Source organism: Vigna umbellata, chromosome 1 (assembly GCF_029865625.1).
Source record: "Vigna umbellata cultivar VRB3 chromosome 1, Vumbellata_1.0, whole genome shotgun sequence".
In the NCBI taxonomy this organism is placed as follows: Eukaryota; Viridiplantae; Streptophyta; class Magnoliopsida; order Fabales; family Fabaceae; genus Vigna; species Vigna umbellata.
In genome coordinates, this window is record NC_142165.1 from 22,794,225 (window position 1) to 22,866,313 (window position 72,089).

General features: G+C 34.6%; 1 protein-coding gene and 4 pseudogenes across 1 annotated transcript; 2 read left to right on the top strand and 3 right to left on the bottom strand.

Annotated features, from left to right (window-relative positions):
* Window positions 1-6,968: 6,968 nt before the first annotated feature.
* Window positions 6,969-8,552, bottom strand: LOC148204938 (uncharacterized; annotated as a pseudogene).
* A 17,966-nt stretch (window positions 8,553-26,518) lies between these two features.
* On the top strand, window positions 26,519-27,595 carry LOC148204939 (putative pentatricopeptide repeat-containing protein At2g01510 pseudogene; annotated as a pseudogene).
* A 69-nt stretch (window positions 27,596-27,664) lies between these two features.
* LOC148204940 (putative pentatricopeptide repeat-containing protein At2g01510 pseudogene) lies at window positions 27,665-29,609 on the top strand (annotated as a pseudogene).
* A 5,861-nt stretch (window positions 29,610-35,470) lies between these two features.
* On the bottom strand, window positions 35,471-37,610 carry LOC148204941 (molybdate transporter 1-like). Its single transcript, XM_088100783.1, has one exon. It carries the CDS (start codon window positions 36,972-36,974, stop codon window positions 35,592-35,594), a length of 1,383 nt encoding a protein of 460 aa, XP_087956909.1. The 5' UTR covers window positions 36,975-37,610; the 3' UTR covers window positions 35,471-35,591.
* Window positions 37,611-58,178: 20,568 nt separating this feature from the next.
* On the bottom strand, window positions 58,179-60,167 carry LOC124827068 (molybdate transporter 1 pseudogene; annotated as a pseudogene).
* Window positions 60,168-72,089: the final 11,922 nt, after the last annotated feature.

Genomic DNA, 72,089 nt, shown 5'->3' on the forward strand with positions numbered 1-72,089 from the left:
TCTAACCCACAACTACCACTCTTACTCTTCATCATCTCCTCTTTCTCCAACTAAACCTAAACCATTCTTTTTGTTTTCCTCCTCACTTTTGTCACTCACATGCACATAAAACAATCTCTTTTGGTTTCACATAAAGTCACCATGCAAACTCTCCATCTCTCATTATTCCACCTTACGTAAAACCTATACAACCAAACAACCCCTATTCCCTTATTTTCACTTCTTCTTACTTTGCACACAAATACAAGACAAAAACACACACACACTCATTCTCTTCCTCTACCTGCAAGAGAAAACTCAAACCACTTACCCACAACACTCTTGGTTAAAGGGTGTAGAAATGTGCCCCTCAACAACCCCTCTCTCATTTTATGTAAAGTAAAGAGTATAAGGAAAGAATACAACCATGGCTTAAACATACTCATAAGAATAAACACATACCTGCAACATCCCAAAAGAACCAAAACATGCACATCTTATCAACATGCATAAGTTTCAAAACAAGCATGGTTAAGTTCCTTCACGTAACAGCCCAACATACATCTATACATGCACCATCAAACATACATATATATAGTCTAGTTTTTAACTACCCCAACATGCATACATACAGTTATATGAAATCCTAGTTTCCCCCCTTACCTCTAGTTCCAGTGAGTTTCCACAACCCTTTGAGGTTCAAAGCAAAGACCAAGATGGCTTCCTTTCCTTGCGTAGCAGTGCTTCCCACAATTCAAAACTACACTCCCAACCTATGATTTAGCATAGTATTTGTGTATTCCTCTACTCTCTCACATAGATTAGAGTTTATATAAGAAAATGGTAGGGTTCTCCTCTAAGTCAATTTTCACGATTTTAATATGCACCATGTAGCTTAACTATATATTTCCTACTTAACTCTATAATCTATCCAAAGCCCTACAAAACAAAAGAAGCCAAGCTATGGAAAAAATATTTCAACACCTATTGTCGACAATGTCACCTTCAGAAACGCAAATTATGCAAAAAGAGGAAACACAAGTACCAATCTATGCTCTCTCTCCTATCAAAAATATGAAAAGCCAAAAGCATAAAAACTTTAGAAAATTCCCTCCAAGCCTCTTACACTTTCACGTGCTCTACCCAACAAAGCCTTCTCACCTTTATTTTATTTTATCACTATAAGACCCACACCTCCCCACCAATGAAAATAAAACAACTAGGAAACATTACTCAACCATTCTTTCAAACAATTTTCTAAAATTAAGATAACATTAGTTCTAATTAATTTATTTTATTCACTTTCTTAATATTTTCATTACACAAACATATCATAATTAATTATCTAGTAACACAAAATATAGTAAAATAAAAGTATATTTTTATTTTACACAGGTCTTACAATGAACGTTCGTTATTTTTGGTAAAAAGAGATATATGAATTTACATGATACGGATTGAATAAAATGTGGAAGTTGATGCTGATATGAACGTATGAAATTATGAGAATTACATGTTGAGGTTAACTGGAATATAAATGAATTGAAAAGAGTCTTCCATGATAATGAATGTTGGTGCCGAACGGTCTTTAACCGTTCGGTTTTTCCTTATCTAAAATGGTCACAGTTTGATTCGTTCATTTGGAATGATTCCTGGTCGAGGACGAGCGTCCTCATGTTACACTGCCTTGTTGAGCGTTCGTACTTTTGTTTGCTCGGTTTTAATGGGAGCGTTCGTCCGAGTTACAGTTCGGTCTACTACCGAACGTTCGTCCTAATTACTGTTCAGTCTTATACTGAACGCTCGTTCTGTTTGGCGTTCGGTCTTATACCGAACGATCGCACTAAATGATATTCGCGCTCGCTCAAGATGTCTGCGTTCGTCCAGAATGCTGCTCGGTTTTGAATTGAGCGTTCGTCCTTTAGGGTGCTCGGTTTTATGATGAGCGCTCGTCCTAATTGCTGTTCAGTCTTATACTGAACGCTCGTTCTAATTGGTGCTCGGTCTAACTCTGAGCGTTCGTTATGATGGTGCTCGGTTTGAACTGAGCGTTCGTCCCAAAATGGGGCTCGGCATTATTTTGAGCGCTCGTACTATTTTCCACAGCGTTCGACCAATGAACAGTACCAGACTTGTACATTCTGAACTTAAACCGTTCGTTCTTTGATTCGAACGAGCGTCCCTTTTGGGTCTCATTTCACAGCGTTCGTCCTCGGACTTATTGGGGACAGAACGTTCGTTTTTGATGGTTTTCTTATGAATGATGAAAATGATGATGGAATGATGAATAATAAATGATGAGCAGTATATGAGATGAAAGTAAAGTTATGAATGTTGAACGAGCGTTCTAGGTAGGAACGACTCATGAATGAATGTTGAAAGTTGTAAAAGTATGACCGTGGCCAGACTTAGCAGGTGATTCGATCCTGATATTCCGTGACTACTCGTCTTGACGTAGAGGGGGTATGTCATGCGTGGGAATGGCAGGAGGTCCCCGTCACATAACTGTAATTTGGACGGAATCGTCACATAACTGTAATTTGGACGGAATGGACTAACCTCGGGTGGCAGCTGCTGAGAATGCCAGTTACCACACCACCCGGGTGCACGATCGTCGTAGCTACACGGGAATTTATATAGTTCGGACAGTCAGTCGTGTGAGTTTAATTAGTACTTACCTTACAGTGTATTGATATGTGACGAATGAATAACGTTGAAATATGCATGTTTGTTGAATTATTTACTTGAATTTGTATGTTGATGCATGAGTTAAATTACATAAGCTTACCCTTTCGTTTCCTTGTGTTGTCTATTGTCCTTGTACGTCCGTCTTGTCATTGCAATGATCATCCGTGTGGATGTGAGCAGATGGAGACGAGCGTTTGGAAGATGCGCTGTATGAAGAGAACCTGGTTGATGTCGAAGTGAAGACCGAGCAGTGAGATGCTCGGCCAGTTATTGTAGTCTGTATTATAATGGTCGTTCGACCATCTTGTCTTGTTATTTTTATTCTGATAGACCGTTCGGTATTTGTACCGTGTAAACCGTTCGGTCAAGTTTCGTGTACGTTCGGCTTTTTAATTTGTAACTCTGAAGACGTACGGCTTTGCGCGTCCGTGTAATTATGACTCAAGGACGTTCGTCCTTGAGCGTTGTTTAATTTTTAGTGGAAAACTGTACTGGAATATTATAAAATGTGATTTTCTGATTTTATGGTTTTATGCGGTATTTTTGGGATGTCACAGTACACCCTTTTCACGAGGTTGGTACACCTCATTTCAATTCATCCATAGGGTTGGTACACCCTTTTCACGAGGTTGGTACACCTCAATTCAATTCATCCATAGGTTGGTACACCCTTTCCACGAGGTTGGTACACCTCAATTCAATTCATCCATAGGTTGGTACACCCTTTCCACGAGGTTGGTACACCTCAATTCAATTCATCCATAGGGTTGGTACACCCTTTCCACGAGGTTGGTACACCTCAATTCAATTCATCCATAGGGTTGGTACACCCTTTTCACGAGGTTGGTACACCTCAATTCAATTCATCCATAGGGTTGGTACACCCTTTTCCACGAGGTTGGTACACCTCATTTCAATTCATCCATAGGGTTGGTACACCCTTTCCACGAGGTTGGTACACCTCATTTCAATTCATCCATAGGGTTGGTACACCCTTTCCACGAGGTTGGTACACCTCATTTCAATTCATCCATAGGGTTGGTACACCCTTTTCACGAGGTTGGTACACCTCATTTCAATTCATCCATAGGGTTGGTACACCCTTTCCACGAGGTTGGTACACCTCAATTTCAATTCATCCATAGGGTTGGTACACCCTTTTCACGAGGTTGGTACACCTCAATTCAATTCATCCATAGGGTTGGTACACCCTTTTCACGAGGTTGGTACACCTCATTTCAATTCATCCATAGGGTTGGTACATGTAACATCCCGATTATATAATAACAATTATTACATAATAAAGACGTCAACATTCCAATAAAGAGAACAGTCGGATCATGACGTGTAATTAAATGTAAAATTATAGTCATCCAAAATAAAAGAAACGGAAATTTAAACTTAAACAGTTTACAGATTCGAACACTACACGTGTTCAGATAGGAATTCCTAAGAAGACTACTCCGCAGCCTCAGTATCGTCCAGCTCTTGCTCCAAAGTGATCTCTTCAACAACGTCTGCTCCCATCCAAGTGGATGATCATCGCCAGAGAAACATACCCAAACAGCACACAACACAAACAATGCAAGGGTGAGCTAGATATAAAAAGCATGTTATCTCCTAGCACATTTAATTCATGACATCATACATAGGTACATATACAGGAACAATTACAGCATACTCATAACCCACATTTCATAACCTCCTACGACTCATCCTTACGCCTACATAGTTCAGCTGGCACTCCCCAACATTATGTAGAGTAAGTCACAACTCATATTTACACTCGCATAGTTCAGCTGGCACTCCCCAACACTATGCAAGGTAAACACATACGATTTATCCTTACACCTACATAGTTCAGCTGGCACTCCCCAACACTATGTAGAGTAAGTCACAACTCATATTTACGCTCGCATAGTTCAGCTGGCACTCCCCAACACTATGCAAGGTAAACACATACGATTTATCTTTACACTCGCATAGTTCAGCTGGCACTCCCCAACACTATGCAAGGTAAATACACCCGACTCTTCTTTACACTCGCATAGTTCAGCTGGCACTCCCCAACACTATGCAAGGTAATACACACATCTCATCTTTACGTTTACAATCATATCATCGCATTAATTTATCATATTTCATACATTCTCATGCATTCACATGCTTTCACATAAATCCCATCACAGTATACATTTCAAACATTTGTACACATAGTTCAATTTAAAAGAAAAATAAAGTTAGACAACATAGTTTGTAGAATACTATTTGGACGACCACTATTCACTGGGTACTTTAAGGAACGAACGTTACAGAACGAACATCATTTACGAGCCGAACACTATTTGGCCGAACGTCCCAAAATGCTTTGGACGCATGCTCCTGGACGAACGCTATCTGGACGAGCGCTATCGTCACTTTCCAATCACCAGACCGAACACGATTTGGACGGACGTCCTCAGGTAAGGTCGAACGCTCATAACTGAATGCCGAATGCCATTTGCCGAACGCGAAAACCGAACGTTATAGTTGAATACTTGGCCGAACGCTAACGAGCACAATCTGAACGGACGCTATGAGAATTAGGCCGAACGCTACGAACCGAGCACCCTAAGGCCGAACGCTATTTCACTGAACACAATGAGGACGTACCCTATGAGATTCAACACATTCAGGCCGAACGCTATTGAACGAACGTACAAACACCAATCGCTCCTCATACGGACGCTCACTACCTTAGATCAAGCAATGAACAAGACCGAACGCTAATAACCGAACACTGGGATCGAACACTCCACGGACGAATACTGAGAGACCGAACGTTATTAAACTGAACACTCTCAGGACGAATCATTGCTAGGTAATCACTGTTTGAACGAACGCACAATAAACACTGTTTGGACAACGCTCACCAGGACGAACACTATCAGATTACTGAGAAAACTGATTAAACGAACGCTACACAGATCAAATATGATAAGACCGAATAATCACTGTTTGGACGAACGATCAAATAACCGAAACGTATATAGACAAACCGAACATGTAAATACTGTTTGGACGAACGTTCATTCAGTCAGAACGAGCGCACATAATAACACAAAACCGAACGTTTGATATATTTCTAACTAAGGACGAACGCTAACAACCAAAAACCGAACGTTAATATAACTATTTCAAGAAGACCGAACGCTATTCTCAGATTGAAGGACGAACGCTAACGCTGAACACAAAACCGAACGCTCTTAACAATGGGACGAACGTCCCATTTTCACTCCAACAATTTGAACGCACGCGCAAATCTGCAGAATTATGCAGATTTGCAGGCTTTTCCAGAAATCCAGAAAAATCCCACTTTTCATCCCCTTCTACCTAGATCTTCTTCAACAACATAATTGTACTACCAGGCATACAGATTCATGCATAATAAAGTCATTCTAAGTACGAAATTGGTTCATCAACAACACTATATTATAGATCTCAGTACACACATACATGGTTCATACAATCCAGAGAAAAGGATCTAGCTCCCCTTACCTCTTGTAGACTTCCTTTTGTAAAACTTTGAATCCAACACTTGCAGAACTAAGCTTCTTTCCTCTCCAACAACTTCAAACTTCACGTTCTTCACCAAAATGCAGCAGCAAACCCTCCCAGAGCAGAACCCCTTACCCCATTTTATTCTCCTACGCGTTTGAATGGTGCCAAAAATCTTGGCTGCTTCCATCCCCAAAAATCCGGATGCTGCTCCGAGAAAATTTTGGACGCTGCTCCCCACTTCCAAATACCAGCAAATTAATCCCCTGAAACCTGGATGCTACTTTTCCTAAATTCTCAATGCAACCAAAAACACTACAGCAGCTTGTCCTCCACTTTTATTAAAATAATAATAAAATAATAAAAGTAAAGGACACGGTCCTTACATTCTCCCCAACAACAAAAATTTTCGTCCTCGAAAATTGAGCTTACCAGAACAAGTAAATTTCTTTTATCTCGTCCTTTAACTCCCGTTAGAGTTCCCTGCTCTACCGTCCAAGATTTACAATTAGACAACTTGGCATACAATCTTCTTTTTCTCAGTACTCAAAGTACCTTACTGGTTGTACTTGAACTGACAAATCCTTTCCGACTTGTACACCCTTAACTTCAAGCACTGTCCTAAGGTGATCTTCATGCTCACGTGAAGGAGGTAAACCAGAAACTTCTTCACGAAACTTACTGCAAGACTTACACTCCAACTCTCCCGTGCCGCATGCTTCGAAACTTGAGTCGCTTCGACCGGTGATAACACTAAGAAGCAACTAACACCTTCCAGGGGGTCTTGCTTCACGATGCCGATCGACAAAGTCTTCATCCGGAAAACGACATCTCCTTATCATCGCAGTTGATAAGGATGCGCTTGATGGATAGCCAATCCATTCTCGAAATACTTCTAATCCTTGCAAAGGTAAACTGATGAGATTTACCTTGAACCGACGTCCCTTTACGACATTCGAATAACGGACACACACAGAAGAAGTCCCAATTAATCCTGATGTTGGTGTAGACACCAACAGATCAACGTCTAATTCTTCTACAGACATACCCAAATTTTCAACACCTGCCTTCGCTATGAAGGAGTGTGTTGTCCCCAAATCCAAAAGCACAACACAAAGCACACCAAGAAAGTATACAATCATGGATGAGGATGTTACCTGAGTTGACCGCCTCTAATCCCACCAAGGCGTAGACTCTGCCCACCGTCGGAGGTCTGCCACTTCCCCTGGGTGGAGGCAAACCAGTCCTCTGTGTCTGAGGCCCTGATCCTACTGCAGAAGTACACTCATCAGCAAAATGCCCCTCCTTCCCGCACTTGAAACACTTTACTGCTCTTCTTCTACTAGGGCAGTTGTTCCGGTAATGAGGTCCACCACATGTATAACATCTAACAGTGCCGGATGGCTCAGCTGGTCCTGACTGTACCGTTGGTTGATAGGATGAACCCTTAGACCCAGAAGAGAAGGATGGTCTAGCGTAAGGCGTCTTCTTAATGCTAATTCCACCACGAGATCCAGATGGTCCCCCACTCCTAGCAGGCTGATCCTGCTGTCCTTCAGATTCACTCTTCGTCTTCTTTAGATCACGAGACATCTCTACCAATGTAGGGAATTCTCTGATGCGTAACCCTTTTACCAGCAACTTGATATCCTTCCTTAAGCCATTCTCAAATTTTCTGCACTGCCACTCTTCATCTACTGCCATAGTGTTGAAACGAAGCAAATGTTTGAAGCAGTTTGCATATTCCGACACCGATCTGTTGCCTTGCACCGCTCTAGGAATTCCACTTCCTTTGCAAATCTCACACTGTCTGGGAAGTACTCAGTGTAAAATTTGGTCTTAAACAACTCCCAAGTAATAGGAGTTCCACTCCTTTCAAGGATCATCTTCATGCTGTTCCACCAATGGCCAGCTTCCCCGGTAAGCAGATATTGAGTATAGGCTAACTTCTTCTCATCAGGACACCCCTTGGCTTCGAATATCCTCTCCATGTCTCCAAACCAGTGATCAGCTTCATCAGGCTTGCACTTGCCAGTAAATCTTGCTGGGCGATGCTGCAGAAAACTCTCCAAGCTCCACTCTTGCGCAGGAATAACACCAGAAGAAACACTTGGAGGAGTCCTAGCACTAGTCATCAATTCCATGAACTCCCTCTGAGTGTTCTCAGAAGACACTCTTGCGTTCTCTGCTGATACCCTTGCGGCTTCAAGGTTTTGCAATGCAAAGGTATTCTGTTGAATCAACGTAGTATTCTGCTGTTGTAACGCCTGGAGCACCGCATTCAGCATCTGATTAGAGTCAGGTTGATCGACTCGCGGAGGAGAACGATGAGGAGACGTAGGTGCCATCTTCTGTTCACACAGAAAGAAAGATCATTAGCCTGACTTAAATTAACACAACCTCTTACGCGAGACCAGAGTACACAATCACAAACGAAGCACACCCACAACCTACAGGTTTCTAAGGAAAGAACTGCTCCTCAATCCCTTCTTCTTCTACTTCCTATCAGAATAACGATTTCCCATGGTCCACTTATTTCTTTCTTAACTTAAGCTTTAAACCATCTATCACTTCTCTTATTCAGATTCCAACCATCACTGATATACTATACCCAACTCATTTTTCAAACCTTGTTACAACCATGCTTATCCAAAGCTTCTCTAAATCTAACCTCTGAACTTCTTGCGAACGTACGATATAAGATCTTCTGACTTTGTCTTCTTGAAATTTTCTTCACCCATAACATTTCTTCCAAACTCTAATATCTTCACTAGCCCTCCGAAGCTTAACTTTTAGTCTTCTAACTTTTATCTTCGAGGCAAGAACTTGTCTCAACGGTTTAAACCAATTCCACTAAAATATACAACTCAAGTTGTCCTTGAATATGCAGTTCTCTACTACTCTAGGGCACAACACACCACCACAAAAACAAGAACCAGACAAGAAGTACTACAGGAAATAACACTGAAACTCTAACTCTTTCTTACCTCAAACCTTCAGAATTAAGAAAGGAAAATCATCTATGATGAAAGTCATGAGTGTGCACCCTCATTACTCTTATCAAGACATTTTCTGTTCTCAAAACTTCTAGTTAGATACACACCTTATTATATAGACTCGGAGGAAATGGTAGGTCATACCATTTACACTCAAATCTTCACAGAGAAGACATGGCAAACCCACAACACAAAGGTCATCCTAAGGACGAACTGCTCTGATACCATTAATGTAACATCCCGATTATATAATAACAATTATTACATAATAAAGACGTCAACATTCCAATAAAGAGAACAGTCGGATCATGACGTGTAATTAAATGTAAAATTACAGTCATCCAAAATAAAAGAAACGGAAATTTAAACTTAAACAGTTTACAGATTCGAACACTACACGTGTTCAGATAGGAATTCCTAAGAAGACTACTCCGCAGCCTCAGTATCGTCCAGCTCTTGCTCCAAAGTGATCTCTTCAACAACGTCTGCTCCCATCCAAGTGGATGATCATCGCCAGAGAAACATACCCAAACAGCACACAACACAAACAATGCAAGGGTGAGCTAGATATAAAAAGCATGTTATCTCCTAGCACATTTAATTCATGACATCATACATAGGTACATATACAGGAACAATTACAGCATACTCATAACCCACATTTCATAACCTCCTACGACTCATCCTTACGCCTACATAGTTCAGCTGGCACTCCCCAACATTATGTAGAGTAAGTCACAACTCATATTTACACTCGCATAGTTCAGCTGGCACTCCCCAACACTATGCAAGGTAAACACATACGATTTATCCTTACACCTACATAGTTCAGCTGGCACTCCCCAACACTATGTAGAGTAAGTCACAACTCATATTTACGCTCGCATAGTTCAGCTGGCACTCCCCAACACTATGCAAGGTAAACACATACGATTTATCTTTACACTCGCATAGTTCAGCTGGCACTCCCCAACACTATGCAAGGTAAATACACCCGACTCTTCTTTACACTCGCATAGTTCAGCTGGCACTCCCCAACACTATGCAAGGTAATACACACATCTCATCTTTACGTTTACAATCATATCATCGCATTAATTTATCATATTTCATACATTCTCATGCATTCACATGCTTTCACATAAATCCCATCACAGTATACATTTCAAACATTTGTACACATAGTTCAATTTAAAAGAAAAATAAAGTTAGACAACATAGTTTGTAGAATACTATTTGGACGACCACTATTCACTGGGTACTTTAAGGAACGAACATTACAGAACGAACATCATTTACGAGCCGAACACTATTTGGCCGAACGTCCCAAAATGCTTTGGACGCATGCTCCTGGACGAACGCTATCTGGACGAGCGCTATCGTCACTTTCCAATCACCAGACCGAACACGATTTGGACGGACGTCCTCAGGTAAGGTCGAACGCTCATAACTGAATGCCGAATGCCATTTGCCGAACGCGAAAACCGAACGTTATAGTTGAATACTTGGCCGAACGCTAACGAGCACAATCTGAACGGACGCTATGAGAATTAGGCCGAACGCTACGAACCGAGCACCCTAAGGCCGAACGCTATTTCACTGAACACAATGAGGACGTACCCTATGAGATTCAACACATTCAGGCCGAACGCTATTGAACGAACGTACAAACACCAATCGCTCCTCATACGGACGCTCACTACCTTAGATCAAGCAATGAACAAGACCGAACGCTAATAACCGAACACTGGGATCGAACACTCCACGGACGAATACTGAGAGACCGAACGTTATTAAACTGAACACTCTCAGGACGAATCATTGCTAGGTAATCACTGTTTGAACGAACGCACAATAAACACTGTTTGGACAACGCTCACCAGGACGAACACTATCAGATTACTGAGAAAACTGATTAAACGAACGCTACACAGATCAAATATGATAAGACCGAATAATCACTGTTTGGACGAACGATCAAATAACCGAAACGTATATAGACAAACCGAACATGTAAATACTGTTTGGACGAACGTTCATTCAGTCAGAACGAGCGCACATAATAACACAAAACCGAACGTTTGATATATTTCTAACTAAGGACGAACGCTAACAACCAAAAACCGAACGTTAATATAACTATTTCAAGAAGACCGAACGCTATTCTCAGATTGAAGGACGAACGCTAACGCTGAACACAAAACCGAACGCTCTTAACAATGGGACGAACGTCCCATTTTCACTCCAACAATTTGAACGCACGCGCAAATCTGCAGAATTATGCAGATTTGCAGGCTTTTCCAGAAATCCAGAAAAATCCCACTTTTCATCCCCTTCTACCTAGATCTTCTTCAACAACATAATTGTACTACCAGGCATACAGATTCATGCATAATAAAGTCATTCTAAGTACGAAATTGGTTCATCAACAACACTATATTATAGATCTCAGTACACACATACATGGTTCATACAATCCAGAGAAAAGGATCTAGCTCCCCTTACCTCTTGTAGACTTCCTTTTGTAAAACTTTGAATCCAACACTTGCAGAACTAAGCTTCTTTCCTCTCCAACAACTTCAAACTTCACGTTCTTCACCAAAATACAGCAGCAAACCCTCCCAGAGCAGAACCCCTTACCCCATTTTATTCTCCTACGCGTTTGAATGGTGCCAAAAATCTTGGCTGCTTCCATCCCCAAAAATCCGGATGCTGCTCCGAGAAAATTTTGGACGCTGCTCCCCACTTCCAAATACCAGCAAATTAATCCCCTGAAACCTGGATGCTACTTTTCCTAAATTCTCAATGCAACCAAAAACACTACAGCAGCTTGTCCTCCACTTTTATTAAAATAATAATAAAATAATAAAAGTAAAGGACACGGTCCTTACAGTACACCCTTTTCACGAGGTTGGTACACCTCATTTCAATTCATCCATAGGGTTGGTACACCCTTTCCACGAGGTTGGTACACCTCAATTCAATTCATCCATAGGGTTGGTACACCCTTTTCACGAGGTTGATACACCTCATTTCAATTCATCCATAGGGTTGGTACACCCTTTCCACGAGGTTGGTACATCTCATTTCAATTCATCCATAGGGTTGGTACACCCTTTTCACGAGGTTGGTACACCTCATTTCAATTCATCCATAGGGCTGGTACACCCTTTTCACGAGGTTGGTACACCTCATTTCAATTCATCCATAGGGTTGGTACACCCTCCACGAGGTTAGTACACCTCACATCATTCACCCATTTCTCTTATCCTTGTTCATTTTGTTTAGATTCTCTGTTTGTTTCTCGCTTTTTTTTTTTAATCCGGACGAAATTATTGTCTTTTTCTTTACTTAGCTTTTACTCCGATAATACAAAAATATCAAATTTTCATATTATCCAGTAATATCTAAGTATTTAGTGCCTTTTGATTGTATAAATGTGTTGCGATTTATCTGTCTCGTAATTTTTAGTATTTTATTTTTATCCCACTGAGCGTGGCAAAAATATAGTAAATAACAAAAAGATTGCGGAGTGTCCATTTTTCTTTTATCCAATTGGTGTTAATGTGATCGTAAAGTTTTCAAGTTATCTGTCGTCACATGAGATCTCTAGTTGAGATTAGTCTAGTCCTTTGTATTGTTGGGTAGTAACCCTTTCCGTTTGACCAAGTCGTTGTGCCAATGTTGATTGTGATTTTTCAATGTAATTCCTTATTTTTCACTGTGATTTACATGTATGTGTGATTCTTGTTCTTATGTGACTATGTTTTTCCTTGTTTTTGGTATTGAATAGAGTTTTCGTTTTAATCTTCATCTGGAAACGCGGACAAAATTAGTGTTTCTATCTTTACTTATCTTTTATCTACGATAAAACCTAAGCAAAGAGGGGCAGCTGTCAACATCCAATTTTGTCCGGGTACGTTAAATAAAATAAAAAAAATGTGTCAGAATGTGTATCTTTTCTCTTTGTTTTCATTTTTATTTTCATCATCATTTTTAGGAATAAAAATCAAATAAAAAGTATATTAAGTCTTTTCTGTCTTAATTTTATCTTTATTTCATATTTTTATTTTTATTAACTTTATTTTACTTTAGTTTTCATTTTTATAAAAATCAAAATTATACAAAATACAAAAATAGAAAAATACAAAAAATTTATAAAAAATAAAAGAAAAAAGAAGTGGCTCGTTGACAACGCTCAGAGCGCTCGTCCTGAGCGCTCGTACAGAGCGTTCGTCCTAAGCGCTCGTACAGAGCGCTAGTCCTGGGCGCTCGTACAGAGCGCTCGTCTTGAGCGCTCGCCTGGGAGCTCGCCCTAAGCGCTCGCCTGAGCGCTCGTTCCCCTGCTGCGAGAACGTTCGTCCTTTCTCTTCTACCTTTCGTCCTGAGCGCTCGTCCCCGATTTTCGAGCGCTCGTCCTGAGCGCTCGTCCACCTCAACCCTCTGAGTGCTCGTCCTGAGTTCTTTGAGCGTTCGTTTTCTTGTTGCGAGAACGTTCGTCCTATTTCTCTTCTACCATTCGTCCAGAGCGCTCGTCCTGAGCGCTCGTTCACAACACCCCTTCTCAACGCTCATTCTGAGCGCTCGTCCACCTCACCCCTCAGACAACGCTCGTCTTGAGCGCTCGTCCACCTCACCCCTTAAATACCGCTCAACCCCAATGCAAAAAGAAAAAAGAACAGCACTATCTCCAGATCATCATCCTCATTTTCCAACCTCGGGATATTCATCTCGAACACCACCTCCAACATCTATCTCTTCCCGAGAGCTCATCGTTATCCTCAGCCTGGTACCACCTCCAGGATTCATCTTCAACCTATCCTCACGGCCTTCATCTCCAACACCTCTTTATCCTCTCAATGAGCAATTCGTGCTATCCTCCGTAGCTTCATCACCTTTCCATCCTTTTGTTCCATCCATCAAGTACCCATTCGAAACCAATAAACCAATGTGTATAGTATAAAATATTAACCGAGTGGTTACAAACAACCAACCGGATATTCAGGTAATCTGTTTATATCTTATTCTGTTTATATTTTATTGGGCTTATATCAGCTCAGGATCCATGAGGTAAATTATAAATACAAAGCCAGGGCCAAAAGCCAGGTACGTTCCACTTACGCATTATTCTACTCTCAAATACTCAATAGTGATAATCATTCACTAAATATTCAACCAAGAGCCGAGGCTCTTCAAATCACACGCCTAACTTGGGCGTCGGAGTACCTTTTGCAGGTACATCCTCCCTCGTCAAGAAGGAGACCGATCGGTTTGTGCCAACACCGATCGCCCAATAGCAGGAGTTTGGAAGCGAGCGAGCGGCCCAGACACGTCAGCAGGTTAGTCTCTCGGTCCCAAAAATATCTACCGAAACATTTTGGCGCCCACCGTGGGGCCGAGCGTCAAACCCAATGATGACCACGAGGAGCATGGAGGAACAACAAAGCACCAGAAAGATTATTAGAAACCACAAGAAACCAAGACGAGCGTTCGGTCTCGACATCACTATTTCGGATCAACACGAGAAACTTTCGACAAAGTAAAAACTACACGTGAGACGTCGTCAACAAGATAAGTATTTTTTGAAATATGAATATTTCATGAAATATCTAATTGATAATAGATATTATAACAACTATTTTTATGTTAAATATATAGTATAATCCATAATATATTATATGATATATGATATATAATATAGTACATAACTATAAATATAGTTATCTAATTATTATAACCGAAACATTTTCTGGCATGATTCAAATAGTCAAATAAATTATTGTGTTAGAGATAACTATCAACAACAATATTATAAAATCTCGAAACGGTTTTGATACCTTGTTTATTATCTATGTTATTTATTCGGTGCAATTCATAATATCTGGTAACCAAATCATTTATTATACGGTTATATACCATAATATATATCATCATGAGAATTTCAGCAATGAACATCTTGAACAAATATATATCGAAATCCACGCCATCAACTATGCAAGTGCAGACTAAGATCTAGTCATAAACGAACTTCATGCTTAAAGTATCATGGAATTCAATTAACGAAGGGGAAGTCTCCTATTGCAAGCACTGATTGCCAATTTTGTCAGCAAAGTTCATAATTAACGATCAAGTCCAAGACCGAGCGGTAAATCCCTCTCGGGAGAGAGGTAAAGCCCTCTCAAAGACGAACGGTAAAGCCCGTCCACTAGGAAGCACTCCTAGCTCAAAGCAGAGGTAAAACCCTCTCAAAGACGAACGGTAAATCCCGTTCACTAGGAAACAATCCTAGCTCAAAACAGAGGTAAAACCCTCTCAAAGCCGAACGGTAAAGCCCGTTCCCTAGGAAGCACTCCTAGGTCGAAGACCGAGCGGTAAATTCCCCTCGGGAGAGAGGTAAAGCCCTCTCAAAGACGAACGGTAAATCCCGTTCACTAGGAAACAATCCTAGCTCAAAACAGAGGTAAAACCCTCTCAAAGCCGAACGGTAAAGCCCGTTCCCTAGGAAGCACTCCTAGGTCGAAGACCGAGCGGTAAATCCCCCTCGGGAGAGAGGTAAAGCCCTCTCAAAGACGAACGGTAAATCCCGTTCACTAGGAAACAATCCTAGCTCAAAACAGAGGTAAAACCCTCTCAAAGCCGAACGGTAAAGCCCGTTCCCTGGGAAGCACTCCTAGGTCGAAGACCGAGCGGTAAATCCCTCTCGGTTCATGTTGAAGGACGAGCGGTAAATCCCGCTCGGTTAATGTCAAAGGCCGAGAGGTAAATCCCTCTCGGTTCATGTTGAAGGACGAGCGGTAAATCCCGCTCGGTTAATGTCGAAGGCTGAGAGGTAAATCCCTCTCGGTTCATGTTGAAGACCGAGCGGTAAATCCCTCTCGGGAGAGAGGTAAAGCCCTCTCAAAGACGAACGGTAAATCCCGTTCACTAGGAAACACTCCTAGCTCAAAGCAGAGGTAAAACCCTCTCAAAGCCGAACGGTAAAGCCCGTTCCCTGGGAAGCACTCCTAGGTCGAAGACCGAGCGGTAAATCCCTCTCGGTTCATGTTGAAGGACGAGCGGTAAATCCCGCTCGGTTAAAGTCGAAGGCCGAGAGGTAAATCCCTCTCGGTTCATGTTGAAGGACGAGCGGTAAATCCCGCTCGGTTAATGTCGAAGGCCGAGAGGTAAATCCCTCTCGGTTCATGTTGAAGAACGAGCGGTAAATCCCGCTCGGTTAATGTCAAAGGTAGAGAGGTAAAGCGCTCTCGGTTAATGTAGAAGACCGAGCGGTAAATTCCTCTCGGTTCCTGTTGAAGGACGAGCGGTAAATCCCTCTCGGTTACTGTTGAAGGTCGAGCGATAAAACGCTTTCAGTTCCGCCAACGCAGCCTCCCTCAAACTCATCAGTCCTATAGTTAACCACGGCTAAAGCCAACCGCTTAACTCGGACTTGGGGGGCATAATGTATAGTATAAAATATTAACCGAGTGGTTACAAACAACCAACCGGATATTCAGGTAATCTGTTTATATCTTATTCTGTTTATATTTTATTGGGCTTATATCAGCTCAGGATCCATGAGGTAAATTATAAATACAAAGCCAGGGCCAAAAGCCAGGTACGTTCCACTTACGCATTATTCTACTCTCAAATACTCAATAGTGATAATCATTCACTAAATATTCAACCAAGAGCCGAGGCTCTTCAAATCACACGCCTAACTTGGGCGTCGGAGTACCTTTTGCAGGTACATCCTCCCTCGTCAAGAAGGAGACCGATCGGTTTGTGCCAACACCGATCGCCCAATAGCAGGAGTTTGGAAGCGAGCGAGCGGCCCAGACACGTCAGCAGGTTAGTCTCTCGGTCCCAAAAATATCTACCGAAACACAATGTTTTTTTGAACCTGTAACCAGAGAGCATCAACATCCATAAGAACCTGTAACACTCTTTTCAGATTCAAGATTTCTTTCATTTTCAGTTTCTTGTAACTCATTTAGGAATGAAAATACAAGGCAGTATCTACTCTCGTCCTTTTCAATTTCGTCCATCGACCAGCCCCTCTCAGATTTCCACCCTTTCTGTTCTAGAATTCATCAGATTCATCCCCATTTTTCTCACTGGATCACCACGCACCCACGGACAAACCCATCACCGAGAACATCACCATCCAGCATACCACACGCACAGAAGGATGCCCACAGTATGAAGATGAAGACAAGATGGAGGGGCCCTTACCCTATTTTCTCACGCCCAAGGACTGTTGCTCAGCATGCAATGGAATGTGTACTCACGGATTATTTCTGAATAGGAGGAGAGGCTCACGGGTTTTGAAGTTTTTTTAATAAAAATTGTTTCTTCTTCACTCATCAGGGGAACCGAGCTGGACGCTAGTTACTTCACCCATCACCATCCTAGCCAGCAAGCTTATCTTTCATCTCCGGCCATCTTTCTTCACCCTTATACCATTTCACGGCTAAATACCCATCCTCCATATTCACTCATGGCCATCACCTTCGTCTTCATCCCTCTCTTTTCCATATTCATCTTTGAACCAAAACCTCCAAACAACCCATGATCTTCATCCCTTACCTTTTCGTTTCCACCTCTCGGCTAATCCCTATCGTCATCCTTTCTTTTCTTCATGTCACGGCTTAACCTCAATATCAGAGATACCAATTCATCACATGAGACACTAATCTAAAGGGACAATCCGAAAACCAACCCACCTTCACCACCAATGGAAACCCGAATCCAATCTTTCATCAAAGCGTAATCTGTAGCTCACCCTTCCCATGCATCTAACAAATCAATTGAGATCCGAATCAACACCCAAACAGAAAACCAAGATTGAAAGTGTAAACTAAAAATAATAATCTCAAATCATCTCCGGCTTGCAAGCTTGATGGAGGTGTTTGCAGAACCCCACGGTGTGCGGTGGAGGAACTCTTCCCTGGGTGGCTGGATTGAGGCGCGACAATGGCGTGGTGACCGGTCCGGAGAAGCGGTAACACGGCGGCCCGGGTGGTTGTTTTGGCGGTGGTTGGGGCATGGCCGTGAGGGAAAAAAGAGGGAGAAAGCAGTGGTGCTGATTGGTGGAAGGCGGACAGTGGCGGCCCTGGTTGGGTGGCATCAGCCACGACTCACGGTGATCGGGTTTCCCCAGGTGGCGGAAGCATGACGATTTCCAGAGAAGCAGAGGCGCGGCTGAGGTGAAACCCCTCCCTGGATGGCCAGATCGAGGCGCCGGTGTCGAGGGCTAGAACGGGATCGGTGGCTGGATTGGGGCTCGGCAGTGGCGGCAGTGGCCGGTGTTAAATTATATTAATAATTTACATTGGTTCATGTAATTTAAAGTATAACTTTGATGTAAGGATTCTAATGTGATGATTATTAGAATATAAGGTATTAAAGTTATTGGGATTATTTTAGAGTTATTAAAATTAATCCCTCTCTTCTCACTCTAAAAGGGCATTTTGGTATTTTATTAAAGTTAATTAAAATATCATAAAAGAGGAAAAAGTTTTAGTTCTGTTGACACATTAAGTTTCTGAAGAGATATAGAGAACGTAACGTTCTCAGGAAAGAAGGGAAACTGACAGAGAAAACCATCCTACAACTTCTATATCATCTAGAAGGCATTAAAGAGGAGTAAGAGGAGAGAGAACATTTGACAGGAAGAGACAGGAAGAAGTGCACAATGGATCCAGGTTAGTTCTCTTTTACTGTGTATTATGGAAATTGTGAGTATCATGAAAATTCAAGATCCTGTGTGTGTTGTTTTCATTTAATTGAAAATTAAAGATTTGCTTACAAGTGGTATCAGAGCACAGTTCTGAATTTTATGATTCTCCTTGAATGGTAATATTTCCAAATTTTAAAACCCTAATTTTTTGAATTATAAAATTTAGGGATTTTATATTTGTTGGCATGAAAATTAAATTCACTGTAATGTAATGTGTGAATCTCGGAAGCCGTAAGTTTTTAATTTGATTGTCAGTGAATTCGATCCGTGCAACTTTAAAAATGGCTTTATGCCGAGAAGTGAAAAATTTTTGATGGAAGTGAATTGAATTCACTGTACGTGAATTATGAAATCTGCAAGCATTTGAATTCGCACCCTGAAAGCCAATTTTATTTATTTTTATACTTCCATTAAAGTATTGCACGTGATTTGATTGTATTGTGGAATTCTATTTGGAAGCAACTTTACTGTTGAACGTGAATTTCATTATGGAAGCAGCAAGTTATTTGATTATCACATTGATGTGATTTTGATCTGTGCATAAAATTAAAGTTCATTAAAGTTGCTTTATGCCAAAATTGAAATTTCGTGTGCAGTAACCAAATAAAACCTGCATAAAAGAAAATTCAATCCCTTGCAATTTTTTTTTATTTTATTCATTGTTGCATTAAAGCAACTTTATTGTTGCGGCAGTGTTCTTGTGCTCATGTATATTTTAACATTGTTATGCATTGAATGCAAATTAATTGTGAATTAAAAGTTTAAAGTTTCAAATACTTTTAATTTGAAAAGTACATTTACTGACATGCATGATATAATTTTGTTTTATGAATTATATGTTTTGGAAGAAGGAAATTCAATTATGTTGAATTTCGGAGAGTAATTAGTCATTGATGTAAGGATGTTATGGATTACCCAAAGGTGAACCATGGTTTATAATTGATGACATTAAAGTGAAACATTTCATGTACTTAGTATATGTTTGTATATCCAAAGATAGCATACATATAGTCTCAAGTATGATTGATTGTTTATTAAAATATATATATGGAATTTGTCAGTTTGAGAATCACCCAAAGGTGAACTTAAATGAATGACTTAATTGGCTACCTATCAGTTTAAGTGTCACCCAAAGGTGAACTTGAATGTATGACTAGTGTAGTAATTTGTTTGAATCCATTAAATTTAATCAAAGCATTAATGTATGAGCTTCTGTATTATTTCCAGCTTACATGAATTTAGCAGGTTTGAGCAACAATGTAGTCAAGTTTAATGGGCTCAATTATGCCGATTGGTCAGAACAAATCCAGTTCCAACTGGGTGTTCTAGGCCTGGATATGGCTATTATGATGGATGAAATGCCCGCAGCCATTACAGAGACCAGTACAAGTGATGAAAAGTCTCTTTATGAGGCTTGGCATAGGTCTAACAGGTTGTCATTAAACTTGATGCGCATGTCTATGGCAGAGAACGTAAAGCCTTCCATGCCCAAAACGGAAAACGCAAAGGAATTCATGAAAATGATCAAGGAGTATTCACAATCAGACATAACTCACAAGTCTATTGTAGGAACTCTTATGAGTGAGCTGACTACCAAAAAGTTTGACTGGTCACAGCCCATACATGAACATGTAACTGGAATGGCTAATATAGCAGCAAGATTGAAGTCAATGGGAATGGAGGTGAATGAGTCTTTTCTAGTACAGTTCATCATGAACTCTCTTCCTCATGAATTTGGCCAGTTCCAAGTGAATTATAACACTATTAAGGATAAGTGGAACTTCCAAGAAATCAAAGCCATGTTGGTTCAAGAGGAAGGGAGATTAAAGAAAATGAGAGATCATTCTATCCATCTCACAACTCATGAAGGTGCTAGCTTCAGTAAAGGTAAATCAGGAAAGAAGAACAAGAAGGACAAAGCCCCAATGAAAGTGAATAAGGGCGGTATCCAGAAGGACCAGAAATGTTTCTTTTGCAAGAAAGTAGGTCACTTCAAGAAAGATTGTCCGAAAAGAAAATCTTGGTTCGAAAAGAAAGGTACTTTTTATGTTTCTGTAAGTTTTGAAGCAAATATAGTTGAAGTGCCTAATAATACCTGGTGGTTGGATTCTGGAGCTACTACTCATGTTTCTAATATTATGCAGGGATTCCTTTCAATCCAGCCCATAAAAGGAACTGAAAAGTATTTATATATGGGGAACAGAATGAAGGCACGAATAGAAGGAATTGGGACTTACAGATTGATTCTAGACACTGGCTATTGTCTGAATCTTGAAAAGTGTCTCTATGTTCCTGGTTGTGCTAGGAATTTGATTTCTGTTGCAAAGTTGGATTGTTTAGGTTTTAACTTTAGGATTGAAAATGGTATTTTTCATTTGTATAAACTTTCGTACTATTATGGTTCTGGTACATTATTGGATGGTTTATACCGTTTAAATCTTGATGTTAATTTTTCTGAATCCCTGTTTAATGTTGAACATGTTGTTGATAGAAATTCTAGTGCAGGAAAGGAATGTTCTGCTTTCTTATGGCATAAAAGATTGGGTCACATATCCAAAGAAAGGATGTTGAGGTTAGTAAAGAGTGAAATTTTACCTCAATTGGATTTTGATGACTGGGATGTATGTATTGATTGTATTAAGGGTAAACAAACAAAACACATATCAAAATATCCTGCCACAAGAAGCAGTCAACTTCTTGAGTTAATACACACTGATATTTGTGGTCCTTTTGACATTAAATCCTGGAGTGGTGAAAAATATTTTATCTCCTTTATTGATGATTTCTCACGTTATTGTTATATATATCTATTACATGAAAAATCTCAATCAGTGAATGCCCTTGAGGTGTTCATAAATGAGGTGGAAAGGCAATTAGATAGAAAAGTAAAAGTGGTGAGATCTGATAGAGGTGGTGAATATTATGGTAAAACTGATGAGAGTGGACAATGTCCAGGTCCATTTGCAAAGTACCTTGAAAGTCGGGGTATATGTGCACAGTATACAATGCCCGGTACACCACAACAAAATGGTGTAGCAGAAAGGCGGAATCGTACTCTTATGGATATGGTTAGGAGTATGTTAAGTCATAGTAATATCCCTTTATCTTTGTGGATGTATTCATTAAAGACTGCTGTATATCTGGTTAACAGGGTTCCTAGCAAAGCAGTTTCTAAAACTCCTTATGAACTATGGACCGGAAGGAAACCCAGTTTAAGACATCTTCATGTTTGGGGTTGTCCAGCAGAAGTAAGGTTATACAATCCGCATGAAAAGAAACTTGATGCAAGAACCATTAGTGGTTACTTTATCGGTTATCCTGAAAAGTCAAAGGGATATAGATTTTATTGCCCTAACCATAGTACAAGAATAGTTGAGTCTGGAAATGCTCGGTTCATTGAAAATGGTCAATTTAGTGGGAGTGAGGAATCACGAATAGTGGACATTCAAGAGCATACTGATAGTGTTTCTACGTCTAATGTCTCTTCTGAAGTTGTTATCCCTCTTGTTGTATCACAGTCACACAACAAGCAGAGACAACAAATTAATGTTCCAATCCCACAAAATGAACGTATAAATGTTGAGCCAGTTGACAATGAGCAAGTCATAAATGAGCAATTGATAGAGGAACCACAAGAAGCAGCATTAAGAAGGTCTGTAAGGGAGAAAAGACCTGCTATTTCGAATGATTATGTGGTTTACTCTGTTGATCATGAATGTGACTTAAGCATTGATGAGGATCCAGTCTCTTTCAGACAAGCCATGGAAAGTAATAATTCAGAGAATTGGTTGAATGCTATGAAAGAAGAGTTGAAATCAATGGATGACAATAAAGTATGGGATCTAGTTGAATTGCCTAAGGGTTCAAAAAGAGTCGGTTGTAAATGGGTCTTTAAGACTAAACATGACTCAAAAGGCAATATTGAAAGGTATAAAGCTAGATTAGTCGCCAAAGGTTTCACTCAAAAGGAAGGCATTGACTACAAAGAGACCTTCTCTCCTGTTTCTAAGAAGGACTCTTTGAGAATTGTTTTGGCTTTGGTGGCTCATTATGATTTAGAGCTTCACCAAATGGATGTAAAGACCGCCTTTCTGAATGGTGACTTAGAAGAGGAAGTTTATATGGACCAACCAGAAGGTTTCACCATAACAGGAAAAGAAGATCTAGTGTGTAAATTAAAGAAATCAATATATGGACTAAAACAAGCTTCCCGTCAATGGTATCTAAAATTTAATGATATCATAACTTCATATGGTTTTGTAGAGAACACCGTTGACCGGTGTATATATATGAAGATCAGTGGGAGTAAGTTTGTAATATTGGTTCTATATGTTGATGACATTCTTCTTGCTACTAATGATATTGGTATGTTACATGATGTAAAGAAGTTTCTCTCTAACAACTTTGAAATGAAAGATATGAATGAGGCATCTTATGTGATAGGAATAGAAATATTCCGTGATAGATCACAAGGATTGTTAAGTTTGTCTCAAAAAGGCTATATTAATAAAGTGTTAGAGAGATTCAGAATGGAAAACTGTTCTCCTGGAATAGTTCCAATTCAGAAAGGAGACAAGTTTAGTCAAATGCAATGTCCCAAGAATGATTTGGAACGAAAGGCCATGGAGTCTATTCCTTATGCGTCAGTGGTTGGGAGTTTGATGTATGCTCAAACTTGTACTCGGCCAGATATCAGTTTTGCTGTTGGAATGTTAGGCCGATATCAAAGTAATCCCGGAATGGATCACTGGAAAGCTGCAAAGAAAGTTCTTAGGTACTTACAAGGTACCAAAGAATACATGCTCACTTATAGAAAGTCAGATCATCTCGAAGTGATTGGCTATTCGGATTCAGACTATGCTGGGTGTGTGGATTCAAGAAAATCCACATTTGGGTATGTCTATCTTTTGGCTGGAGGAGCAATTTCTTGGAAAAGTGCAAAACAATCAGTCATTGCTACTTCCACCATGGAGGCTGAATTCGTGGCATGCTTTGAGGCCACAGTTCATGCTTTGTGGTTGCGGAACTTTGTATCGAGGTTTGGTATTATTGACAGTATAGCTAGGCCGATAAGGATTTATTGTGATAATTCCGCAGTCGTCTTCTTCTCTAAAAATGATAAGTACTCAAAGGGTGCTAAACACATGGATTTGAAGTACTTGTCGGTCAAAGAAGAAGTGCAGAAACGTAGAGTGTTGATTGAGCATATTGGTACGGATTTGATGATAGCAGATCCGTTAACTAAAGGACTACCGCCCAAAACTTTTATTGGCCATGTTGAAAGTATGGGCATTATGGATAAGTCAATGTTAACATGATGTTGTTATCTATCTATATAGATATGTATAGTTATATACTTGTACTGTCATGACACTTGTGAATTCAATTAAAGTTATGTTTCTCTTTATTCTATTGTTATCCACATTAAATTATATACATGTATTATTGATTGTGGTGACATGATAGGTCTCCTTTAGAGACATGAAAGTTATAAGATTGATTAAAGTTATGTTGAGTTGTTTTGATTATGTGATACATGGAAGGAATCTTGTCGATCATGACTTTTGCCCGCCATGATCCGATTATTTCAATTCATATAAGGATGATGACTTGATAATTCTAATGAATAGTGCGCACTTAAAGTTTATTTTAGATCTTCAAGTCATCACATGAACCAAGTGGGAGAATGTTAAATTATATTAATAATTTACATTGGTTCATGTAATTTAAAGTATAACTTTGATGTAAGGATTCTAATGTGACTTGTAAGCAAATCTTTAATTTTCAATTAAATGAAAACAACACACACAGGATCTTGAATTTTCATGATACTCACAATTTCCATAATACACAGTAAAAGAGAACTAACCTGGATCCATTGTGCACTTCTTCCTGTCTCTTCTTGTCAATCCGGCGCAAACCCCCCGCGCGAGAAGAAGAGAAAGGGAGCTTGGAGCAGCGGCCAGCGATGGTCTCGTCCATGGACATCGGAGGTGGCGACGACGCTAGCTGGATTGCGGTGACCGTTTCCGGTTGGGACGTCGGCGAGCTGCTGGGAGAAGAAAGAGACCTGGGGCAGCCTTTGTTCTTGGCAAAGTGAACCAGCCTAAAAAACAAAAGAACAAAAAAAGAGAAAGGCAAAAATTAACATTTCTCCTTCCAGCACCCCTTTCATTTGGGCTTAAGCCTTTCTGACCGTAAAGAAATAAAAAAAGAAAAGAATTGGATTTAACACACATTTCAGGATGTACCTCCAAATTTCGTCCTTACACCCGTGGCAGATGCAAAGTTGGAAAAGAGGATTTTTGCCCAATTAAAGGAACCTCAGCATGCACCCATGGTTTCATCTCTACCCCTATTTTTTTGTTGGGCTTTTTCTCTTGTTTTATTTTCATGCTTTGGTTGTGTTTTATTTTTGTTTTATTTTATTATTTAATTTTTATTGCATGCAACCCCTTGTATGATAATCCCACACCCCTTTGTTTTATATTGTGTCTAATAGATTTTATTTGTTTTGTTTTTACATAATAATCATAAAAAATAAAAATAAATAAAATCCAAAAAACACGTTTTAAAGGTTTAGGCACATGTGTGATCGCACGCATCGTCCTTGTGCCAAAAACCTTCTCTCTTTCTTAAATAAAAATCCAAAAACACGTTTTAAAGGTTTAGGCACATGTGTGATCGCACGCATCGTCCTTGTGCCAAAAAACCTCTTCTCTTTTTTAAACAAAATCTCAAAAATACGTTTTAAAGGTTTAGGCACATGTGTGATCGCACGCATCGTCCTTGTGCCAAAAACCTTCTCTCTCTTTCAAATAAAAACAAAAAATATGTTTTAAAGGTTCAGGCACACGTGTTATCGCACGCATCGTCCTTGTGCTAAAAACCTTTTCTGCTTGTTTTATAAAAATACAAAAAAATATAAAATCTTCAAAAACCAAAAATATCCACAACTTCTAACAACAATCAATATTGTGAGCCAGAACTACGTGATCCTTGATTCTCCATCAAAAGTGGAGATACGTAGGAGCAAGGCCAGTCCTTGTCAGGTTCACCTTCCCAAAAATCCAAAATCATTTCTCAAACTAATCTCCCAAACAATTTCCAAATATTTTCAAACAGTTTCTAAACGAACTACGGAACCCTGATTTCTCATTCTGAATGAGAATACGTAGGAGCAAGGTAAATCCTTGTCGGGCCCAAAAAACTAAAAAATGTTGTTTGTTTCTGTAGAGTTTTATTGTAAGGGAAAGTTAAACATTTTGAAAGCCACATTCATATTCGCATATTTAGTTAAAGGTACTGCCTCAGGGCAGGCGTTGTAGGGTGCTAATACCTTCCCTACACGTAACCGACTCTCGAATTGAGAATTTCAATTTCGTAGACCTTGCCTTATCATTTTATGGTTTTTCCGTAGTTTTCCAGAATAAACTATGGTGGCGACTCCAAATCTCTAAATTTTAAAACTAGTTTTTATTTTTCGGATCGTCGTCCCGTCGCGATCCCGGTTGCGACAGCTGCGGTTTTAACTGCAGGCATACAGTTGGATGATATAGAATTTGGGCAACAAGTTCACAGTTTTGTGGTGAAGTGTATGTTTGTGTGGAATGTGTTTGTGGCTAATGCTTTGCTTGATTTCTACTCCAAGCATGACCGTGTTGCTGAAGTGAGGAAGCTTTTTTATGAAATGCCAGAGGTGGATGGTATCTCTTACAATGTGATCATCACTTGTTGTGCATGGAATGAAAGAGTGGAGGAATCGCTTGAACTTTTCAGGGAATTACAGTTTACAAGATTTGACAGGCGGCAATTCCCATTTGCAACCTTTTTGAGCATTGCCGCAAATGCTTTGAACCTGGAAATGGGTAGGCAAATCCATTCCCAGGCAATTGTAACAGATGCCATTTCAGAAATTCTGGTTGGGAATTCTTTGGTTGACATGTATGCTAAATGTGACAAATTTGGGGAAGCAAATAGGATTTTTGTTGATTTGGCTCATCAAGGTTCAGTTCCATGGACAGCCCTGATCTCGGGTTATGTTCAGAAGGGGCTCCATGAAGACGGCCTAAAGCTATTTGTTGATATGCAAAAAGCCAAAATACGTGCTGACTCGGCCACTTACGCCAGTATCTTAAGAGCTTGCGCAAATCTAGCTTCACTAACATTGGGAAAACAGTTACACTTACATATAATCAGGTCTGGATGCATTTCAAATGTATTTTCTGGGAGTGCACTGGTTGACATGTATGCAAAATGTGGATCCATAAAAGAAGCACTTCATATGTTTCAAGAGATGCCTACGAGGAACTGTGTTTCCTGGAATGCACTGATTTCAGCTTATGCACAAAACGGAGACGGTGGCCATGCTATTAGATCATTTGAACAAATGGTTCATTCAGGTCTGCAACCAAATTCTTTCAGCTTCCTTAGCATTTTGTGTGCCTGCAGCCACTGTGGTCTAGTTGAAGAAGGATTACAATACTTCAACTCCATGACTCAAGTGTATAAATTTGTACCCAAAAAAGAGCATTACGCATCAATGGTTGATATGCTATGTCGCAGTGGGCGATTTGATGATGCTGAGATATTGATGGCTCGGATGCCGTTTGAACCAGATGAGGTAATGTGGACATCGATTCTCTCTATCTATATATTTAGATTGACAACTTAATTATTGGTTAATTAAAATTGCATAACTTTAAAAGATTAAAAGATTAAATTTGTAATTAAAATTTGAGGGGAACAAAATTGTCCATCAGTTAACTTATATAGATTAAAATTGAATTTAAGCTCGTATCTTATTTTTGAAAAAATAAATTTAAATAAAATGTTGTATTTGGACAACCGATACTAGAGGATTTAGTAAAGGGGGGTTTTGTTTTTTTTTGTTTTTTTTTTCTATGCGGCGTGATGAAGAAATCCAATGCTACGGGAGAGTAACGAAAGCATAGAAATTAAGAGAAAGTGAGGTGCCTTATGGGGAAGAAGAATTGGAGGGATTAAATTTCTAGGGTTCGCGACATTCATTTTGGAGTGGTGAGCGAGTCTCTAAATTGGGCGAATAGTTGAGAGTTTGGGGGGACCAAAACAAATATTCTGGAAAGTCTAAGAGTGAGAGAGAGAATTTACGAGGCACGGGTAGCAAGTTGGGGAGGTTGTTCGAGTGGAGTGCCGAACGCATGAGGCTGCGGAAATTGGTGGAAAGAGTTGAGCAGTGAGGAAAAGCTAATTTTCCAGATATGGGGAGCTAACTTGTATGTATTGTTGTTGACGGTTTGAATGCCCAATTCTTGACGGAATACGACCTTGATGGATGACTTGTGATCTGAAATTGGTTTGTTGGTTTCAAAACGGATTGGTTTGGTTATTATTTTTTTCGCTCTTTGTGTATTATGAGAATAAATTGGTAACTAGGCTTAAATGCTTATAACCTTTGCCTCATTAGAGAACGCCTCGAGGAGCTTTGAATCCAACTCCGACCGGTCTACTCAGTCATTTCCTCGGAGTGTGTTCCATTTTCAATTTTCCGTTTATGTTCCATGAATTACATCAAAGCATGTTCGAGGAAAAACGGAATTTTGACATTGCAAAAACGACACTTTCAGGTCGATGCTTCCATCATCAAGACAGGCTTCGATCCCAACACGTATCGTTTCAACTTTCAAGTAAAGAATGATCTCCTACATGGGGATTTGGGTGCAGCACGCAAACTGTTTGACAAAATGCCTCACAAGAACATCATCTCCACCAACACTATGATCATGGGTTACTTAAACTCTGGCAATCTTTCCACTGCTAGGAGCTTGTTTGATGGCATGGTTAAACGCTCGGTTGTTACCTGGACAATGCTCATTGGTGGCTACGCTCAGAACAATAAGTTCCGCGATGCTTTCGGTCTCTTCGCTGATATGTGTAGGCACGGCTTGGTTCCGGATCATGTCACCTTGACGACTCTCTTATCTGGGTTCACTGAGTTTGAAAGTGTCAATGAAGTCGCACAAGTGCAAACCCATGTTGTCAAATTGGGGTATGATTCCACCCTCACGGTTTGCAACTCGTTGCTTGATTCTTACTGTAAGACGCGTAGCCTAGGTTGGCTTGTCACCTCTTCAAGCATATGCCGGAGAGAGATAATGTAACTTTCAATGTGTTGTGGACGGGGTACTCCAAAGAGGGCTTCAATCATGATGCTATCAACCTGTTTTTCAAGATGCAGAATTTGGGGTTCAATCCCGCTGAGTTTACTTTTGCTGCGGTTTTAACTGCAGGCATACAGTTGGATGATATAGAATTTGGGCAACAAGTTCACAGTTTTGTGGTGAAGTGTATGTTTGTGTGGAATGTGTTTGTGGCTAATGCTTTGCTTGATTTCTACTCCAAGCATGACCGTGTTGCTGAAGTGAGGAAGCTTTTTTATGAAATGCCAGAGGTGGATGGTATCTCTTACAATGTGATCATCACTTGTTGTGCATGGAATGAAAGAGTGGAGGAATCACTTGAACTTTTCAGGGAATTACAGTTTACAAGATTTGACAGGCGGCAATTCCCGAATGCTAGCCCCTCTCTCGTCAATTACACAACTCCAGAATCATCTGCATTCCTATCTGCTCCCGTATAAAACACATGTTATACGATTATTGCAACAAACACACGGAAATATAGGTGAGCTATTGAATAAACACAAAGCATTAATCAGAATATAATAATTATATGGAATAAACACAAAGCATTAATCAAAATATAACAATTATATTGAATAAATACAAAGAATTAATCAAAATATAACAATTAAAGTAGTACACCCATTAACACTCACTCAGGCTTAGCCTTAGTGATCCCTGTCACAGAGACTATGATTAATTAGAACCAATACCTTTAACGTTCTATCACACAGACCAATTGTTGTCACACAAGACCAATCGTTGTCACACAATTTATATAAATATCCAATTTCCACCAAACAAGTGTTACCCAACCTTAAACCATTTTTCCATAATCCAAAGATGCAACTAGGTAACAAACATTCATTATACTAAACAAACACTCTAATGAGACCCGTCAAACATACTATAAACTTCCTTAATTCATCCAACTATATTCCGCACTAACATATACATATATATTCCAATCAAAGAAAGTTTACTTGACCAACCATACTGTTTCAGAATCAATGCTTAAACTTAGAAATCGAAATTTAAAAGAGACTCATACTGCATACCTATCCTGGCCTTGTTAAAAACCACCTACATCATCCATCAATCATATAAAACCTTCAGAAAGCATGCTCTAATAATCATTTCAAATACGTGTAATCCATTCATAATACCATAATTTCCAACCCCGAAATCCCTTTTCAAATCAACTTGAAAGAAACAGTACCTGCATCATACCTTTCTTATTCCATTAATTCTACCTATTCACCATTTTAATAAAACAGAACCCTACATTATAACCTCGTCATCATTTATATAACACCAATATAACTCAAACAACATTTAACAAATTCCTTATAAGTAATTTACCAAACTTTATTCTCATTCTTCAGAACATACAATTTCCCCATTTATAATGAGACCATTCAAAATCAATCGCGATGAAACCCAATTAAAATTATACAATCCATGACCCCTCTAATTCAAGTCATGAAATTTCCAGGACATAAAATCTAAAGAGAACGAAATAAAACCTAAACAAGAGTGGGATTATATGTATAGAACCATTAAGCTGTTGGGCTCACAAAATGATTAAAAACAAATTGGGTTATTTTATTTTATTATTATTTTTGGTATTATATTTTTATTTTTTGTGTGCTAAAATTAAACTTTAAAATTTAAAAAAAAAATAATTTATTTTTTGTCTTTACTTACCATTAATTGAAAACATATTTTTTATATTTTTATATTTTTATTTTTTTTAAAATTAATTAATTTAGCTAAATGAGATTGAGTGCTTACCTTATTATGATAAAAAGGACATAGTTTCACAGCGTTTTTATTTTTACTTTCATAATTGATATAAATGTATGATATTGTTCTTTAGTTTTGCTTTTATATTGAGCACATGAATAAAAAGAAACGCAATATTTCATATGTAAAGATACGAGAGAATATTCAAGTTAATTAAAATAGTTTTGCATATAAAATTGAAGGAACAATATAAAGATGTGCATTGCTCTATAATGTTTATATTCTCGTGAAATATACATGAAAGATGACAAAATATAAATAATATATTTTAACACAAAATTACAATTCTACCCTTCACTTTATGAAATTATTCCATTGTAAGGAAATCTTTGTTGTGTCTTCTACAAAAATTATTCTTTAGGTACACCTTGTTCATTGTTATTTATAACTAGCAATAATAGTTATAATACTTTGAGTTCTTAGTCTTAAAGGAAGATTTACGGTTAAAAAAAAGTTTTTGAAATCGTTTAATATGTTTTTGTTTCCAGAAAAATAAAGTTTTTCAAAATACAACGGTATTTTTTAAATTTTTGTACAACTATAAATTTCGATTCTAAAATAATTAAAAATTATATTTGTATATGCTTTGATTTTTTAAAAATTTAAGGCTTATAATTTTTTAAATAATTAAAAAAGTGTTATCAGTGACATTTTTGTAAGTATTTAGAAAATTTCAGCTATTAATTCTTTAAATAATCAAAAGTTTATAGTTGTGTATGTATTTACAAAATGTCCATTGATAACATTTTTAAAAATATTTGCACAAATATATGCTTCGGTTCTTTAAAGAACCGGTGTCTATTCCTCTATCACGGTTAACATTACATTTTCACAAAAAGTTTTTTCATTTGCATCGCATCAGTTCTCTATTGCAAGAACCATTTTGCTCTCTTCCTCGTCACCAAATGCGAACCACATTGTCACTTTCGTCATCACTTCTCCACTTTCTTTCCTTTTCTTTATCGTAGTCAACGCGAAGTTTGTAGTTGTGTTGACACTACAAACTTCTCTTTTTTTCCATTTCGAAAGCGGTTAGATGTTCACTCTTTGGTTTTGCATTTACTTTTTTGTTTCATAATTCGTTTTTCCTAATGCAAAGATTTATTTAATCTCTTTTGTTCAATGTGGAGGTGGAAAAGGTATTGGTGACTCTGTTTGTTGATGAGAAACATGATGGTTTTATGGTAAAAAATATGTTAGCATAGAAAGAAATTGAATTTTTTTAAAAGAATATATAAGAATAGACTTCAATTCTTATTAAAAATAATAAAAAAATAAAGTAAAAAATAACCTTCATGAACCGAAGCCTAAAATTATATATATTTTACCTTGTCTAAATATATTTAATTAAAGAATCGAAGTAACCTATCCAAAAGTTTTATGATTAAGATGAAAGTCAATAATTTCTTTTGTACGCATGATGGCTAGTGGTTTGTGCACCACTTTATAATCAATGTTTGATTAATGAATTTTTGTTTATGATAAACCAATACAATCATCTTACCATCTGATTTATTCTTGTTCATTAGACGACCTTCACTTAAAGGCCTACAATGCTATAAAAAGAAATTATGCTTTATGTAGCCACCTTGAACATTTAAGCAGAAGACCAGAGATTGTTATAGAACAAATGATTGATGTCTTTGAAATATATTGAAAGAATATTTGAAATTGCATGCATTATTATTTTGGATCCTTGATAACTCTCTAACATTTAAAAACTTAAAGGTTAGACAATATTATGTTTTTCCTATACGAAGAAGACTTGAGTTATCATCAACTAAAACATGAGAAAAAAACTTGTTATATGTTGGGTACAAACAAAGTCCCCATCGGATAAAATAAGAGATGAACATGTGTTTATATACACATAAGATACCTCCATTGGTAAGAGATCTTTTGGTGATATCAAAAGCAAATCAGTAAGAGTTTGTATTAAAGTGATATCATGATTTCCTATATTAGCAATTCATATGATCAATCTCCTTAATTTATTTTTTTTAAAATTTCCGAATGACATCTATAAACTAATAATTATAAAATTATATTTATATACGTTTAACTGTTTAAGAAATAAAGTTAATTATATTTACCGGTGAGCATTCCAGCTGTAAATGCATCATTAATATCTTCTAAATTCAATGAAGATTTTTGTTGTTGTTGTTTTTCCCTATGAGTTGAACCCTTTTTGGGATTCTTACCCTTTTATGCTCCATGATAATTTTATTTGATATTAAGTGGATGAACAGAAACTCTATGGTAATCTAGCTCAGTGCAAGATATGCGGTTAGTACTTTTAAAACGATTATATTCATTCATAACATATATTCCATAATGGCTAGTCTTATCAGAAAAGTTTTATCTATTCTTATTCTTCACCATCATTAGTTCAACACAACACGTTATTGGGTGTGAAAAAAAAATGTTTACTCTCTCTTCTATTGATCATTGACAACTGATAAACATGAAAACCACTTTTGATTAGCTTTGACAATAGATTAAAGTTTAAAGTTTATAAGAAAACAAGTGGAAAAGGTGAAAGAAACAGAAAATATCACTACTGGTAGTGGTTAATTCCTGATGGTTTTTGCTACTCCCTGAAAAATATGTTCGAGCATCCAATTTTCAAATATATTCGGAAAGGTGATCGCATTAGCTCAAATTGGAATGTTATATTCCTTTTCTTGTTTTTTTCTTTGATTATGAAAGCAAATTCATATTCATGTCGTTGACATTATAATAAATGTTCATCATCCATCTAACAAGAATTCTTGTTATAGATTATTATATATATAGCTGTGAAAGGATAGAGTTAAATTAAATAGTTTACAAATAAAAGAATAAACCATTTAAATCTCATTCCATGAAAAGTATTATCTGTCCATAATATTATTTTTAATATATTCGTTCATTTTTTTTCTCAAGATTTTGTAATGGGAAAATCAATAAAGATGAGAATAATAATTGTTCCTCATAAACTCTTTCAGAATAAGTTTTTCTTTATTTCTTTTTATTGGATTGGTTGCATGTGAATGGTTGGATGAAGAGAAATTTGTGTTTCATGGTTTGTTGAGCAAAATCGAATTTTTTACTAGTTAGAGCTTGGTGGTACTTTTTAATTTTATGTTTAAAGTTTTTTTTAATGGATTTTAACTTGTGTGAAACTATTGTTGGAATAGAGAGAATATCAAGACAAGTTAATTAAAATTTGATTGCAACTTAAGGTGGAAAAGCTAGAGTGTGTGGATATGACTTGGTCACATTAATGTGTGTCTATAAAATTTGAGAATTATCTTGAATCTATTCTTTATTAGACTCAGATAGCAAAAAAAGATATGAGATGATAAGAGTTAATGAAGATTTTATACCTTAACTTGTGATGGAAAAAATAATTGCGTCTAGTTTATAAGTTCTAGGAATTTACCGTAATATGGGTAAATTGTGTTTCTTCCCTTTACTAAATATGTAAAAACAATGGTAGTGTAAGATAGGTACAAAATTTCTAAGGTATAAATGAAACACGTTTGTTTATTTTTGTTAAAACCTTCAAATATCTATGTGATCGATCAAGTGTAATGTGAATATAATACTTGCAAATATGACAAGTAATGTGTATAGGTCTTTCCATGAGATAAACAGACACTTGAATTTAATATGTGTGAATAAAATGTTTCTTTGATTTGATGTTATAAATGAATAGAATTGTGTGAGCTCACAAATAAATTGAATATTATATTTGTATTTGGAAATTTTGAAACCAGCTTATTATTCTGTATGGTTTTTGTTGGGACTTGATTGGGATAATAATGATTCTTTCACCAAAGACATTTTGTAGTATTTGAAGTGAAAGACTTTTGAGTATATGAACATGTTATTATCGGAATCTTTGTGGCAAAATTTAAGTTAATTAAATAATTTTGATATGTATGTCAGAAGGTTAAAACACAAAAAAAATCTACCGATAAAAATATTTTTGGTGTTCAAGTCATCAAAGAGAGTTTGAATCTTTTTGAATTAGACAGAATGAGCATGAATGATTATGTATTTTCTGTAAAATATAATGTGTATTTATAAAACTATCGGTATGACTCATGTGATAAACATATAGTATTAATAAAATAACACTTTAATATATATATATATATATATATATATATATATATATTTAATAATTAACAAAATAATCACAATGTAACATTTTACAATATACTCCAGATACCTCCGAATATATAATATTAAAGAATATTACAATGTAACTAAATTTGATCATATATAAGATTAATTTATAAATATTTATACTAACAAATATATCTCAAAATTGAATGAATTTAGTTGAAGTAGGTTATTTGGCATATTTATTAAATTTTTGTTAAATTCGATATAAAAAATAATATTTTAAAGTTATTTATGTGAATAAAATAATTTAAACTAATAAACGTACATATATTAGGATAATGTAATTAATTTGAGATCTCCAATAAAAATGAAAAGTAAAATGTTAAATAAGTTAATAAAAATAAAAATTTGAACTCCTTACTAACAAAGGAAAATGAATTGTATGAAGAAAAACCAGATTAGAAAAATACGATTTTTCATTCCGAGATTTATTTAGTAGTAGTAATAGAGTTACACAACAACCTAATACCTAAGAGACAATAAGGTATAATATTGTATATATTATGCTCCTTTTTTGTTGTGGTTTTATGGTCCCATGTCAGGAAAAAGTTTATCACTAGTCCAATTCCTGAGCCTAAGAAGCACATAAACTATCATTCCACACAAAAAGCCAAGAGCTGCACTTGATCCCACAAGTGAAACTGCAGTGCAAATAAGCATCACAAAAGAATCTTGTTTGCTATTAATGTCCCTGCAGCAGGTGGCTAATTCAATTCCGGCAAACAGAAGCAACACTCCCAAGATCCCCACTGGAAACTGTCTTAAAATGTGTGCCAAAGAACTTCCTAACACCAATCCCAACACCAACTTTGCACCACCAAGAATGGCCACACAACCACCACTCCTTCCACCAAATTTATACTGTCCTGCAAGTCCTCCGGCCCCATGGCAGCATGGCATTGCACCAAACCAACTGCCAACAAGATTCATCAACCCCACACTCACTGAAAGGGAAGTTGCAGAAAAGTCCTTTTCTGGGAACAAATCCTTTGACAACTTGCAAACACCTATCACAGAGTTCAAAATTGACAATGGAAGTTGAGGAATCGTACCCTTCACAAACCCTTTCTTCCATGCATGCTTAGACAACTTCACCACTTCCATAGAGGAAGGTCCAAACTTTATCTCGTGCACCATCTCAGGCCTCCTCACAAAGGCCAAAACAACCCCCAACACAAACACTATGAAAGCAGAAGGAAGTGAAAAAACAACACTCTTCGCTCTACTCACTCTACTTCTGTTTCTCCCATCTTCTTCAACCCTCTTTTCACACCCATCATCATCCTTATCACCATTCACTATAACAATAAAACACAGACAAACTATTGCCAGAACCAACCCATCTAACCCTAACCAATTCCTGTCACCCAAAGCCTTCGACTTTGGCAGGTCTTGGGTTTTTCTCATGTACTTAACAGCTGTGAAAGCAAAGGACAAGCCCTGTGCCAGTTGAATTCCCCTCACGACGGATAGAGGAATCAGTGTGTACACAAGCTGCATCAACCTTGTCACACCCAGAACCACCAACACGCCTCCGGTTAAGATTCCGGCGGCCATGATCTCCGGCACGCCGAAGCTGGCATCTTTTAGGGCCTCTGCGGCGATGGACTTCATGGGCTGGACAGGCATGGGAACCCCATAAATTGCCCCGGTGAGGATGTTGTAGATACCTGTGAAGATCAATGTCGTGCCGAGGTTGAGGTTCTTGGAAAGTGTTAGAGATAGAATTATTGGTATGTAGGTGCCGAGGTCACCTATGGCGCCGTTGAGTTCGGCCCATTTTGAACGTAAAACCAAGTTGGTTTTGACCTTCTGCACGATCACTTTGGCTGAGAAACCTGTGGTTTGATCGGTTTGGATTGTTTCGGGGTTTGAGATTGGAATTGAAGAAGGGTTTTGGTTTGCCATGAATGCGTTTCTGAATGAGACTCTCTTGGGTTTGTATTATTCTGTGTTGGCTAGTCACTCTTATAAGAATGTGTGCACCGAAATATCAATTCCTTGAGATGTGCAATTGTTGAAAAATTTATTAAAGTGGTCCAACTTTTTTATGTTTCGATAGAAATAGATAAATTTTTTTAAAAGAATTATATAACGAAATTCTTCTCTGATATATTATTTTACTTTATTTCTTTTTTTTTTTTAATTATTAAGAAGTGAATTTAAATCTAATTTAATATATAGAAGTGAAACTCCTAACCTCCGATTCCCTTTCTCCATTAATTCTTTTTTCCATTACCTCCTCGGAACAATTATTTCTTCCTCACGCCGCTCTCCCTTTCGCAACCAATTACCCTAACCCTAGGGTTTTTTGAAAAAGAAGAAGAAAGAGAAGCAAAAAGAGAAACTAACGAAAAAGGAGAAAGAAAGAAATGAGCTCCTGTAAAACTGACCCTGTCTAACTCTCACGGCCTATGGGCCCCTTAATCTGGCCCAAAACAAAAATATGATGCAAAATAAAATAAAAAACGCAGCAATAAAAGAAATAAAACCAAGTTTGTTCTTAGCCAAGTTGAACACAGGTACACCAATCACAAACAAGCACACTACACATAACCAATAAGCCAAGCTCATTTCACTGACATTACAACTGCACCAAACAACAACATAACCAGAAAAATTTCCCTAGGCACTATATCCTTAAGTTTAACTTTCCAAGCCAATTATAAGTTAATACCTATTGAAGGAACATAGAAATATATTATTGAATGAGAGGGCTTACCTCTCATTTTACATTAGCATTACATTTATAGGGAAAGAAAGTAACTACCCATTTCCTTTCCAACTCACTTTGGTTGGAACACAACTCACACACACACAGCTCATACTTGACAGCACACACACAGCTCACACTAATCATTCTAACAATAATTCTAACACTCCCCCTCAAGCTGGAGCATACAAATTGTATGTACCAAGTTTGGAACCAATAAATTCAATTCTAGGTCCTCTTAAGGACTTAGTTAACATATCTGCAAGTTGATCATTTGACCCAACAAACTCAGTACAAATTTCTTTGGACAACAATTTTTCCCTAACAAAATGGCAGTCAATTTCTATATGTTTGGTCCTCTCGTGAAACACTGGGTTTGATGCAATGTGGAGAGCAGCTTGATTATCGCAATACATCTTCATGGTTTGAATGTTACAGAAGTTGAGCTCTTGAAGAAATTGTTTCACCCATATAAGTTCACTTGTTAGTGATGCCATAGCCCTATATTCAGCTTCAGCTGTTGATTGGGCTACTACATTTTGTTTCTTACTCTTCCATGAAATGATATTTCCCCCAAGGAGAACACAATATCCAGTAGTAGACCGTCTATCAATAGGTGAGTCTGCCCAATCTGCATCACAGTATCCAGAGACTTGAATGCTTCCTTTATCTTCATATAACAACCCTTTCCAGGAGCCTTTTTTAGGTATCTTAGAATACGAATGATAGCATTCCAATGGCCAAGACATGGAGCCTGCATGAATTGACTGACCACTCCAACTGCAAAAGATAGATCCGGTCTTGTAATAGTGAGATAAATCAGTTTTCCAACAAGTCTTCTGTACCTTTCTGGGTCGGAGAACAATTCACCTTCGCTTGAAGCTAATTTTTGATTTGGGTCCATAGGACTGTCTATTGGTCTACAATCAATCATTCCTGTTTCATGTAATATATCAAGAGCATATTTCCTCTGAGAGACTACAATTCCATCTTTTGACCGAGCTACTTCAATGCCCAAGAAGTATTTGAGGCTTCCAAGATCTTTGGTTTGGAAATGTTTGCATAAGTGTTTCTTCAGTTGAGATATTCCAACAACATCATTTCCTGTGATGACTATATATATCATCAACATATACTATTAGATAAACACATTTCCCAAGAGATGTAGTACAATAAAAAACTGAATGATCTGCTTCACTTCGTTTCAAGCCAAATTGTTGAACAATAGAGCTGAATTTTCCAAACCAAGCACGTGGTGATTGCTTGAGACCATATAGAGAACATATTTTCGTTATCAAATTAAAGTTTTTACAGATGTATAGATATGAGTTTGAGAAATTTTGACAATATTTATCAATAATTTTGGAATCCAAAATAATATATTTAAAAGTTATAGTTTTGAAGTTATATTAGATATAGAATCCATTTTAAATAAGCTTTTTTAATTTATCTCTTTCACTTATTGAATATTTTCTTTGAGAATGTTTTTCTAGATCACGTTTTAAACCATTAATATCAAACTCAATTTTTTGAAGTTTTAAGAAATGACTCATCTAATTGAAAAATTAGATCATTAGTATCATATATACTTCAAAATATATAAATAAATTGAATTTATCTTGTTTTTATTTTTATGTTGCTCTCCTTTAATCACTTTAAAAAAATGAACTTATCTTTTACTTCATCAACATATTTAATTTTCTTAAGTTTAAAATTTAAAATTAATTTATCATAATTTAATAAAAAAATCCAAAAATTCAAAGACGTAATTATTAAAAGAAAATTTTACGATAATCAAGTCACAACTAAAAATTAGTTATGAAAAATAATATATTTTTCTTCTATATTCATAAAAAAATAATATATATATATAGACTCACGAGATAAAAAATATTAATTATTAGAATAATATTTTAATATTTCATTATTATATAAGATAAAAGATAATTACTTTTTTTTTTCTATAAGAATGGAAGAGAACTTATGAAAAAATGAAAACAAAAATATTGAGTTTGTATCTCACTTTTTTTCTTCATAAAAAAAATGTGAAAGTGAAAGATAAGTACAATCACTAGTAAAAATTTGGGTTTTTACAACGCACATTATGCCACGGTTCAAAGGAAACCGTAGCATAATGGTGCGCGGTGGCAGTATTGTAAATAAATGTCAATCATATGCCGCGGTTCAGCGTAGAACCGCGGCATATACCCAAGTCAACCAGCCCGTTTGACGCCACGTGGGAATAAAAAATTAAATAACAACCTATATGCCGCGGTTCTCTGGACAACCGCGGCTAGGGATGGCAACGGGTCGGGTCGGGCACAGATAGTGCCTACCCGCAACCCGACCCGACAAAAAAAAATCCACCCGCTACCCGACCCGCTACCCGCACGGATACCCGCTTAAAAAATATCCGCGGGTATTTTAAAACCCGTGGATACCCGTGGATATCCGCGGATACCCGCAAATATTAAAAAAATATATATTTTAATAAATTATTAAAATAAAATTTAAATAAAATTATAAAAAATATATAAAATATAATATAAATTAAATTAAATATAAATTTTAATTAAATTTTAATTAAATTTAATATTGTAAAATATAAATTAATGTTAATTTTAATTAAATTTAACTTAATAAAATATAAATTAAATTTTTATTTTTATTTTTTTGCGGGTAGCGGGTATCCGCAGGTACGGATAGTATAATATCCGCACCCGACCCGTTTATAAGCGGGTATTAAAATATCCGCTACCCGCGGGTTGCGGGTAATAAATATCCGCGGGTATCAACTATCCGTCGCGGATTTTATCCGCGGATATCCGCGGGCGCGGATTTTTTTGCCATCCCTAACCGCGGCATATACCCCTATCATTTACTGAAAAGGCAGTTGGGGAGACAGTTGTTTTCAGCACGTTACAGGGGTATATGCCGCGGTTGTCCAGAGAACCGCGGCATATACCCCTATCTGAAATTAATTTGAAATATTTCGAGGTATATGCCGCGGTTGCCCGCTGAACCGCGGCATATAGTTTGAAAATAATTTCAAAAATGCCATTTAGGATTATTTTTTTAATCAGTATATGCCGCGGTTACACGCTTAACCGCGGCATATACCCCTTATATACCGCGGTTAAGTTGTGAACCGCGGTAGATTCCCCAGTCAGAAGTAAAAAACAAAACGTTGGAACAGTATCGTCTTCTTCGTCGAGCTCTCTGTTTTGAGCGTTCTTTCAACCTCCGAACCACCAAACATCTCCGATTTCAGGTTTTTCACCGTTTAAACTTCAAATTGTTCGGTCATTATTCATTTTTGACGATAAAAATCAGTTTTAGCCGATCAAAATGGTTTGAAACGTGTCATTCCCTCTCCTCTGCCATTTCAGTTTTCTTGCACCAAGCTTTTTTGCCGCCCCTGTTCCAGGTATTTATGCTCTTTTGCGCTCTTAACATGATTTCTTCATTAGTTTTTACAATAACAATTGCTATAGTTTTAGAATTTTATGAAATTAGTGGCGGTAATGTATGGTATAGTTTTTGCTAAAATTTTGGTAATGCCTGAAATTGCTATAGTTTTGGTAATGTATGGTATGATATTTGCTATAGTTTTGGTAATGTGTGTTGTAGTTCTTATATTATTTATAAACCTTAAAATATTATTCACTAAGTTTCAATGATATGTATGAAATTGCAAGTTTGATTTTTAGTAGCTTATCTTTTTATGTAATATTTAGGAATATGGATCGAAATTGGATTAATTTACCACGTATTAGTGCTGAGTACGAGAGAGGTGTAGAGGAATTTATACAATTTGCACAACGTAATGAGGGAAGAAGTGATGATGAAGTGAAGTTTAGATGTCCTTGTGTGAACTGTTTGAATGGGAGAAAGTTGAACGCAACTCAAATTAGAGAACATCTTATATGTGATGGTTTTCTAAGATGCTATACAACATGGATATGGCACGGCGAAGAAATGCATTTTCCCACTGACTCTCAAAGTGTAAATGTTACTGATTCCACCATGGAAGAAGATCGACCGGATGAAGACAAATTGGAGGACATGATCCGCGATGTTGGAGCAGAAAATTTTGCCAAAGCTCATGTGTATGAGACGATGTCGACTGATGCGGAAACACCTTTGTATGTCGGTTCAACTAAGTTCACACGTTTGTCAGCGGTGTTAAGGCTCATGAATTTGAAGGCGAGCAATGGATGGACTGATAAGAGTTTTACAGAACTGTTGACGTTGTTGAATGAAATGTTGCTAGATGGAAATACACTGCCCACTCGTAATTATGATGCGAAGAAAATTCTTTGTCCAATGGGTATGGAGTATAAAAGGTTACATGCTTGTCCCAATGACTGCATTTTGTATAGGAAAGAGTTTGAATTTTTGACAAAGTGTCCAAAATGTGGCTTATCACGATACAAGTCAAAAAAAAAATAGTGAAGATAATGGTGAGATAGAAAAAAATGGATCTGCTTTGAAAGTAGTTTGGTACCTTCCAATAGTGCCCAGACTTAAGCGTTTGTTTGCGAATCCCAAAGATGCTAAAAATCTTAGATGGCATGCAGATGAGAGAAAAATTGACGGGCTGCTTCGTCATCCAGCTGATTCAAAGCAATGGAAAAATATTGATCGACAATTCCCCGAATTTGGTAAAGAGTGTAGAAATCTTAGGCTTGGTTTAGCCACTGATGGAATGAACCCATTTGGTAATCTGAGTACCAATCACAGTTGTTGGCCAGTTATATTGATAATTTACAACTTATCTCCTGCATTGTGCATGAAGAGGAAGTACATGATGTTGTCTATGATGATATCTGGTCCAAAGCAGCCTGGAAATGACATAGATGTTTATCACTTGGCCTAAATTTTTGGTTAAACCAGTTTCTGACCCCTCGGTATGAAATTCTTCTTTACACTTCTCAATTTTAAAGGTTTTTGATGTCAAAACTTATCTTATCTTTTCATGTAACAACAGACGCAGGCACAACAGAAGATTCCTCTATTTGAGGATGACCCTCTTTCTTCATTGCATCTACTTGCTGACATCCTTGATGATAAGCCTTTGGAGGTTGAGTATGATGCTAACGTATTTGGGGCAGGCTCTGAGGTCCCAATATACCTTAATAGCCAAGATGTCCGTGAGCTTGCGTCGGGAACACAAGAGTTGAATATTTCAATTATTCAACTATGGACGATGTAAGTCTATGACCAATTATTTATATATAAAAATGATTTATATATCAAGTATCCTTATATCAAAGTTAATTTTTGATTTCAGGTATATGTCTGGGGTCACTAATAAGTTGGGGCGTTCTGATGATTATGGATTCATTGATCCCCAATCAATTCATGAATCAAATGATTTTGAGCATATCAACATGCATCTGATAAGGAGTTTTGGAAGGGGCAAGAAAATATACTTTTTGCCTTATATATCCGGGTAAGTGAACTTTGTTAACATAATAATGTTCTATATGTGATTTTAATATTTAATAGTTACGTTATTATGAATTTCAGGCGCCATTGGCAACTTCTTGTTATGTCTATGCAAGACAACTATGCTTTGTGGTTCTGCTCATTGCACAGGCCTCCTCCCACACAACTCAAACAAGCAATTGATTGGTAAGAACCTCAATGTTTGGACTGTCTTTGTTATATAATTGAATGCTAAAACCTTTTTTTATATACAGTTCTATTCCAGCAAGTATGATGATGGGTGGGAGATCAATTGTTAATAGTAGAAAGATTGCTTGGATTTCTCTCAAGGTTTGACATATGCTAAAGTCATACTTTGTTATAATTGTTTTATAACAAATGTTATTCACTAACTATTATCAACTGTGATGATATATTGTAGTGTAACAGACAAAATGGGTCATATGAGTGCGGATACTATGTAATGTATTGGATGACCCATATTGTTCGTTCTCACATCACAAGTCGCTGGGAAACGGTAATATTTAACTTTAACAAATTTTGATTTTTTAACAAATGTTGAATTCATATACACTAATTAAAATGAATTGTCTTTTGCAGAGATTCAAGACTACTACACCAGTTCCTGAGAAGTCACTATTATTCATTAGGAACGCTGCTGCGAAGTATATAGTTAGATTATACAATAGCTCTTAGATTTAGATTTAAACAATGCATTTGATTAGATAGAATTTTCTTAGACTTTATACTTTATTTGATGTTGAAATACATTTGAAAATGTGTTTATTATGTTCAAATTGAATATGTGTACATGTTTTTATATGCAGGTCTGTTTTTGTGGTATTGGATATCACAAAAACAGACCTGCAATTTTAAAAAACTGCAGGGGAATATGCCGCGGTTCTAACCACAACCGAGGCATATAGTAATTCGTTTTTTTTAAAAACGAGACATATGGCCGCGGTTTTGACACTAACCGCGGCATATTCTTCCGACTATATGCCGCGGTTGAACCGCGGCATATAGTGTATTTTTTAATTTTTTTTTTTTAAAAATGGATTTAGGCAGCGGGTTCCTTGACAACCGTGGCATATTCCGCAACCTATATACCGCGGTTAGAACCGCGGCCTAAAGTGTCTGACTTACTACCGCGGCTGAATATGCCGCGGTTCAAGAACCGCGACGTATAGTGAAAATGAACCGCGGTAAAAGCCGCTCCCTGCACTAGTGAATGTATAGAAAAAACTCAAAAAATAATGGAAAAGCAAATAAAAAATATTTTAATAAATATTTTTATTTATTGTATTTGATTTTATGTTTTATTATTATTAACATTAAGTGTTGTGCTTTATAAAAGAAATAAAAAATAATTAATTTAATTTCCATCAATTTCCAATATATATTATATATAATTTGAAAATTTTAAATAATTTTAAAAATTCTTAATATATAATTTTTTTAGAAAAAAGTAAAAATTGGGAGGCCACGGCACCCTTGCCCCTTAAAAGGTCCGCCCATGTTGACATCAACAAAAATAGAAAGAACTTTGGAAAAAAAAAAGAATTAAATGAGAGTATATTATTGACTTCTATTTATATAAAAAAAATCGATTTGCTTTCTTTAATTTTAAAATAATTAATTTATTACCTTTAATTTAAAATAATAATGTTACACTCAGTCAAAATTAAAAAGACACTCGAAGTTCTAAATTCAAATGGATTTACACGGTTTGAAACTATCATTAAGTACTTTATTACGGGAAGAAGATTATACCGTTGTCACTGTATGAATTTGATAATTTTTATTTATTAAAAGTATATTTTTTCAATAAAATAAAAATAACAGATAGCGGTAAGAAACTCTTTCACAATAATTCAGCAATTTTCAATTTTAAAATATGCAACTGATACGATCTTTTTAAATAATTATAAAGTTTTAAACTCTAGTAAATTTATTTACATAATAATTTCATTGTCATTATTATTATTTAGCGAAAACACGTATGGTTCTCACTTCTTTTTATCATAACAAAAATAATAAAATTATAATTATAAAACTAAATATAAATAATTTTTTACAATTATAATTATAAAAATAAATATAAATAATTTTTTAGAAAAAGTCGGATAAGTCTTCAAGTTTAATTGGTCGGATTCCAAGCGGTCTTTAAGCCAATTGGCAGCTCCACATAATTTTCATGTTAACTAGTCGATCTCAAGCAATCTTCATGTCAAAACCCATCGAATAATACTGTAGAAGGTATTTCGATACTACAGTCAATAGATAACCAAATAGGAAATCATTTGTCGTGATGATGCATGTATGTATCTGAAAGTCATATTTTGACTTTTATTTATAGTAATTGTTATGAACTTTTATCTTTTTGTCGGTCTAACTATAGTTAAAGCATACCTTAATCAATAATAATAGACTGATTTGTGATTATCTTCATATTAACCCGACTTTCATTCTCTAACAGGTCGATCATGTCGTTCCGTCAGATAGTCGACTAAGAGTGGTCGACATAGGTGATCTATCTAAGAGGTCGACCAAAACATGATCACCCAAAAAGTGGTCGAGCAAATAATGGTATGTCAAAAGTGGTCAACCCAAAGTAGAGTAGTTGAATCGATACAAATTTTTTTTATAATTTAATTATAAATAATTTATTTAATTATAAACAATTTTAATGTATTTTGTCATACCCATAAAAAAAACCCCAACTTAGTGGAGTACAGGTGTAAGCGAATGGAGCGTCTGAAATTCAGAAAGTGGAAGACATGTGTGTGATGCAGATTGGACGAACGATTTTGACGATAGGAGTAAAACTGAAAATTTCAAATTTTCGTGGCACTTCTCTGCATGCACCATCCATCTTCAACCTTCTGAAATCTCCTCATTCTCTTTACCATCTCCATCTTCTCTCTAAGAAAATCTCATCCTCTCTTATTCCGATCACCTCTCAGGCACCGTTTGAACTCTTCCGGTGTCAAGAGCTTTCGTTTAAATTGATCGGTTTGCGGTTCTAAGCCGGTGAGTTTCTTTCTCTTTAGCACGATCGTTTTTCTCGCATGCAAACCCCTATTTTCTGGTCGCCTGAGCGAGTCGTATTATTCTGATAGTTTCTGGTTTTCTGTTTGGTCCAGTATTCCAAAAACGTGACTGTCGAACAAAAAGTCTTTGGTAGTGGTGAGCTATACTCTGCACCTGTGAGCGTTCAGTTACGATTAGATGTAAGGAAAGCTTATATAATTTGATTAAGATTCTTGTTTTGAACGTTTGTATGTTTGCATAATATGTTGTTTGACTATTTGACGAGTATTGAAATATGCGTGTTACTGTATGTTGGATATGTGAATGGATGATTGATAAATTTTGTGAACTGAGTTGAGATAGGGTTTGATCTTCAAACTATAGTATTATGAGTAAATGTTGTCGTATGGTCGAGCGTCATTAGTGATCATTTGATTCTTCATAGAAGTGCATAGTCTTAACTGATTTCTCATGCTTTAGAGATATTGTCTAAGAGTCATTCTGTAATACTCTGTAGAATTAGGTAAACTGGGACCGAGAGTCTGTATTAGCTGTTCAGTTTTCCTTTGAGCGTCCGTCTAGACTAAATTCTTCTTCTAGAGAGAATTGTGTTCATAAGATCATTTTATAATAATTAATATATGTAAATGAGCGTTTGGCCTAAGTGTAGTTATCCTGTAGGCTTCCTAAACAATTTAGTTAATGTATACTATAGTACTTACATTTGTAGATATTATCGTTATTGTTCAGTTAAAATAAGTGTGGCGCAATTTTATATATATATATATATATATATATATATATATTCATTCGTTTTATGTAAGTTTATTAGCGCTCGGTCTTGGACCAAGCGTTCGATCTCAGTAGCGCTCGTTCCTGATAAGTACTTGGTCTTGGACCAACGCTCGTTCAATAGTGTACGGTTTTCTATAGGGCTCGGTCTTAAACCAAACGCTGGGTCTCATTTTAGTAATCTATCATTATCGTTTTTAGAATAAGAGTCTTCAGCCAAATTCAATAGCGTTCGATTTCATAGTTTCTCATCAGTTATTAGTATTGGATGTCAAACAATGTTGGTTTTTAAAAGGTGTTCGTCCTAGAATCTTAGTACTCGACCTAGGCTTTGTGGGGTTCGGTTATAACTCGTAGGGGTCTGTTTATTGAAGTGGATAAATTTGTAAATAGCGCTCGGTCATGTTAGTTTCTAAGAAGTGTTATTCCAGTCGTACTTGTGCTATAATGAGAAAGTGTGAACTTATTTCTGTTGAATATATTGATGATGAAGTATAAGAGAATTTGAAATGTGATATGAATGAAATAGTTTGGTTATGAAAGAGTATTCCAGGGAGGAATATCTCAGAAAGTGGTTAGTGATTGTAAAGAATGAATATGGGCAAAGCTTAGTAGGCGTTCATCCTGATATTCCATGATTAGTCATTCTCATGTAGAGAGGAGTAAGTCAGGTGTGGGAATGGCAGGAGGTCCTAATCCATAAGGTTAACTTGGACGAAACAGATTAACCTCGGGTGGCAGCTGTTGAGGGTATCCCAGTTATTACATCACCCGGGTGCACAAACGTCGTAGTTACACAGGATTCATACAGTTCAGACAGTCAGAGTCAAGTGATCGTTCTTTGCATGCCATGATGTATAAATTATGATTTGGTTGTTGTTGATTTAATCATGAACGTTGTATGTTGTTATTGAATTAATTAAATTACATAACCTTACCCTGTTTATTATTTTGTCTGTGTTGTGCGTTCGGTTGTTGTCCTGTTGCAATGATCACCCGTGTGGATGTGAGCAGAAGGAGAAGAGCTGCTGGAAGAAGTATTGGAAGAGCGGAAGTGAAGGCCAAACCTTAGGAACGTTCGATCAGGTGTTGACTTCATCTTTTGTAAGACCGTTCAGTAATAGTTTATTTTGTAAGTCGTTCGATCTTGTGGTAGCTAGCGTGCGATTTTAATTCTCTAATATTATGTAAGATTGTTCAGCCATGATAGTATCTCGTTATGTGTAGAACTGATTTGTAGTATTATTAATATGTGATGATTCTCGTATATGATTTTATACTGTATTTTGGGATGTTACTTATTTTGTAAATGATTTTTATTAATTTATGTTTAAAAATGGTTAAATTTTAAAAAATAGTAAATTTATTTTTAAAAAATAATCACTTAAAAATAAAATTAAAAAAAATTGTGAACACTAGGAATATTTTTATATAATAGTATAGATATTTTAAAATTTATAAAATTCTCATTAAGATATATAAATATTTTCATAAGGTTCCCCCACGTGTGGCGATGCTTTACACGAGTGATAGTGTTGGGTGGGTCCTTGCTGCACTGCATGGTGGGCTATTACTTCTACACCCGCAAGTTTTTTTCTTACTTCTATGGATGTATTAAAAAGATTAAACTATCCTTGGCTTTATATTTAAAATTGTTGCCCTATTATCATTTTGCTTGTAGTCAATTCATTGCATTTCATAGCAGTCCACAAAATCCCTAAGCTGCTTTTGTTTTTGTCTCTGCTAGTGATTGTCATCCAAAATCTTACTTGCATTTATATTATTTCTTAAAGTTAGTTCCTTTCTTAATTATTTTGTTAGTTCTATGATTGTCAACGTGTATATGAATCGGTTCATCTATAACATTTTGGATTATGTAATTGAGAGTATTGTTATGGATTCTTCGTTACAGAAACATTTATATTTTGAGGTATATTATGAATTACCAAATTTAGGATGGGTGTTGCTCCCTCCACCACCACAGTCTTCTCCCTCCACCTCTCCTTTACTATTTTGTCCCTCAGTAAAATTTTATTTTTAAAATTATTATTTTTTAATTTTACTCGTTTATAACATATTTCACTGATAACCTACGTAGTTCCTTGTATGAGTAAAATATTTTTTTGCAAAGTTCAGTGATCGTGAAAAGAATTATTAAGCAATCTTTCTCTTGTTTTCGGTGCAGTACGTGGTGCAGTGCGTTTGTGGTGTAGTGTGCTTGTCGTGGTTCCTCTCCAGGTACGTAGTCATAATCCTTCCAATAATTCTAAACCCTAAACCCTTCCAATAATCATTCCAATAATCTTTCCAATAATCCTTTAACCCTAAAACGTAAAATGAAAACGAAGCCTAAACGGATGACATCCTTCAACGGATGTCAACATCCGTTTAAGGCAAAACGGATGTCGACATCCGTCTCGCCTTAAACGGATGTTGACATCCGTTGAAGGATGTCATCCGTTTAAGCTTTGTTTTAATTTTATGTTTCTGTTATTATTTTATTAGATATTTTAATATTTTAATTTATTATTTTTGAATATCTTTTTAATGTATTTTAATAATGTATATTTATATTAGTTTATATTTAAATATTAAAATATTAAAATAATAAAATAATAAAAGTAAAAAATTTTAACTTTAAGGATATAATTGGAATTAAAGATAATTGTGGAGGTGGAAGGAGAAGCTGTGGAGGTGGAGGGAGCAACACCCATTTAGGATATATATTTTCGAATCTCAATATATTTTACGTTACACAATCCAGAATGTATTTTGCAATGTTTGAAATGTTATACCTCTAAACGATATTAGTGCTAATTTAATGAAAAGATCAAATTAACTCTATTTATAAATATTGAAACTCAATTGAACAAAAAAATAATATAGGAAACAAATTGAATTGTAAGGCTAAATACATCAATCAAATTACTAATTAAGCTTAACGCTTAAAACATGCATTCTGGAAATTTACAAATATTTCTTAAAGGTCGAACATGAAACCTAATACCAACGTACTTAATGAAAAAATATTTTTAATTATTAAAAACATATTCTAAATTAGTAAACACAATATAATTCAACTTCAAAACCTGTATAAGAAACTATTAACAAGTATTAATTATACCCCTAAAAAGTAAATAGGAATAAGAAAAAACTAACCTAGAATGTGAATGCAACAACAACGCTAATGACAACAAAGGAAGATGTCATGGTGGCCAAACTAATGCTACAACAAAAGTGAGAGGGGAAGGAAGGTGGTGGCAAACTACTTGTAGAGGAGAAATTAAACAAAAGTATTAAAGAAGATGTAAACGATGAGAGGCCAGACAAAATAAAAATGAGACTAGTCGGTGATGAAATGTGACTAATCGGCTACGAAGTGACACAATTGAAGGGTATCGAGAAAGAGAAAATCATAAGTTAAACTGAAAATGGATGTAAAGAAGGGAGGATTTCATGATTTTGGACATATAATGAGAGAAACCAATTTACCCCCTCCTGATTTTTTTAACGTGTTAACCATTTCGCTGCATTCCTCTAACAATTGTGATATGCAAAAATATTAATAACAAGGTATGCAAGCATTGAAGCACTTTATCGTACATGCATTAAATATTTTGGATGTTGATAAATGTTAAGTTGTATTTTGTGTTCAAAACATTTTATCATATGTCAACTTATTAATAAAGGCATCATTTAATAAAGCATTCGACATATGATTATCAAATGGTATAAAATATTAAATGCTTATTCAAAAGTTGTTTGAGACATGCAACATTTAGCAGGCTTTTGTTAGACGATACATTTTGTAAAACGTCTTCTTGAATTAACATGGTTTGAATAAAACATATTTTAAGCTTAAGTTAGTATTGAAATAAATGTTTCTTTTTATAAGACATTTTGCTTGTAAAATGTTGTTTGTTTAGATGGAGGCTCTATCCACTGCTATGCTTTTAATCAATTGCCTCCCTTCAACAGTTACTATTTTGATTGTCCTTTCTTTCGTCTTTTAAAACTCACCCCGTTTATAGTATTTTACATACTTTTGGGTGTGTATATTTTGCCCATTCACCTCCATTTGAAAGGCATAAGCTTGGAGCACAATAAGTCTAATGTGCTTTTTTAGGGTATAGTCCCTTTCATAAGGGTTTTGTGTGTTATGATACTTCTAATAAACATTTTCGCATTTCCAAGAATGTGATATTTTTTTATAATCAATTTATGTTTCATTGTCTTTCTCCTACTTCAAATGATGTGGCTATTCTTCGTACTTTTTCTACATTATCTTCATCTATAAAACATTTCCAACCTAACATCACATATATAGGACAACGTTGTCAACAAGTTTCCACTTCCCCTTTTGACTCTGACTTTCCACTTGTGTTTGTACCAATTGAACCACGACAGTCTGGTTGAATATCTCGAGCTCTTGATAAGTATTCGCCGTATAGGTATGCTTCTTCTCATATTTCTCTTACTACTTCTCTTTCTAGTACCTCTATTCCTACTGGTTACTCATAGTATGTTAAAGTTATATGTTGGATAAAGGCAATGAATGATGAACTTTAGGCTCTATAAGAGAACTTCACATGGGATATTTTTTGTTGTCGTCCTGATATCAAACTTATAGGCTGCAAATAGGTGATTTCTATGAAACTAAATTTTGACAGTTATCTCAATCATTACAAGTCAAGACTAGTTGCCTTAGGAAACAAACATGAATATGGCATTGATTATGATGAGACACTTGCACTTGTTTTTAAAATGAAAATTGTCAAAATTATCCTTTCTATAGCCACCTTTAATGGTTGGTCCCTTCATCAAATGAATATGAAGAATGTGTTTGTTAATGGTGAGTTGACTAAAGATATTTACATGCTTCATACTTAGGGCTTGTTCTCTTCATTTATAAGCGTATGCAAGCTTAATCATTCTTTATATGGTCTGAAGCATGCTCCTCGAGCATGGTATGGTAAGTTTTATTCCACTCTAGTTAGGTTCTTCTTTGCATAAAGTAAATATGATTCCTCTTATTCATGCACTTCACACCTACAAACATTGTTCTTCTAGTTCTTTATGTTGATGATATGGTTATTATTGGCCTTGATTAAGAAGTCATCCAAGAACTTAAACAACAATTACAAGCCTCGTTTCGTATCAAAGATCTTGGACACTTACATTATTTCCTTGGCCCTGAAGTTCAATCTACCTTCAATGGTACATTTCTCCATCAACATAAGTTTATCACATATATCTTTTTTATGGTTGGCCTTCAATCAATTACTTCAGTGGATACTCCTATTGAAGTTAATGTTAAATATAACTACGATAAGGGTGACCTTTTGCCTGATCCTTTATTGTATTGACAAGTGAGTAGTCTCAATTACTTGGACATTACATGCCTTGACATCTCCTTTGCTATTCAAAAGGTGAGTCAATTCATGCATTCTCCTCGCCATCTCCACTTGGTTGTAGTTCATCGCATAATTCGCTATTTGAAAGGATTCTCTTAGCGAGACTTATGTTTTCCCATTGGCACACTTCCTAAATTAATTGTTTATAGTGATGCTGATTGGGTTGGTTGTCCTAACACTCGTTGATCAGTCACCGATTGATGCATGTTTCTAGGTTCTTCATTGATCTCATAGAAAAGTAAGAAGCAACCACACATATCTAAATCCTTTATTGAATTCGAGTATCGTGTCATATCTATTACTTGTTTTCAAATAATTTGGTTTCGTGGTGTTTTGGCTTAACTTGGGTTTCTTCAAGAGATCTAATGCCTTTCTATGCTTATAATACAAGTGTCATTCAAATTCCTACAAATCTAGTGTTCAATGAATGCACCAAGCATATTGAAGTAGACTATCACTTTATTTGGAAAGTTTATGATGATCATGTTATTTTACTTCCTAATGTCACCACTCAACTTCAAGTTTTGGATACTCTTACCAAGATTGTTCCTCGCCTGTGTCATCACTAGCGTAGTAGAGAAAAATGACAACGATTATTTTTGTCTATACACAGCGGTTGACGAACCGAGGTAATATACAAGCGAGACAAAAAGGGGTAGGCTTTTTGCCTTGGTTCTGAACAGAGGCAAAAAGGGATAGACTTTTGTCTCAGTTCAAATGTAACCGAGGCGGTAGAGAGTATTTAATATAATTTTTTTTCCTCGGTTCCTTTGGACCAAGACAATATGGGGTATTTTTTTTTGTCAGACTTTATTTTTTATTTTTCATTAAGCAATTTGGATAACAAATCTTTCATTTTCTTGTGATACTTGTCATCTTTTGTAGAACTTCAACAACAAAGTCATGAATCTACAGATGTTCTAGTTGGGATACATACAAAATAACGCAACTAAGAACATAAAACCAATTGAAGTCAAGAAACAAGAACAAAAAGAATGTAGAAAACAACGAACATCAAAATGAAAGCAATATTCCACCATCCTAGCGCAGGTTCTCCGCAAAGAACCGACTCTTCTCGACAATAACGCTCTTTTGGACCTCCATCAACACCCTCAGGTCGTCCTGCCCAACCACCGTGAGTCGGATGTCGCCACTCTTGAGAAAGACGGGCTCTCAAAGAAGCTTCGAGAGCCGATCTTGCGCCTTGCGACACTTATCGTCAAAGAATTTTGCTCTTCCAACATCATGTGGAACAACGTTTGTGTTCTAAGGTGTAGTTTGACTGCTGCAAGTTGAGGATGGTGGTGGTGAGAAGCTTGTGGAAGGAGAGAATGAAAGGGGAGAATGAAAGGGGGAATGAAAGGTATCAAGCCTTGACTTGAAGATACTTTCCTCGAAGAGTGGTTATTATTTTACGTTTTTTAATTTTAACTATCGAAGAAGCTACTACCTCAGTTAAGTAGAAAATCGAGACAATAAGACTTTATTGCCTCGGTTCTAAAGACAACAAATGCGTAAACCTTTTAGAAAAAAATCAAAATAAAATTATAAATGACAAAGTTTAAAGATATTTTTAACTATAGGCATCAATTAGCGGTTAAATCGATACATAAAAGTCTTATGACATTGGTTCAAATGGAACTGAAGAAGTAGATGTTGACAAAATGGATTTAGAACGTTCAAATACAGAGGTTGTCAACTTTTGGCAGGACATACTCTCTTGGTTCTGCACAGAACCGAGGAAGTAAACCTATTTTGAAAAAGTTGTCAGGTGAAAAGTCTGATTTGTAGAGGAGAAGAAGGGTTTTTTTTTTCTCGGTTGGTCAGAGAATTGAGGCAGTATACCCCTTAAGCATCGATTCCAATTGAACCGAGACATATAATTTCACAAAAATTACAAAATTGCTACGACGTTTTGATACACTTCAGTTTTTTTGAAACCAAGGCGTACTATACGAGTTAAAAACCTCTTTTTTTTATTAGTGCATCAATCTCTTGTTAGCCAATTCATGTTGCTTGACCAGTCCCATCAATTTGAGAGGGATGTTAATCAAAAATTAATTTGTCTCCTTAAATATTCTAATGTGATTTCCTAAAGATAAACTAAACAATTCATAGATTGATTTGACATCAATCAAAATTTATCCTTTTAAATATTTTGATATGATTTTCTAAAAATAAGTTAGATAATTCGATTTGTTATTCTTAATTTCAAATTATAGAATATTTTGTAATTATGAATAATAATTGTTATAAATGTTCCTAACAATGAAAGATTCATTTTTTATTTTTCATGAGAGTCACGTGTTTCAAGAAACTATCATATGTAAAGAAACTCAACTATATTAAAACTATAGTTTATAGATTGATAGAAAAGCTAGCAACATAAAGCCATACGTTGTATGTGGAAGCACCATGGGCCATGTAGCTAGAAATATATATATATATATATATATATATATATATATATATATATATATATATATATATATATATATATATATATATATATATATAAGTAACTTACTAAAAGTTGTACAATGATTTATAACAATGCTTAGATGCTCTAAGTTATACCAAAATTTGTAGAAAGATCTAAAAGTTGGTTGATTTGAGCTTGCATTAAATGTTGTATGTCAATTTATACAAAGAGTGAATTAATCACTATCAATTTGTAATAAATGTTGTATATCGATCTACACAAAGGGTTTAATTATCCTTGGTTTGCAGTAAATGTTTTACAGGATCTATACAAAGAATTTAATAGTTGACTTGCTCTAAATATTAAGTGTTAATATTTTAAAAAGAGTCTAATAACTCTTTGTTAACATAGAACATGGTGCATGAATATCTATGAGCACTAAACATTTTGTGTTCCAATTTTTTCTAAAATAAAATCGAATACTTAAAATCAATTCAAAAAGTCAATCATATAAAATTCAATTTAAGAAATCTTATAAAATGAGGTTTGTTCATTAAAAAAAAAAAGAATCAATCAAATCGTGCACATATGTTTAATAAATTTGTAAACTTGATTTTTGTACCTACTGTGAATCTCAAATAATTTGTTATCATTATCAATGAGTAATTTGATTAATAATTAGTTATTATACCGGAAGATAGCTTAATCATAATTTTTTTTTTGTTTTATATTATTTTCATTTATGAAAATTCAAAATGTTATTATGATGTCAATCTTTAGTTTGAATTTGGTTTATCACTCGTTATCAATCTTTCTCGAAAAAATTATATCAAAACTGATAATGATCATTTCATCTAAAATTTTTTGGACAAAAGTCTCAGAAAAATATATCCATTATTATGAATGACCATATATAAGTAAATATCACTAAGAAAAGTTCTTCTTCTGTTCAAGAAAAAATATACTATTGTGAAAGAACTCATATATCTAAATATGAATTTAAGTCACACATAAAATAAAAAAAAAACAATATATAATAAAAAAAATCTACATACCCGTTATTTTAAAGTTATAAACTGAAAATAATTTCATGTGACTAATAATAGTCCCAGTCTTCATCATGAAACAGAACAAAACCACACTTTCGATTGGTTTTAACTAGTTTGAATATGAAAGGGAAAAGGAGAAAAGGTTGGTTTTAACTAGTTTGAATATGAAAGGAGAAAAGGGAAAAGGTGAAAGGAGAAAGAAAAGAAGCATGTTAGTAATGGCACACATTTTTTGGTTACGATGTCATACTCATGCCACCACCTATTGTTGGAAAAAGTCCCAACCTTTTGGTCTAAAAGCCTCTTAAATTACCTCATATTCTATAACTCTTCTTTTTGACCATTTTATATTTGTTGTTTTCTGCTCCAACAATCTTCCTTCACCCAAAAATACTCATTTTAATCAATCACCCGAGTTAATGCATATGTTAATTTGCAAAAAAATATCATAAATTTTCTAAAACTTTTATTTAATTTAGTCCTAATCTAATTTTAAATTGAGAACTTACATGCATTACATAATTACTCTATGCATTATTTCTAATCGTATTTAAATTTCCACCCACACAATATTTATTTTATTACACAAATTACATATCACGGAAAGCAAATTTGAAATATGTTTGAAAATCAATACTTACTACGATGTATGTAAATTTTCTCACTAATTGTACCCATTAGAATAAGATTGTTTAAAACACATTTCTTGTACCGTATGGCCGGAAGATTATCCTCAACCAAGAGGAGTAGTCAGTCTCTCTTATTTTAACCCCAAATTTATATACAACAAAGACGAAGGTCATCCGGCCATACATGAATGGAGGTCGAATGATCAGTCTCAATAACAAGATACTTCTTAAGAGATGCTAAGAACCGAGATTAAGAGTAAGTATCGATTAGTATAATGGGCAGAGATTGGGTTGTAATTAGAACTTTACTAATCTTAAGTCCATCTCACAAACTATAAATAGAAGTCAAAGGGATCATATTTATTGTGAATTTAAGAATTTGCTTTGACTCTCATCTGCACTAATTACTAACTTAGGCATCATAGTACCTTTGACAGGTACCCCGTCCGGTTTGGAGCATGGACAAAGGAGAATTTAGACTAGACTAAAACAAATATTCATGGAGTCGAGGAGAAATGTTGTGAAGACATATTTTGTGAAGTTATTCGACCTTACTCCTGAAACATTTATCATTCTTTAAGTGCTCTTTAAGATTCTTTAAAAAAAATTAATAAATTATCTTTAACTTCAATAAAATGTTTATAAGTATTTCTAGTTTACCTTGTTTCTACAACATTGTAAATGCACTAGTTAAAGTTAAATAAAAGATAATAATAAATAAATGCTTGAATTTTGAAAATAACATAAAAACAAAAATCTTCTAGAAATGCAACACTTAAAAAGATGCTTATTATCTAAATGAAAATAATACCACAATTAGGAGATAGCAACCAATTAAGTTCTCACTCACTATGTTCTATACCCATTAAATTTTTACATGGGAATCTTAACCCAAAGAAGTCTTTGGATTTAAGTTTCATTTACCATCAATAATTTCCATGTAAAGGCAACAAAAATGTTTGATGAAAGGCTTTGAGGCAATTATATCTATCCCTTGCAAAGTTGGAATAGTCATGCCACTATTTATTGTTGGATAAAGGCACACTATCATTAGGGTTAGAGGCCGGCAAGCCCTTATCAAACTAGAATCAAGCACCAAATATTCAACTTCGTCTTCAAAACAATATCCTTCGAGATTCTATAAAATCACTAAAATATTGTCTCACTTGTTAGCAATTAACATCACTGTTCTAAAAGAAATTGTGGGGTTAATTAAAGTATCTAACTCATTTGTTAAGACGTAAATTGATTGACGCATTTCTTAACTTCTAGTGGTAAAGAAGAAAAAAAAGGAAAGAAAGTGTTATAAAAAAGGAAATGAAACATGTACATATTTCATGTGTTTAAGGTGGGAATTGTTTTCTTTTACGTGTTTATTTTTCTTTTAAACAAAAATATTTTTGTTACCGAAGCAAAAGTGAAGAATAAAAAGCCAAGCAAGATGAATAGTATTTAGTATTTGCGTGATATAGTTGTATCATTTATATTTAAATTTTATATAACTTTTTGTATGATATTTTTTCATTGTCTCTATCAATCACGTTAACCACCGTTGTACAAAACACTTCCTTTCTTCTTCCCATCTCTTTCTTTATTTTTAAGAAAAAAATACAAATAGAAATCAGATACAAAGTCGTTATCAATATTTTCACACAATTCATAATTGGATAACAGTGTAAAAGTCTACACTGTTAATGTTTTCCAATTACATCATTTATTACATAAATAAACCCAATTTCTTGACAGCAATTCACTCAAAATTACATACAAAAAACCAAAAACCAACAACTGAAGTTCCTACCAACTATGTTTCACTCTCTTTTCAACTACAACTACCATAATAATAATGTCTTTAGACCTTTACAAACCAAACCAGGAAATTGAAACAAACTTAGTGCAGGAAAAACTTTCAAATAACAGGCCATATACAAATTTACTGTAATTAATTACAGAGAAATTAAAAGCACTGATTAAGCAAGTAAGAAATACTGATTTTGTTCAGACTTGCTGGGGACTTTTCTGCATCCAAATAGCAGAAAGTGGTTTGTCTCTTGACCAATTCCTCAACCTAAGAAGGACATAAATAATCATTCCACACAAAAAGCCAAGAGCTGCACTTGATCCCACAAGTGAAACTGCAGTGCAAATAAGCATCACAAAGGAATCTTCCTTTGTGTTCATGTCCCTACAACACATGGCTAGTTCTATTCCAGCAAACAGTAGCAAGACCCCTAATATTCCCACTGGAAATTGCCTTAAAATGTGTGCCAAAGAGCTTCCCAACACCAACCCCAAGGCCAGTTTTGCAACACCAAGAAGTGCCACACAAGCACCACTCCTACCACCAAACTTGTACTGCCCGGCAAGTCCACCAGCACCATGGCAACTTGGCATTGCACCAAACCAACTTCCTACCAAGTTCATCAACCCCACTGTCACTGACAATGAAGTCACTGAGAAATCCCTCCCTGGGAACAAATCTGATGACAACTTACAAACAGCCACCACAGAGTTCAAAATTGACAATGGAAGTTGAGGAATTGCACCCTTCACAAACCCTCTCTTCCATGCATGCTTAGAAAACTTCACCACCTCTATTGATGATGGTCCAAACTTTATCTCATGCACAACCTCATGCCTTCTCACAAAGGCCAAAACAACCCCCAACACAAACACCATGAAAGCAGAAGGTAGTGAGAAAATAACCCTTCTCACCTTGCTTGTCTTGCTTCTTGCAACCTCATCCCTCTTTTGGCCACCACCCAAATCATCATCTTGCACAACATCACAGCACCCTCTATTCTTCTCCCCAGCCCCATTTACAATCACAATGAAACACAAACACACAATAGCCAAAACCAGCCCATCCAACCCAAACCAGTGTCTATCACCCAAAGATTTACTCTTTGGCAGGTCCTGAATTTTCCTCACATACTTAACTGCTGTCAGAGCAAAAGACAAGCCTTGTGCCAGCTGAATTCCCCTCACAACACACAGAGGAATGAACATGTACACAAGCCGCATCAACCCTGTCACACCCAGAACAAACAGCACCCCACCGGTCAATATACCGGCAGCCATGATCTCCGGCACTCCGAACGTTTGGTCCGACAAGGCCTGAGCAGCAATGGATTTCATGGGCTGGACTGGCATGGGGACGCCATAGATGGCTCCGGTGATGATGTTGTAGACACCTGTGAAGATGAGTGTGGTGCCAAGGTTGAGGTCCCTAGCAAGGGTCAAGGCCAACACTATTGGTATATAGGTGCCAAGATCACCCATGGCACCGTTCAGTTCACCCCATTTTGAATGAAAAACAAAGTTGTTCTTCACTTTGTTCGCCACCTCTTTGGCTGAGTAACCTTTGGCTGGTGCGCCGGTGGAAGCAGCAGGCGTTGGAGTGATTTCCTGTGCTTCAGGATCAGAGATTGGAACCGAAGGAGAGTTTTCGTATGCCATTGCCATCGAAAACCTTACTTTTGCTTTGAAATTATCAAACTTGTATCCACCAAAACAAGTGAATTTATGAACGTTAAACACAGCAAACGCTTGTTTATTTATAGGGGTTTCCAAAGTCAATGTCAGAATACAAGCACCAAATTCTCGTCTGTAAATAAATAAATAAATCATTTAAAACTTTCTAACATATAATTTATAAATATTAATGTTTTTAACGTTTACATCTAAGCATTAGATTATTGTCAACATACATTTAACATCATAAATTTAATCATCAAGCTTGATAAATATGTTTTATATGTAATAAGTATAATATTTAATGCATAGGAATACCGTATAAATAACCCCGTTGACATTATACATGACGTTGATTTTTATTAATACATTAGAGTGTACAAGTTTACACGGTAACAAATATATCAAGCGTTAACAATTGTTGAATCTGTGGATTAGAAGATAAAAAAATTATAATAGTGATTTTAGGTATGTGAGCTCTTAGTCTTATTTATAATTAAATTAAGATTTAAGTTCATCTTTCTCCATTAATAAAAAAAAAATACTGAAGTTTAAATTTAAGAATTACAAACATATTTAATTTAAATTAAAAATTGCTTATTGATAATTTTTTTGGTCATTTTTGACAGAAAAAGTATAGTTAAAGTGTATTTTATTAATTTAATACAATTATTTATATATTAAAATATAAAAATTGATAAAAAAAAAGTATAGTTATATCAACATGTTCATCTCACATTCTTGTATGATTGTTGACCGGATATTATAAGAGTTAATCGATTTAGTTTGATCAAACTTTTACTACTAATTTATCCCTTTACATACTCATTGATTTCAACTTATTACTGAAATATTTAATTGTATAATTTTTATTAGTTAACTTGATTCGAATCTTAAATACTGTAATAGATGACAAATGCTTGTAGTCTATAATGCTATACTCCTCCTCTAAAAAATTATAATATATATTTTCTAACCAAGATATTTAATTTTTATTATTTTATTATTGAAATTTTATTTTTTAAAATTATAACAATGATAATAAATATCTTCTATGCTTTTATAAGCTAAATAATGAATAACCTTTTATTAAAAACATTACATATTTTAGTTTAAAAGTAAAAAATAATAATTATTTATAAATATGTTGTTAGTTGAATACATGTTTGAAATATTAAAGTCTAAGATTAGAAAAATAATTAATTAGTCTTTAAATAAAATTCTCTTACATCACTCTTGCTTACAAAGAAGATGATATTTAGATAACAGAATTAAATATACCGAATGTGTCTTAAACAACAGCATATCAATAAATGAGTATTAGTATACTGAAAAACATGGGAAGAAGAAAAACAAAATCAAATTAATTGCACTTTTGCAGCAACTTGTCATTTATCAATAATGCAAAAGCAAAACGTACAAAAACTAACAATCCCCTTTTACAATATACTGTTAGTTGATTTTGTTGATACATGCATGTGTACAAAGTTTACTGGATAAGAAATATTATATACGGGGTTAATAATTGCAATTGTGGATTGGAATATTAAAAATAATTAAGTATTAATCATTACAGACTTTATTTATGTGAACTCTTAGTTTTCTTAATAAACAAAAGCAGAAACAGACAAGTAAATAATTCCTTGCTGCAAGCGCAACTCAAGTTGTACAAGTAAGATGTGGAAATGCTATGAGAGTTGAAAATGGAAGCAATACAGAAAAGGATTAGACTAAATGTTGTTTGTGATTTCTGTTATATGTTTGAATCAAAAACTTTAATTCGTAAAAAGTTTTTCCTTTTCTAAATAATAACCTATCTTTATAAATTTTTAAGTTTTCAATTTATGATTCTTTTTCAAAAAAAAATCTTATTCAATTTCATAAATTTTTATGTAAAAACTAGTACTTTTTCCTTGGAACTAAGATTTAGTAGCTCAAGAGTTACTTAAATCTAAATAAAAATTTATTAAAATAACTTTCTCGAATATAAGGTGAAAACAATAACATGTTGATATATAAGATAAAATTAAAAACTCTTTAACTCCGGTGATAGAGGTTGTGATGGAGTCCATGATGGAACTTGTTGTGGTGTCTATAGTAGAGTCTCTAATGAAGCTTGTGATTCAGTCTTTTATGATGCAACATATCATTTTATCATAGCTTAAGTTAGTGGTGGGATAATAATATTTGTGTTATGAATGTATTTTCTCTTCTTAAGAATTTTGATGGTGGTATGTGATAATGACATGTTTTACCATGATTCCAATAATGAATTAAGAGAAAATATCAATCATTCCTTAACTTTTTGCCTTGTAAATCCTAGTTTTCTTTTAGTTTGTTAAGTGGTTGCACCTTAAGCTTTAATGAGATATTTTGATCATTAATCCTTGCTTTCATGTGCTTAAAGTAGTTGGAAGAAGTCTATGCATCAAATGAAGACACTGGAAAGCAAGGAAAGCAAGAAAAACAACAAAAATGAAGAACCATAATTCTGCTGAAGCTAGCCCAGGCGCCCATGGTTTATGGGGCCTTGAGCGTCAGTGCATCATGACTGTCGTGCGCCTGAGCCCCCCTCCTTCTCGGGGCTTGAGCACCAACTTTGCTGACAGGACATATTTGCCCTATTTAACTCAGAGGTGCGAAGAGCTTGACATCTTTGGTTGCCCAAACACAACTTCTCTCATTTGAAGCTCTTGGAGGCGAGCTAGGAGCTGTGGTAATAGTCCTTTTTTATCCTTGGGTCTTCTTCCTTCTTCCATTTCCACCATTGTTGTAAGCTTGAGCTCTCCATTCATAGAGAGTTAGTTTCATTGTTGTTGGGAGATTGATGTAGCCATTGAACTCTTATGTAAACTACTGTGTTTTGAATGAATATATGTCTCTTTCATTGATTGTTAGTGTTTAATTTCTTCTCTTATTGCTTGTTGTGAAGTTGCTACCCATGACATGATTTTAGGGTTTGCTTGATATTGGGAAATGTTGGGTAAATCTGGACTTGAATTAAACACCTAAAGGAAATAGTATCTAGGGATAGAACTAAGACCTTTGGTTGTCTTAAATCTCACTTCTTAATGCGGAAATAATTGTTAGATTTTCCAAGGTATTGGAACCTAATGAGGAAGTCTAGGCTCTCTCTACCAAGGGATTGGGTTTGAGTAAATTAGTAGATTGACATTGACATATTAATGAAGAGGAAGTGAGTTACCATACATAAGAGTGAAGTAGGTGAAATCATACCCCCAACAATACCGTTTCATATCATTTCTAATCTTTCCATTTCCAAGTGTTTGAGTATCTAAGATCACTTTTATCATTTATGTTGAATGTTTACTTTAATTGCACAAAAACTCAAATTATGGAATCATTCTTTAGTCTAAGTTAGTTGGAAATTACACGATTATTTGGTGACATGAGTCTCTTGGAAAACGATATCCGGTCTTACCGGTTTATTACTTGAAACGATTTGGTACACTTTTCAAACACTCAATAGTGTGTAAATGAAATCTAATTCATTGGTTAGTATGTCTTTTTTAGAAGATGTCACTCTCATTGTGGACACTTAGGATGGTTTACAACAATTTGATTTAACTCATATTTAGTAACAGTTCCTAATCCGTTGACATATAATGAGACTCGTTTTGTAAAAGAATGGAAAATAACTTCTAAATTGGCTAATATGCTTGATGAGAGAGTAGATTCTAATATGTGAGATGGTGATGAGCTGGATCAAACTACAAGAAAATCTAGTATGGTTAAGCCAAAAAAAATTAATATTAAATCCTCTAAAGCAAAAACTTCTAAAAGTTAAAGGTATTTTTTGGAATGTGAGAGGATTGGCCAATGATATGTGGTTCATAATAATTATGTCATACACCCTCATACCATCGTACCACAATTCCTATTGAACACTCGTCCCATAATACCCAATAAACACCACAGTACCCAATAGACACTCATTTCACAATACCTAATATACATTTATCCCCGACGATATGTTGTTGAGTAATTCAACGAAAGCTTCCCCACTTGTGATGCCATTCTTAGTCCCCTCACTATGTCCAAAACCGGCACATAGACCAGGACATCCTGCCCTCCATACCATCCACAATGTTAGTCCCCTCACTATGTCCAAAACCGGCACATAGACCAGGACATCCTGCCCTCCATACCACCCACAAGGATAGTCCCCTCACTATGTCCAAAACCGGCACATAGACCAGGACATCCTGCTCCTCTCACCACATACTTCATCCTTCTCTATTTGAAACTGAATGATTATTAGAGTATCAGGATAACCCCCAACTACGGAACTCTCAACATCAACATATACACAAATACCATAACATTATTGAATCTCTCCACAAGACTCATACCATACTCATATTCCTCAACTCACATTATACCCTTACAAAATCTCCCCATAATACTCATATCATGTTCAGACGCATAAACTCAATTGCAATATAATAAAATGCAATAATCACAATTATAATTCATAATTTCATATCTACCACAATAACATGAATTAATCAGACATTTCCATTCCAACAACATATATTGCATAATAATTTAACAGTACAAAATCTGTTCAATAGGATTTAAGTTAAAAACTTGTCGAGTAGACTTCCAGGAAAGAGAGGTGCGTCACTATGGACAACTTAAGTACCAAGTCTTTCCTTAGCCAAAGTGTTCCTCAACTAGTTTTTAACAAATTTCTTATTTACAGATTTAAAACAATAGCATATAATATTAACACCGAAATTTAATATAGATATCAAAAAATAGAAATTTAGCAATATTGAGATCCCTGAGAAGATACGAAATTAATATCTCTAAATTTGTAACTCCGATTTCAAATCTGAATGGTCACAATAATTCACTATTTGTTATAAACTACATATTAAAATTTCAGGTTGATCCAACGGTTAACTAGATAGATATTGAGGTTTTACCGAGGTAACTCAGGTGCAGAATTTTAAGTGGTTTTCGGTTATACTCAAAATGCGGAACTAATTTCCCTAAGCACAGACATTTAATTACAAATCTGAACGGTCAAAATGACTTAATATGTCTTATGAATTACATACTAAATTTTGGGCTCAATCTAACGGTAAATGAAATATATACCCGAAATTTTTACCATGATGACTTAAGAACAGAAATATAGTGTTCATCAGATTTTTCAAAACTTAAAAATTATTTGCTCCAAACATAGACTTTCAATTAAAAATCTGATCGGTCAAAGTGTATTAATATATCTTAGGAATCATATATAAAATTTTCAAGTTGATCTAACGGTCAAATAAGTCATAATATATATTTTACCGAGATGACTCAGTAACAGATCTACAGGGGTAATTAATTTACTCAATCATGCAGGATTTATTTCTCTAAGTACAGACTTCCAATTACAAATCCAAACGGTCAAAGTGAAGAAATAGGTCTTAGGATTCATATATTAAAATTTTAGCTAAATCCAACGGTCAAAATAATTAAAAGAAAAGTTTTACCATACTAACTCGAAATTAAGAAAATTATAATCATGAAAACTAAATTTATATAAGTGAATAGATAACTACCATTACCAAAATTTTAACATGCTCATAACTCATATTCATTATCATAACATGGATAAAAATCATATACAAGAAGGATTAACTTCCCTACCTCTATTCCAGACTTCTCTTGCTCTGAATTTATTTCTCCGAAACCCTTCAGAACCTCTACTCTTCTTGCAACTAAAAATTTCTCCCTAACTCTTTTTTTCTCTATTTCTCAAGCTCTCACTTGATTCCTCTTTTCTTGGTGCAAAATACCCTTCCCTCCTATGGCTATTTATAGTAAAAAAAATTTTACTATTCATTAATATTTTAATATTATTTATTATTTTAATATTATTTAAAAAATAATATTTTAATCATTTACTCACCAAATCTGATCCTAGTTTCTACCTACTAATTTCTTCCATGCTAAGGAATCTTAAATGCTGAAAATTTATTTTTACTATTTACTTTTTATTATTTACTATTTACTTTTTACTATTCAATTTAAAAAAATTTACTAAATAAGTTACAAAAAATTTGAACCTCTCCTTCTAAAATTACTATAATTTTATATCCAAAATTTACATTTTTCTATCCATTAAAATTATTATTACTAATAAAATACTAAAATTTACTACTATATATATATATATATATATATATTTTTTTTTTTTCATGTGAATCTTACATATATAATGTCAAATTCGTAATATAAATTTTAAATCAAAGTACAAAATATATAAAATATTATATAATTACATATAAATAAATTTTCATTATAACTAAAGCATCCATTAATTTTGAAAATATTAATTAAAAAGTCTGATTAAGTTTAAAAATATTTTTAAAAATTGTAAAATAAAAAATATTAAGTTTTAAAATATTTCAAATGTACTTTTACTTTCTTTCTCGAAATTAGAATGAATTATTTTTTTATACATTAATAAATATTATATTACGTTACTTAAATGAAATTATACATAAAAAATATTAAACTAATAATAATTTAAATTTAGAAATAAATCTTTTATCTTTTGAATTTAATGACAGATGCCACTAAATTATTTTAGGTTTCAATACTCATTTAGTCACAATTTTAATCAAAATATTTCTAACTGTCCCTCAATTTTTTTACTCTTAATTAAGTTTAAGTTTTGGAAAATTTGATACAAGTCATTTTTATTAATATTGTACCAACGACGTTAAAGATGTATTATGTGCTAGTTTATGGTAGTGATAGTGTCATGTGACATAATGCAAACTTGAAATGTAGATAATATTTTTAACTAAAATAAAAAGTACAAAAATTTAAAAAATAAAAAATACGAACTCACACGTGACCTATCTTTGACAGGATTGATAGAATACTAATAAAAATACCCAACTGCATCAATATTTTCAAATTTGAAACTTAATTGAGATTAAAACAAATCGAAGATCTAATTTGAAAGACCAAATAATTATATAATTTATTATTATATTATAGTAAATGATGAATAAGTTAAAAAATAAAAATAATTATATAAAAACCATTTAAACAATATTCTATACATAAAACAAATAACAATTAAAAATGTTAAAGAAATCGTAAAAATGGTTTAATACACTATTAAATAAAATTAGACAAAGTAAAAACATAAATGTAAAATTAAGAGCATGATAAGATTTAAAGCATATTGAAAATTAAATATTGAGAGATAATAAAATTTGTTTGAGTAAAAAAAAATTGAAATGAAACAAAAATTAAGGTGAGAAAAAGTATAAGGTTTTTTTTATATTACTTAAAAAATTTAGAGTTTATGTCATTGAAGACTTAATTTACGAGAGACAAGTAAATCCAAATATGATTATGAGTGTTTGGAGTCAAGTAAATCCAATTTATATACTTGTTTTTTAAAAATCATTAATTTCAAAATAACAATATAGATAAATTAAAAATATTACATATATATATATATATATATATATATATATATACTCAAAATACTTATTTGTTACAAACAACTATATTATATAAAATATTATAGATAATGAAAGTCGCTACTTATATTATTAACTAAAAGAAAGAGAAAAGAAAAAAATAAAAAAGGTCTTGTTTCACGTTAGTGTTATTATTACATGGAGATCATTATTCGGCATATTCACGGTCTAGGGTTCAATCATTATTTTCTATTTCTGAACATTATTGTATAATAGTAATCTGAATGATTTTTTCCCTTTTCTTTTTGCTTGCTTTTCCTAATAAAGAAAATTTGTTTCCTGAAAAATATTTCAAGAAACCTTAAAGAGGAAAGGGCATTGAGCCAGGTCAAAATTCTCTTTGAAAAATGAAAATCAAAGCAATTTCATACACTTGAAAACTTTTAATAATAACTATGCGTCTTATTTCAAAATTAGATATTGTTTCGGTGGATATTTTTGGGGACCGAGAGACTAACCTGCTGACGCGTCTGGGCCGCTCGCTCGCCTCCAAACTCCAGCTGCTGGCCGATCGGTGTTGGCGCAAGCCGATCGGTCTCCTTTTGGACGGGGGTGGATGTACCTGCAAAAGGTACTCCGACGCTCAAGTTAGGCGTGTGATTTTGAGGAGCCTCGGCTCTTAGTTGAATGTTTAGTGAATGATTTTCACTACTGAGTATTTTAGAGTAGCGTAGAGTAAGTGGAACGTACCTGGCTTTTAGCCCTCGCTTTGTATTTATTATTTTCCTAAACTGATATGAGCCCAATAAAATATAAACAGAATAAGATATAAACAGATTACCTGGATATCCGGTTGGTTGTTGGTAACCACTCGGTTAATATTTTATACTGTACAGATATGTTTTTGTAACTTTTATTTCTAAAAATAGATTCAACATTTTTGTTTGCACATTATTTTCTGGTCAATAATTCCCCAAAGAAATATTATTTCCTGACTGATATGTTCTCACTAATAGCTATAAAGAAAAATTAAAGAAAATAATTGTAAAAGTTTTGTTATTAAAATTCTTAATTTAATAATTTGTGAAGGAAATAGGGAAAATGCATTAATTATAGTAAGATTTGAAGGTGAAATGGTATTGATGAATCATAATTTTGTGAGCAAAATCCGAGATGGTGTTATTGTGAGAAAGCACTCATATTTCATAAATGTCTAATGTCCATAATAAGCATGATGAGTAGCAATATTATAATGTCTAATCATCATTCCATTAGTAGTCACCAAAAAGAAACTCTATTTATGGAAACCTTATGACCTCATACAAAAATCATTTCACTTCTTGACTTCACCCATCTCTACATTTTTTCCAACTATGTAAATTAACCACCTTATTCATTCAATACGAGAATGCTAACCATTTATTAGTAAATTTTAGTAATATTTTATTTAAAAAATTTAAATAAATATTTATCTGAGTTTATTTTGATATTTATATTTATTTGTTAATGCTAATTTATATTTATATGTATGGAAAACTTCATCTTCTCGATGAAAAAGATTAAATAAACTTAATTTTATTCAATTTTTATACAAAATTAAAAGAAGTAAAAATTTAGAGAAATATGAAGTGAAAAACTCTTTTGTTTTAAGTCCTTATTAGTAAGCTTGTCCAAAAAATCTATGTTTAATAATTTTGAAATAAATTATCTATAAACACTTTTAAGAAAAATATAAAACAAAATCTTCAATGAGATAAAATTAATTTATATATGAATTAATTTGTATAGTTTTCTAATAAATTTCTCTAAATAATTTATTTAAATTTTTTTCTTATTACTTTCTTTACTAAAACTACTTATAGAAAAAAAAATTCCAAAAAAATTCTCTATATAAAACTAGTAAAAACACGTATGTTATGTTTACTTTGTTTTTATGATAATAAAAAATAATTAAATTATTACTATTGTTATTGTTATAAAATTAAATATAAATAATTTTTATAATTTTATTACAAAATAAGATTTATTATTTTGTAGGTAATTTTTAATTAAAAATGATTAAATTTTAAAAACAAATAACAAATTGAAAAAATAAAGTTAAAATTAAAAAAAACATCATTTAAACAATAAAATTAGTAAAATAGTTATTTTAATTTTAAAAAGTTATTTAAAGAGTAAAATTAGAAAACAAATATAAAAAAAAGAATCCTTTATAGTATAAATGTAATATACTACAACAAAATTTATAATATTTATGTAATAACATTATTTTATGTTTACCTCTCTTTATAATATAATTTATTTCTTTTCAACCTTATTTATATTTTCTCTCTTAGTTTGTAGGATCTATTCTTAGATTAATTACTACTTTTTCAACTGTTCTGTATTATCACTAAAAAGATAGATTTTGAAATGTACTGAGAATATTATGAGTAATTAATTAGATTCACTAAAAGGAACTATAGTAGAGATGAAAAGAAACAATATCCCCATATATAACACAACTGAAAAAACCAAAAATAGTTAGCATCAACCCAAAATTAACACATAACATCATAAATATTATAGTGGTTTACTCATTACTATCATTAATCTTGTTTATTGTTGGGTTTAAGGTTGTTAATTGATAAACTAATTAATTGTCAACTGTCAGTTATTTAATATTATGTTGGCAGTTAGTTTCCCTTCTGAATTAAATATATAGTTGCATGGTAATAATAAATATGTTGTAATCATTTTTCTTTTCCTTGTGCCCTAATACTGTTAATTTTTAAATTATAGGATAGTTTTTTAATATTCCACTCAACTATTATATAGTTTGAGTAATTTTTAGAAAAATAGAGAACATTATAAATATAAGATGACGTTTACTTTCACTTATATGTGATCATTTACATGTATCTCTAATTAACATAAAATTTCCAACAATAATTAATTACATAGCCCAACAAGTTGACCAAGTGCTAACATCATTAATCATGAATCTGCAAATTCCACCACAATATCTTAGCATTCTCCCTCATCATGAGAATCTTTTTTCTGACCTCATTAACAATTCCTATTTCAACTTCAATTTTGAGAACTGCGCTCATATTTACGGTGTTAAAATGATTCGGTGCTATAAATTAGTTTAAAACCGTGAGATAATTTCCTTGTGATTCGAATTGAGTTAAAACAAATATTTTTTTTTAAATAGTAGTTAAGTTAAACTTGGTTTGCTTAAATTGTGACTTAAAATGATTTATTATAATATTTTTTTTATTGTGATTAATGTATAGTGAAATAGATCAATATTTTGATTGTAGATTGAGTCGATTGATCTTTTACAACAATATATATAGATAGGTTTAATTACTAATTAGATACTTTATATTTAGATTTTGGTTAGTTTTGGTTTCTATATTTATGTTTTACTCAATTGAGTTTTTACTTAAAAAAAACTCAATTAAATCTTTATTTAGAAAAAAAAATTGATGTGGTCTCTTTCATTAAATTGGATTAATATAATTTAAAAGATGGGAGTATATTACATGTCAAAATCTATATTATTTTTTATTTTAAAACACTTCTTATTTTGACACGTGATACCTTTTAAATAAAAAATTATCTATATTTTGTTTTAACATATGATACTTTTTTCCAAATGACGTTATAGTTAACTTAATGGGAGGGACTACATTGATTTTATTTAACAAATATTGGGACTCACTTAAATATATAAGAAAAGTATAACTTAATAAAGTAAAAAATATATATATGACCAAAGTGAATCATATGCATAAATATAGAGATCAAATTACTAATTAAGCCATAAATATACATCCGTGAAGATTACATCAGTAAAATTTTGATAAAAGTTCTAGACCATTTGATGTATAAGACTATTTGTCTTGGTCAAATTGTATGTCTTTAGAACATAAGAGGATATCATATCCTTTATTTACATTAATTATAATTTCTTTATATCATTTGTTATATTTGAGTGTTGTTTTTTCTTTATTTCCTTATCACTATCAAGGTCACAGTAATTGGTGGTTATTGTTGGACAATGACAACCAGAAATGGGTGAAACTCAACTAGTCTAAGGTAATTGGAGGTTATTCGCTGACTAGGGATATCAGGAGTGGTTAGAATACACAAATGTATTTTATTGAATATTTAATAAAACCCTCAAAGTAAAATTAGAAGAGAACTGGACGTAGCTCTAACGTGAACCAACATAAAAATCTCTTGTGTTACATAGCTTATCTCATAGACAATTAATTCTGAAAGAAAGCAATCACGTGTCATACAAGTCCTCAACAAGTACTATCCTTCTAAAAGAATTACTACTTACCAAACTTTTGGGAAACGAGTTTAAGTTGGTCTTATAAACAATCTCAACTTAATATTGTTTATAAAGCAAGCACAACCAGCTTACAAATATAACTCATACCACGATCATATTTATAACTGCAAAAAAGAGTTATGAAAACATTATTCAACTCCCTTCTAGTGTTTGCTTGCAACATTAAATTTTGGTGGTTGCAAAATAGATAGAAAAAGTACTAGTGGAACTTGTCATTTTTTAGGATGTTCTTTAG

Bases quoted from the DNA above. Each gene is read 5' to 3' on its own strand.
- LOC148204941 (XM_088100783.1), bottom strand. From the start codon at position 36,974: ATGGCAAACCAAAACCCTTCTTCAATTCCAATCTCAAACCCCGAAACA.